Source organism: Rattus norvegicus, chromosome 17 (assembly GCF_036323735.1).
Source record: "Rattus norvegicus strain BN/NHsdMcwi chromosome 17, GRCr8, whole genome shotgun sequence".
Taxonomy (NCBI): Eukaryota; Metazoa; Chordata; class Mammalia; order Rodentia; family Muridae; genus Rattus; species Rattus norvegicus.
The window spans coordinates 13,360,613-13,432,341 of record NC_086035.1 but is presented as its reverse complement, the minus strand read 5'-3'; the positions used below and the strand labels follow the sequence as shown (position 1 = coordinate 13,432,341).

The 71,729-nt window shown below is 50.0% G+C and overlaps 1 long non-coding RNA gene across 1 annotated transcript; it reads left to right on the top strand.

The window, feature by feature from the left end:
- Positions 1-24,976: 24,976 nt before the first annotated feature.
- On the top strand, positions 24,977-46,843 carry LOC120097809 (uncharacterized). The gene is made up of 3 exons (XR_005495575.2): positions 24,977-30,117; positions 30,593-35,621; positions 36,653-46,843. It is a non-coding gene; the product is annotated as an uncharacterized LOC120097809 (long non-coding RNA).
- The last annotated feature ends 24,886 nt before the right edge of the window (positions 46,844-71,729 follow it).

The following is a 71,729-nucleotide window of genomic DNA, read 5'->3' as shown; positions in this document are numbered from 1 at the left end:
GTCCTTGTTCTAAGCTGACCGTGTGCCCTGCTTTTTTTTTTTTTTTTTTTTTTCCTTTTCTTTTTTTTTCGGAGCTGGGGACCGAACCCAGGGCCTTGCGCTTGCTAGGCAAGTGCTCTACCACTGAGCTAAATCCCCAACCCCTGCCCTGCTTCTAAAGAAGGTCCTAAGCACAGGTTCTGATTTCAGCACTCTTTGGGAGGGAAGCAATTTAGTCTTAAACAGAGGAGAGTTTGAACGTCTTCTTTCTAGTCTGTTTCCTCACAAACCTCCCGTGCCCGCCTAATTAACTCCCTGCACAGAGGAGGCAGCGTGTGGGTGAAGTAACAGAGGTGCCCATAACCACAGCACATAACACATTCCCACCCTTGCAGCAGGGAAAGATCAGCTGCTCTCTTTGTCCCACTGACACACCCTGGAACTCAATGTGCTGGGCCTTCTCCTGTCACCTGTAAACAAGTCCTCCTGAGCTGGAGGCTGCATTCATGTGCCCCGATAGGATGCCTAGGACACAACAGGCTGGGTCCCTTTAGAAGGCCACTTGGAGCTTTCATCTGCGTAAGCCTTTGTGGGCAGTGGAAGAGTGGACGCTCTTAGTAGGTTTAGGTAAAACACCATGAGGGAAGGGCATCTTCATAGGCGCTTGTTTTCTGCCGTTGTGACTGTCCCTAGAGCAGGACAGGTGAATAAGCTGATCGGGAGGGGTGTACACTCTGAGGGCTGTGCCTTCTTCAGGGCACCACAAACGCAGTGGACTGGCTGAAGCCACTGCCTTTGCTGGACTTGCATCCAGACAGCTCCTCCTCCCTTCCCCCAAAGTGCTTGCTGCCTTGGAGCAGGAGGCTGCCCTCTAGAAGTAGCCAAAATCCACTTCCGTTCCACCTCTGGGACCCTGCACTAGCACAAGGTAGGCATAGAGCAGGTTCTGAGGACACCCCTGAGTGGACAGGAGGAGGGAGAGTCACCTTTTGGGGGCCTCTTTGGCCTCTGTCAGATGCCATGCAGGCTCATCATCACCCCAAGCTTGCAATTCCCTCTTCCTGGAGCCATATCACTCCAAAGCTTGCACAGTGGTCCCCATGGCCTGGGGAGGGGATGGGGGTGCTGCTCTTCTGTGAATAGAAGGCCCTGTTTGTGGAGAGTTCACGTCGAGCACATCCACAGCCAGTGGCTTCTGGCATCGAATGATCACCAGTGCCTGAGGGACACATTAAAAGAAATTCATGTGTGTACATGCTCTTATACATATGTGTACACCCAAACCACATCCACATGCACACTGAAACCAACCTGCACCCTAATACCATACACATATTGTGAACATCCATGTAACACACAGGCACACACAGCCCAAACACATGCAACCTTGTATACACACAAGAATAGACACTCAAATGGCCCTACTGTAGTTTGAACAGGCTCATGGACTGATACATGCATGTACGCAATACACCCAAACTACACGTACATGTTATACACATACCCCCACATGTGAATGCATATGCAAACCACATCCATATACACATGAATTTGCATACGTTCACATTCAACCCTTATGTACCTGCATACAAATACATGCATACTTAAGCATGCACGTACACACACACACACACACACACACACACACACACACACACACACACATACACATTCATACTCACACTCACATAGGCCTAAGCTACTCTGGCTAGAGAGAGTGCTGACTTTTAAAGAAAGGTCATAGCCTTACACAGAGTGTCACAAGCCCCTGGGGCCCTGCTCCCTCTCCTGTCAGCACAGTAGGAACGCGTGTATAGCAGAAGCCACTAAGCTTAGCTCTGGTATCCAGGACTCACAGAAAGCGTATGGCCCAGCCCTGGGCACAGGGCCAGGAATCCCTGGTGGCCCTATTTGGGGGCTTCTCCATCTGCATCCTTCGCCCGCAGCTACCTGCTCTTTGGTTGACTCTTCAAGCATGAATAGAGAGCTCTGTGGTCCTGTAAGAGACAGTCCCCTCTGGAGGTGTCTTTGCACCTCTGCAGCTGAGATGCAGGGTCAGATGCATCAGCTCTGTCAGGTGGAGCAGAAGCTCTGCCTGAGGCTGCCACTGCCCTGTCACCATAGGTTCTAAGAGACCCATACTCGTATTTTCCACAGCATGCTTGCTTGTCCCGCCCCAGGCATTCCAAGTGGGTTGGAGGCATGGTCTGTTGGTGTCGGGCAGTTGAGTATAGGCTTCGTCAGTCAAGAACCCTGCGTAAACACTTGTACACTCCTGCTTTGGGAGTCTCAGCCCTCGAGGGTCAGACAAGCCGAGGGGTGAGTACAGGAAGGGTGGCTCTCTTTGCCAGCGGACACATGTATGGGGCTTTGAGAGACCAGACAGGCAGTGCCATCAGTCTAGAGACCATTGGATTAAAGGTGTATGTGGATCCAAGGTGTCACGTATCATGGAGTCCCCATAAGGAGTCAGAGGTCACTACTCATCGCCTTTTGACCCTAGCCTGTAAGTTCTGACTGGGGAGTGCTGACTCAGCCCCTGAGCTGTTTTATTTTACTTCATCATGCTGTCATTTGAGGCAGGCTTTCATCTTTCCCAGACTGGCGCTAAACTTATTATGTAGTTGAGAATGACTCTGAACTTCTGATCCTTCTGCATCTACCTCCCAAGTGCCGGGAAGCCAGGCCTGCCCCAACATGCTTGTTTTTAAAGCCTCATTTTAAGCACGAATACTTAGTGATGTTGGCTCCTGAGGGCCACAGGTGGCCCTAGACCCGGAGCATTCCTGACTCTCAGAAAAAACGGTTCCTTTGGGGAGGGAATTATTTTCATCTCCCATGGCTGCTTAATCACCCTAATCCTAGGGGCCTAAAAATAGAAACACTTAGTACCACTAAGTCTCTGTGGTCAGGAATCTGGGCACACGCATGTGTATGGTTCAGTAAGCCTCTGCCTAGGGTCCTTGGAGGTGCTGGGTGGAGTCATAGTCCTTTTAAGGCTTGGTAGGATTTACCCTTAGCAGTGCTGGGATGAAAATACAATATAAGGGAGGAAAGACAGTAAGCTCACAGTTTTAGAGGATTCTGCCCACAGTTGCTTGGCCCATGAGATGGGACATCATGAGAGCAGAAGCGTACAGAAAACCATTCTTCACCTCTCCTCAGATAAGAAGTAGAGACAAGGGGCCTACAGAAAGAAGCCCACATAGGATACAGCTCCCAGGGACATACCCTACCAACACACTTCCTCCAACCAGGCCCCACATCCTGCCTTTCAGTCTCCCACTAATGCCAGAATATAATGACTCCATGAAGGAATTACGCCATTCATGGGGCCAGAGCCCTCCTGGCCTAATCATCCTGGCCCTGATGTCTCAGACATTCCTTGATCCAATCGGACAGAGAAGCAAAGTGAGCCCTGCAGGTTTCAAGTCTCTATGCAGGCTGCTCAAGCAACAGGCATGAAGTCCTAACAGTCTTGAAGACTCAACATCCAAGAGCGAGTTGTTGGCCGATTTTGGTGTCTGCGGAGGATCCACTTCTTGGTTTGTTATCCTCATGGGGCAGCAAGGGTGAGAGGCCCCCTGAGACCTCCTCTGTGAAAACATTGTCTCCTCAGGACTTGAGTGGTCTCCAAGACTCCATCTCTTGGAAGCCTCACACAGAGGCTAGGGGGTCAATATGAAATTTAGGGGTGTGAGTATTCAGTCTGTTGAACTCTGACCCCTCATGGCAGATATAGTTCCTCGCAGGCTGCTGGGGTCTTGGTCTTCTTTTAAAACCTCGAGCGTGCGTGCAAGTGTGTGTGTGTGTGTGTGTGTGTGTGTGTGTGTGTGTATGTATGTATGTATATGTATGTACCAGTATGCAATTGTGAAAGTGTGGAGGTCTGAGGATAGTTCTGAGGAGTCATTTATCTCCTGTTACCCTGTGGGATCCGGAGGTTGAACTCAGGCCTTAGTACGGCACAAGTACCTATGCCTGCTAGGTTATCTCACCCACTATCTTCTTGGATCAATGAGAAATGCTAACATAGAGCTGCTCTCAGCACGAAGACCTGGTCATGGAGAGACAAGCTCCCAGACGGGAGTGAGCCTAGGTAGTAGAATGCTTGCCTAGCATGTAGGAAGCCCTGGGTTCTATACCCGGCACAGTGCAAAGCTGGTCTGATGGGTCCTATAATCCCAGCCCTCAGAGGTGGAGGTGGGAGGATCAGAAATTCAAGGCCACCCTCAGCTACATAGTAAATTGGAGGCCCAGCATTCATTAGACTTGGCCCTGGGGAGGGGAGGAGACAGAGGGAAGGAAGGAGGGAAGGAGAGAGAAAGGAATGGAGGAAGAGAGGGAGAATGAGAGGAAGACAGACGCAGAAACTGTGAGAGAGCGAATTCCCTTTCTTTGGCTTGCTCCAGACCCAGCAGAGAAACAGGCATGGCCTAAGTGGGGAGTTGGGGTGCTCAGAGGACCCTGACTCTGTGGGTTTGAGGTTAAGTTGGAGGGATTTTTGCTGATATAATTTCCTTAAACACTTTGCGGGTTTTCTGTGAAGCTCAGCGAGGCCTACTCCATTAGAAAAATGCAGTAACCACAGATCTCTTTGATAGACGTTTTCCTCTACCATGGGTGTTCGCTGTGACAGTTGGTACCCACGAGCTTCCTAAAGGCTCATCGGTGACAGCTGAGCTTTGATGAACTGGGAGGCAGGCACAAGCTGAATCTCTCAAGGATGTCTGCGCTCGACAGAGTGAATTAGATGCTTTGGTCATCCCAGGGTCTTTACAGATTGTATAGTCATTTACACACACACACACACACACACACACACACACACACATACATACACACATGCATGCACACACATGCATGCACACACATACACATACACAAACACACACATGCACACACACGCATACACACACATGCGCACACACACATGCATGCACACACATACACATACACAAACACACACATGCACACACACGCATACACACACATGCGCACACACACATGCATGCACACACATGCATGCACACACATACACATACACAAACACACACACACACGCATGCACACACACACATACACACACGCATACTCATACATATTTATCTGAAGCTAGTCTGGGACAGAGGCAACCTGTTCTGTTTGCCCCACCTCAGAGACCTGCTACCCTCCCAGTTGACTTCAGTACAGTGCCATTAGACAACTGTCTTTGGGGAGGGGGTATTAAAAGGAGGAGCCTTGAGATCATTCCTGAAGCCCTGTGACCCCAGATCTTGTATGGGGCTTTGTGCCAAGTTTTGTCAATGGTCTTGTAACTGAGCAACCCATTCAGGCCTCAGATCTGGAAGGGGGTGCACAGAGCCTGAAGGGGGTGGATCTATGCTGAGCCGACCTAGAGAAAATCTCTCCCATTGTCAGTGGTGGGACAGGTGGCTTATGAGACCAGAATGGGGGCAGATGTGCATGGCTGAGCCTGACTGAAGTGTGACACAGGCTATTACTGTGGTGACTTGGTCCTACCTTTGGGTTGAAGACTGTGTCCTACTGCTTAGTCATCCCAGCATTCTCTGGCCACTGGGTCTTTGGCTGGTGAGCAAATGACCAACCCAATAGGTTAGGCTGCAAGACATGGGTGCCGGAGAACTTTGTACTGGTTCCTTTTCCAGGGCTGCCCATCAAAAAATAAAAAAGCAAAAGCAAATGTCTGATCACACCCACTCATTCTCTCTGTTACTCCTGCGGCTCTGATCTCCCGCAGTGCCTAGATGACAGAGACTACAGCCCATGCTGTTCGGGGTAACTTTTAGGTACTTCAGCATGCCACAGGCTGTTAAAATGGGTGCTTGGTTCCACTCATTAGCTCTGTCCAATATCTTCTAAGTCTTTTGGGGGGAGTGGAATGAACCTCTAGGACTCCTGACAGCAGCCCCTTCCTTCCCAACTAATAGCCCTGGCTGATGTGCTTATAGCTCGTGATAGGACAGAGCCTAGTTCATCTCTGGCCAAGTCTCTCAGAGCAGTCATCCGAAAAGCATGGGACAGATACTCTAAAATAGAAGGGGAGGGTTTTGGGGTTGCTGAATTGTACACTGTCAGCACCTAATTACTAAGGTTAGCATGCTATTGGCAGCCTGACAGGATAGGTAGGCCTGAGGCTTCTAGCCTCTCTTGAGAGATGTGCAAAGTAGCCTGGGTAGAAACTGGCTTGGGCAGATGTCAGGTTTTCCCCACATGAAAGGGGCCCAGGTACCACCAGATATGGTTCATGAATTACGCCCAACTTACTTCCTGACAGCCGTGGTGGCAGAACAACCTGATGATGCCCATCACGGAGTCTTGAGTTTCCTTGGTCAGCTCTTGTCTTAGGGGGATGTGGAGCCCAGTGCCCTAGGCCTTTTTCAGATTATCTGCAGCCATAGACCCAGCTGGTGGAGGAAATTCTACAGCGGGAATCTAAAAGAACAACTTAATGGAGCCATCTTTACTGCAGACAGATAGGCAGCTCCTTAGACTCCTGGTCTGGCTGACGGCCTAGCCTGGGGAGGGAAGAAGAGGTCATAAAATTTGATGGGCTGATGGGGCTTGTAAGACATATGGGCTGGGCGGGATGGGTTGGTGAAGGTGAGGGAATGGGCCCCGGAGGTCATGACCTGAGTGGCTCTCAGACTTGTCCTCCGATCTGAGAATTAGACACACAATATCCACCCAGGAACCCTTTCCAGAGGAGACTCAGAGACAAGCTGACTGCGGTGGCCACCACGATAACAGTGAGATGGTAGGGAGGGAGCCATAAAGGCTGTGTTTTAGGAGCTTGGAGGATGCCAAGGCTGGTAGGGAGCGACAGGGGTTGATTGCACCACCGGTGATACAAAGTATCCTTTTTAGCTCTTAAGAATCCTTGAATTGTGTGTTTGTAGCACACTTTGAATAGCAGAGTTTTGACAGTGGCCTGGGAATGGGCGCTGGCTCCAACTAGCTCTAAACCACCTGGAGACAGAGTTCATGCTGTCTGGGTCAGAGAGGAAGGCAGGAGCGGCGGAGGCCACTGATGGCTGTCCTCAGCCATCTGGATGAGATGAAGTTCATGTATGTGGGCTACTCCCTTGGCTACCCATTCTCTGCAACTCCAGTGACCTTCTTTCTGCTCTTGGTCTGCTCTGTGCCAACCTAGTGGCTTTTTTACCCAAGTGGCTACAGGCTGCTGTCCAGGTTTTGGCTCCAAATTGGCTCTGGCTAGGCCTTTGAGTTGGGCGTTCAAAGCGCCATCAGACCACACCACCCTGGTGGATAGTGAAAGCCCTTTCTTTTGGGTCCCTAATACTGCTTCTTTAAGAACTGGTTTCCATTTAGACTGATTGCATAGAAGCTGGAAGCCCAGAGGAGCTACAGACCTGGCTTACAGTAACCTCTGCAAAGGACTGACATACACGGGATCCAAACTGACTTTTTGACAACACAGGGAATAGGAGTCAAATTTGATGTGTTTGGAGGCATGCTGAAGGGCAGAGCTGCATTTTCACGGCAAGCACGGAGCCCGGAGTGACTCTCGGGAGACTTTTGTCTGTGTATGGCAGAGGAAGGGATAATTTAAAAACTGTTATTAAACACAGAGGACTGAAAAGATATAAGCCAAGTGCTTCACCCCTGAGCCCAGGGAGAAGGTAAAAGCAACAAAGGCAAGGAGAAAGAGGGAGGAAAAACAGAGCATGAACCCACCAGTGGGGACTATGAAATCTAGACCCAAGACTTCCCTTCCCTGGGTGCACATAAGGCGCCTTCACATCTACTTTGAGCTTGGCAGAAGGAGGGAGGGAGGAGAGACCAAGGGTTAGAGAGGGCAGTGAGAAGAACCATCAGTTTCTTACCTATACATTCGGAAACACAGACAGAATCGATCCTCCCTGCCCCCCAGAGAAAAACAAAAGCAAAAACCAGACTTAAGGAATGAAGCGAGGTAGATTCATAGCCCACAGAGAACACAGCCTCAGAGCGGGAGCTGAGCTCTGCGTTCTTGGGTTGTTTTTTCAGAAGACAGAAAGAAAAAGGCTTTGCCCATAATTCTACGAAGGCAGGCACAGGTTGGATAGAGGGCAGGAAGGAGAGTTGTCACTGGAGGAAAGGGCCAGGAGGACCAGACATTCAAGGTCATCCTCGACTAGGTAGTGAACTCGGGGCCAGCCTGGGTTACAGGAGACTCTCTTTAAAAACAGAACGGGGAACAAGACCAAAGCTAACTGCTGGCAGAGAGGAACTAACTGCAGGTTAGAACTGTGCTAGTCACTGCATCATTGAAAACTTGTACTGTCTTAAGGTAATGTTAAAGGACGCTGTGGCACTTGTGCTCCCAGTAAGACGTGCCTGCCAGTACCTTCAGAAGAGTAGTTAGGATGAGGCCCCATTGGAATGGGTGGGGCCCTAAGGCAGCATGGCTGCTAACCTCATAAAAAGGAGGAATTTGGCGACAGTCATCAGGCGGGGAGAATGCCTCCTGAAGACAGAGGCAGGGATTGGACAAGGTGTCTCCAAGCTAAAGACAATAAAGATAGGGCAAACCCCAAGAGACTGTCATAGGCTTGTAGACTCTTCCTTCCAGCCTCAAAAGGAATCCACTTTGCCCACACCTTGACCCTGGAATCTGGTCTTCAGGATGGATCTCTGTGACGTAAGCCATTTGCTTTTCTTTCCCAAAGTGCTCTTGTAAACAACTGCACCTACATTTAGGACGCTAAACATGTTTACTGAAAGACTAGATTAATGGCTCTAACTAGGTAATGGGCTTGTCTTGCAATAAGGCATGCCTGAGTTCAAATCCCCAAACACACCTAAATCCAGATGCCGGAAGCCTGCTTCAGTGAACCCAAAATTAAAAATATGTGTTATTTTTTACGTGTGTTTTGCCTATGTGTATGTCTGTACACCACATGTGTGCCTGCTGCTCTTGGAGGCCAGAGGGCGTCAGACAGATCCCCCGGAACTGGAGTTCTGGATGGTTATGAGCTGTTGTGTGGGTGCTAGGAACTGAATCCTGCTCCTCGAGAAGAGCCTGCAGGGCTCTTAACCAGTAAGCCACATCTTCAGCTCTAAACCAGTGCTTTTACAGAAAGATGGGAGCTGGAGAATCTTCAGAAGTTTGCAGGCCACATGGCCTGGTGTAGGCAGACAGCAGCAAACAGGAGAGCTTATCTCAAATAAGGAGGGAGGCAAGGAATGATTGTTGAGATGCCCTCTGATGTCTACATGTGTGTCCACACTTACAAACACATGTGACCCTCCCCCAGTGCACAGATAAAGGTTAAAAAACAAAACAGAATTGAAATGTGTGTGTGTGTGTGTGTGTGTGTGTGTGTGTGTGTGTGTTTGTGTGCTGTCATCTGGGGTAGAGAGGTCAAAACTGTCAAGAGAGCACTGTCCCTAATTCAGTATATAAAGTCACCGAAGCAGGCAAGTGGTCACCTTCGCCATATATCTCTGCAGAGAGCTCCCACTCAAATGAAAGTCTGCTAGTGCTGACTAGCAGTTTCAGTCAGGATGCTGGCGTTGGGAAAACGTCTGTCAGTCAAGAGATTTTCCAGAAACGTGCTCTGTGCTGGGAAAAGAGCTGAGGGAAAAATAGATCTATGCGAGTGTCTGTGAAGACGGGAAAATAAGTGGGGATTTATGCACAGCCCAGAATAATCTAAGTCCTTGCTTAAAGTCACAAGTCCCGTGTTTGTGTGTCACAGCTTGGGAATCTGACACAGCCTAAGAGTTTCAGTACTGTAAAGAGGCTTGCCCAGCATATAGATAGTCCTGATCCATCAGGTGGCCGGGTGGGCCTGTGTCCCTCTTAAGACAGGGAGCTGCCCACTCCACACCTAAACTCCCCCTCATCGATCAGGAAATTCTAACAGGAGCTCTGCCAAGGGCATTGCCTTTTGGGGATGGGATCTGGCTTCTGGCTGTTTGCATCTGTCCTGTTCAGGCTTTGGTGTGGAGACGGGGGGTGAAGGGGTGATGCTGGGTGATATTCCCCTGACTGGCTTATTTTTTTTTTAAATTTAAAAGCTGCATGTGTGTTGGATGCATGCGTGATGTATTTATGTGTTCCCTCATGTAAGCACCGGTGAGTGCATGCGACCCTGGTGTGTTTGTGCGTGTGCGTGTGTGTGCATGCTTGTATGTGTGTGTGTGTGTGTGTGTGTGTGTGTGTGTGTCAGAAGACACCCTGTAGGCATTGGTCTTTGCTCTCTAGCTTGTTTGAGGCAGCCACCTATTTGTCCTTGTGTATGCCAAGCCAGCTGGCCTGTGGGATTCTGGGTTACCTTGATCCCCTCCACTTTATCCCTCACATTACAGATGTGTACTGCCGTGTCTGGTTTTACATAGGTTCTGGGGGCCTAAATTCAGGTCCTCATGCTTGCTTGCCTATCGCTTTACCCACTAACCATTTCTGTAGTCCGCTTGCCTGGTCTCTTGCTCTGACATTTCCATATGGCGTCTGCAGAAACCCTTTATCCTCCTTAAAATCTCATCATCCATCCAGGGCCAGCACAGCCTTTGCTGCTGACTCTCAGCATGGTTTCTGGTATCCTCCCAGGGTCAACCTGAAGCCAGGCACACAGCCTGGGGCTCGCTCTCTCAGAGTCAGCTTTCGTTTCCCCCCCTTGACTATCGCATGAGTTTGACTTCACGTCCCTGACCCAATCTTTCAGAGCACCAGGGCTCACCGATACATTGTTTTCAATCGTTTGCTTCTTCCCCTTGGAGGACTGTAAGCACAGAATGCGGGACCTTCCTCTTGTCACAAGTTTTATGCTTCAGTCTCTGCCATGAGTCACTTTTGTCCTGCCGGTTCTCTGACTGAAGCATGAGTCAACCACTCGGTCACTTTGGTGCGCATCTCAAACCAGGAATGGTGGTGCTTGCTTGTCATCCCAGCACTACCGAGGCTGAGGCAGGAGGATGGTGAGTTCCAGGCCAGTCTGGGCTACATAACTAGATTCTGTTTCAAAAGCGCAGAATTCCAAAACTCAAACTAGGAAGAAATGACAATGAAGCCCACCAATATCCAAAACCAACCAACCAACAAACAAACAAATCCTATTTTTGGTAATTTGTAGGTTTGAAGGAGAAACAGATTTGAAAGGTTTCACACCGCAGGGAGGAGACTCGATCAGGAAGGAGGGAAGCTGGGGTTGGAAGGGGTTTCTTTTTGGTGTGTGTATGTGTGTGGGCGTGCGTGCGCTGGGATTGACCCAGCGCTTTGCACATGCAAAGCACATGTTCTACTACTGAGCTACACGCCCAGCCCACAAGAGTTCCCTTTTTTCTTTGAACCTCAGTTTGATTTCATTTTTTTTCTACAAAGGAGCACTACTTTCATGGTTTAAAGTCTCATTTGCGTCTGCGGATTTCTAAGCACGGGTTCCCCCCAGTGTTTTTTGTTCAATAAACAGTGTTGCTCAACAGCTATCAAGCTCAACACGCTAGACCGGGTGCCAGGAGCACAGCAAGTACTCCATGGAGTCAGACAAAGCCTGGCCTTTGTGTCACTTATGCTGTGTACACAGACAGTATTTCTACTCATGTTTTCAAGGGAGAGACCAGACATTCTGTCTCTGTCTTATTTTTTATATGTCTATGTGTACATACATGTTTGTTCACCATGTGTATAGGGGTGTGTGTATGTGTGTGTGTGTGTGTGTGTGTGTGTGTGTGTGTGTGTGTGTGTATGCGCGTGCATGCACATGCTCCTGAATGGGGAGGCCAGAGGACAAACTTGGCTGTCATTCCTCAGATGCTGTCCACCTTGTTTTTTATGACACAGTTTCTCATTGGCCCGGAGCTCCCCAAGTAGTAGCCTGTTGTGTAGTTAGCACCTAGTTACCTGCTTATTTCTCTCTTCCCAGTGCTGGAGTTATAAATCATGCTAACCTTTTGATATGTGGACGCTGAGGATTAGAACTCAGGTCCTGGTGCTCAAGGCAAATGCTTTACAAGTTGAACCATCATCTTCTCTGCCTCCATCGCCTGCCTCTTAAAGCTGCATACAGAAGGCTGTAAACGGTCGATAGGGGATTTGATGTTTAATGGCATCTGGCTAGCCAGCATGGGGAAGAAGCCCACAGTGTTATGGTGGGAAGACCTGGTAGTATTCTTGATGGTAAAGTACCTGGTCCTCTGTGGTCTGAGATGGCCTTATCACATCTCAGAAGACGACAACCAGGAAGCAGAGATCTTGGGCTGGAAACAGAGCAGGCCAAGCCTTCATTCCTATAAGCTGGGTATCCATCAGCTAGGCCCTATGTCCAAAATGTTCTCAAACCTCCCAGTGCTGTCTGCTGTGATGAAATGTTCAAACACATGAGGGGTGTGTGTGCCTCTGTGTGTGTGTGTACCTCTGTGTCTGTGTGTGCCTCTGTGTGTGTGTGTGTGCCTCTGTGTGTGTGTGTGTATGTGTGTGTGTATGTGTGTGTGCCTGTGTGTGTGCTTGTGTTTGCCTCTGTGTGTGTATATGTGTGTGTATGTGCCTCTGTGTCTGTGTGTGTGTATGTGTGTGTATGTGTGTGTGTGTGTACGTGTGTGTGCCTATGTGTGTGTGTATGTGTGTGTGTGCCTGTGTTTGCCTCTGTCTGTGTGCCTGTGTATGTGTGTGTGTGTGTGTGTGTGTAATTTCCATTCAAACCGTAAATCACGGGTACTACAATGAAGTGATTTGCATTTATAGTGAAGCTAAAAGTTCTACGTAGAGGTTCATGGAAAAACAATGCAATTTTTGGATTTCTTCAGACTCAACCCTCCTCCCCTTCCCAGAATTTCATCCATAGACTCCTTAGTAAACTTCTTAGAAAGTGTGTGGAGGCCAGGGTCAGGGTAGGTGGGAGGTAAGGCTCCAAGGGTTGCTGCAAGAGCTCAGAGACTGAAGTTCGGATCCCCAGCACCCACATGGACGCACGTCTGTGCATTCCTGCAATGTTAGTGCTGTCGAGGTGGGGGTGGAGGCAGGAGGATCCCAGCCCAGCCAAAAAATGGTGAATTCCAGGCTCAGCGAGAGACAGTCTGGAGGGAAGAAGGTTTGGTGGGGTAGAACAAGATACATGACATCCCCTTCTGGTCTCACACTTGTACACAAAGGGTACAGCTACCCATGCACCTCCCCCCTCCAGACATACAAACTAATTTGAAACAAAGCAACACTGTCTATAACGTCATCGACAGCGAATTACACCATCATAGGCTGATTAAGATGGGAAAGTAGCTACTGGGTAGGTTGAAAACTCCAAAATCAGGGTGAGTAGAAGGGACGCTGTCTAAGAAAAGTCTCCATCTTCGAGGCTGCTCAAGGCTATCTTTGGGTGCCACTGCCAATGCCCTCTCCTCTGGGAGCTTAGCCCAGGGGTACCATGTTTGCCAGGCATGCACAAGGCCTGCCCGTCATCTCTAGCACTGAAGAATAAATAAATAAAAACAAAGAAACTGTCTAAAGTGATGACAAGGTTAGCCTGGGGCACAGTCTGCAGAGCTTCTTCTGAGATGGAGAGAAGCTACCAAACCTTTCTGACTCATGCAGCTCCCTTGTCCCTGCTCCCTCTCCTGCTTCTGGCTGTCAGATGGGACCGCCATGCCCTTCTGTCTGAGAGATGCTTGGTAAGCAGCCCCTTTGAGCAGTCCACGGAGGAGGGACCTTGCTTGGGAGCGTTTTTTTGGTGGCATTACCACATTATCAGGTTTTGCTCAGACCCTGGGGTTTCCTTTTCCAGTCTGAAGGGACAGGGGTCACACATAGCCAGAAGGGGCTGCTGGAGCAATTCTGGGGCTCCAATGACACTGGGAAAGCATTCTGAACTCAGGACAGGGACCTCACCCAGGAGCAAGGCCTGACATCCTTGGCTGAGGGAAATTTTTCCTTCTCCTTGCACGGTCAAGATTAGTTCTTTGTTTCTCCTGTTCCTCTCATTGGGAATTGCAGGTGTGGTCCAAACGGGAGGAGGATCCCAATGTTTCCAGACTCTGTGGGAAATTGTATCATGAGGCCGTCTGACCTGGGGCACTGCACACAGCTATGAGCAGCTGTCACTGTGTAAAGGTCCCTGACCCAAATCAAGGGGTATGAAGGTCTGAGGTCTGGCTGCTTTAAAAGACAACCGTCTCTCAAGCTGTGAGGCTAGGGCCGAGACACAGGATCCTTTTGCCCGACAGCTCCAGATTAGGGTGTGGGGGGGAATGTGGTGTGGCAGTCTATGTTGCGTGTGCCAGTGTAGCATGTATGCATAGTGTGTGTGTGTGTAATGTAGGATGTGAATGCATACTGCGTATGTATGTAAAGTATGTTTTTCTGTCGTGGTGGGGCGTGTGATGCATGTGTGTAGTATGTGTGAGTTGTGTGTGTCTGCATACAGTGTGTCTGGGTAGTGTGGGATGGGTGCTGTGTGTGTGTGGTATGTGAGTCTATGTCGTGTGTGTGCCTAGAGCGTGCGTAGTGAGTATGTAGTGCGTGTTTTGTGTGGCTGTCCTGTGTTGTGGCCTATGGGGTGGGCGGAGGAGGCAGGACCTGGTGGTCACTGTGACAGAGCTCCCCAGGCTCCTCCGGCCAGGGTCAGGGCAGCAGGCCCACAGTTTATTTACTGGGTGTGAGTCAAAGGGCAGGGAGAGGCAAAGCAGACTACGGAGTTTTTAGAAACTCAGTCCCACGGTGAGTAGGCTGCTGGATTTAGGAAACTTCAGCGGCCTGTTTCCTGTGATTCTGGGAGGGTCCAGGGTGGCCCTGGCAGCTGGAGTCTGTTTACCCTGTGAGCGGGGTGTGCAGTTGCAGTTTGGCCCCGCAGCAGGGTGGTGACACCCCTTTAGGTCAGGGGCCTCGTGGGCGTCAGCAGGCGTTTTCCTTCAGTGAGCTTTTCGGTCAACACGGAACATTTGCGTTTTGCAGCGGGGCGGGCCTGTGGGCTCTGCCTCTCCTTGGCTCAGCAGCCGCTCAAGGCTGAGCTTCTGTCTGGTGGCCTCAGTCACTTTGCTGGGTGACTTAGCGACTCTCCCTAGTAACGGACAGAACCATCCAAGCCCCTTAGGCTCCTTGGAGCGGTTGAGCTGTTTGATGGCTGCAACCTGTCTTAGTATAAGAAGATTTCAGCTTGGGGCTCTGAAGGTTTGAATCTTTGGAACTCCATGTTGAGAGTTTTCTCCCCTCACACTTCCACCCCCACCTCCGTGGGGTTCAGTGGGTGCTGTGCCTCCGGCTCAAGAACGCCAATCCATGTTGCCATATCCGCTGTTAGCAACCTGGACTGAACGAGCTCTTCTCTCTGCTCTCCACCCCGTGAAGATGTCTCCATGTCAGGGGCTCAAGGCTCTCCATTGCTCATTGCTCTGGATGAGTAACTCCCACGGCTGCTGCTGCTGCAACGCTGCTGGCTTTCTCATTGGTTCTTGAGCCTCCCTCTCCTCACACCGTCGCTCCGGCTTTCCGGCTTTCCGGTGCCCGATCAACACATGTGCAGTCCCCCCAAGAAAGCTGTTCTTTTTTGGCCAAGTGGTATGTCTTCCACAGCCACCTCTCTGAACCTTCCTTTGTCTCCCCACAAGTCCCTTCTGGGCCATCCCTGTCTGAAATGACCTCTTAGCGTCTTTAAAAAAAAATTACTCTTGGGGCTAAAAAAAAATTAGCTCAGTGGTAGAGCGCTTACCTAGGAAGCGCAAGGCCCTGGGTTCGGTCCCCAGCTCCGAAAAAAAGAACCCAAAAAAAAAAATTACTCTTTAATCTTCTTTTACAGTCCAGCCTTCATCCTCCTCCTGGTCTCTGATCTGTCCCCAAACTACTCCCCATTCCTCTTTCCCCTCTGTCACCAAGAGGATGTCCCCACCCCACAGACCTCCCCACTCCCTGGGGCTTCAAGTCTCTCTGGGGTTAGGTGCACCTTCTCTCACTGAGGCCAGACCTGGCAGTCCTCTGCCGTATATGTGCCGGGGGTGGGGGTGAGGTGGGGGCTCACATCAGCTGGTGTATGCTGCCCTGTTGGTGGCTCAGTGTCTGAGAGACCTCAGGGGTCCAGGTTAGTCTTCCCATGGGGCTGCCTTCCTCCTCAGCTTCCTCCAGCTTTTTCCCAATTCAACCACAGGGTCCCCCGGCTTCTGTCCTTTGGTTGGGTGTAAGTATCTGCATCTGATTCCTTCAGCTGTTTGTTGTGCCTCTCGAAGGGCAGCCATGCTAGGCTCCTGTCTGAAAGCACACCGTAGCATCAGTAATAGTGTCAGGCCCGGGGGCCTCCCCTTGAGCTGGATCCCAAATTTGGACTTCCTTTCTCTCATGCTCTTCTCCATTTTTGTCCCTGCAGTTCCCTCAGACAGGAACAATTCCGTGTCAGAGTTTCTGCTGCTGATCTCATACTATTCCTCTAGCAGGCCAGTCACACAGAGCAGCCACTCAGTGCAACGTCCCAAGCTTGGTGACTAATTGTAGCCATATAGGGCCACAGAGAGGATGCCACACACCCCCAGAGAACCCCCCAGAGTAGAGCCCCTTTCTCTTCTTGGCCTGTTTGTGGCCTAGGCAGTCAGCAGGAGGTGCTGATCTGAGCATTGCACGACCTGGTCTCTGCACTCTCACTAGAATTTGGTGTTTAGCTTGCCCCAGTCTCCCCAGCCTTCTCTTCCTCCACAGCTACTCTGAGCAGCTCCGAGGAACTCCCAGGGTTCTGAGGGTACAGATGGTGGAGCATGAGAACGTTCTCTCTAACGATGTATTGCGGAAGGGTTCCCCTTCTCCGTGAGGGGTCGGGAAGCCATGTTGGATTTCATAGGATTTCAGCTGCAGGAGAAAAGGTCCCTGAGCCGCGATGTCTTCCAGGCTTTCCCTTTTCCCTTTCTCTCCGCTCAGAGAAAGCTGATGAGGAAGGACTAATTTTTTTTTTTTTTTTGTCTTCCCTTTTAAGGCCAGCACATACAGCAACGGTTCTGTCTGTAGTCAGTGCCAGTGTGTGCAGGTGGAGGAAGGACTAGGGGTGGCACAGGAAACAGACAAGTTGTACAGACAAAGCCTGCAGGGCCTGCAGAGAATGCCTCTTCCGGTGTGACTCAGAGGGCCCGGGGACCAGCCCACCCAAACAATCAGAGCTGTGCAATTCCCACTCTGGTCCTGGAAGCATTGTAAAGGAGACTTCGTCTGGGGGCGGAGGGGAGAGGGTGGGTTTTCTTCGAGGGTGGAGCAAAACTCAGCAACGGCCTGTGTGAAGCACTCGTGTGTCAGTTCCTGCTGTGTAGACAGGGAGCCAACGTCCTCTCTGCAGGCACCAGGGCCACACAGGGTAGCAGTGCCTGGCTTTCCGGGACTAGCTATTCTGTCTGTGCACATTCATCAGCAGCTTGGCTTGCTCTCGACCAGATGTGCTCCCCAGCAGGCCGAATGACCCTCTCGGCAGGAAACAACCCTTCCGTGTGGAGAAAGGGCGAATACCCCACATCTCCCCCCCCCACTCGCCCCACCCTGTAGATTACTCAGGTGGTTTAGGTAGAAGTCGGCCTCATGAACATTCTTCCTTCCAATGAATCACTTCATGGGAATTTGTTTTCCAGATCACTCTACCGTCTTGGGGTACTTAGAACAAAGGGGATGATTTAGTGGTTTCCAAAGGCTGTTTCTCCTCTCCTGGCCGTGGGCCACATTCTGTCTGCCTTCGCTGAGTTTGGCACCAGCTAGGGGTGTGGATGCTGGGAGGTGGCCTCCACTGGGGCTTTGGGTGGGGACATTGAGCTGACCCTGGGTAGCGATAGACTGGGGAAAGGATAGCAGGTTACGGTGGGGTCTTTGTCAATATGCCTCTGAGGGCCTGGTGAGAGCCCAGTAGTCTGTGCTGTCATAGGCTGACACCCGTGAACTTGGAATCTGTCTGTGTTTGAAGGTCATGGGCAAGTGTCATGTCCCTTTCTGTTTCCTCTTGGGGCCTTGTTTACTTGTTTGTCATTCGGGTGAAAACAGACAGCGCAGATGTTCAGCCAGCGCTCTACCAGAGAGCCCAAGCCCCACCCCCTGCTTATGACATGAAGAGACATGCTCAGTACTTTCAGTGAGAACATAGTGGGAACACGGGATCTAGGGTGCCGTCTTGGCAGTGACACAGATGACCAGGGGCTTCACAAACATCTGTGAACGGAAGACAACTTGTTGTTATTAATTATCAATTTCAACATCTTAATTTTTTTTATAGTTTTGTTTTCTGAGTCAGGGTCTTAGGTTGCCCTTGCTGGCCCTAGAGTCACTAGCGGAGGCTAGCCTTCAACTTCCTTGCGCTAGGGTTAAGGAGTATACCACCATGCCTGGTTTATGAGGTGCTGGGGATTGAACCCGGGGCCTCCCGCATGCTAGGCAAACACTTTACTCACTGATCTATACCGCTGGGCATTTTTATTCTCTACTGATGACAACTCTGACCCCTGACCTCGGGTAGCACCACAGGGAATGCTCTTTTAGGGAGGATGTTAGAGCACCTTGGTGTATCTTTTCTTCAGCACCATTTGGGACCAGCAGTGAAAAGACTAAACACTGATTGCTACCCCGTGCTTTTATGAAGGATGTCCAAACTTTTTTTTTTTTTAAAGAAATGTGTAGCTGTCATTCATTCCAACTGGTTTCCTTTGTCATGGTAGATATTTCATTCATTTAAATATTGTCCCTTGAGGGCTGGAGAGATGGCTCAGTGGTTAGGAGTGCTAGTTGCTCTTGCAGAAAACTGGGGTCCATTCAGTTCCCTGTACCTGTCAGACTTCCAAATGCCTGTAACTACAGCTCTAGGGGGTCCAACACCCTCTTCTGGTCTCAGAGGATACCTCAGTTATGTGTACACACACACACACACACACACACACACACACACACACACACACACGTGCATGTGCACACATGCATTCATAACTAAAAAACAAAAGAAACTTTTAAAAACCATTGCTCCAGGGGGAGATCCCTAGACGTTTCCACTGCATTCCATGAATCCATGGCACTGAAGTGACCACCTTCTGAGAGAGAAGAGCCATGGGTGAGGAGAAAGCTCACTGGACTCACTGGACCCTGGGCTGCAAATCCTTCTGTGGCCTTCCAGACCAGGGTGTGTGCGAGGGGGTAGCACACCTTTATGTTGGTTTTCTTCGTGCTCGCTGTGCCTAGTGCTGACTGTGCACTGAATGTCAGCATAAATGAAACAGCATCCAGAACACCCGCTCTTTCACTTAAGATGAGATTCTCACCCTGAGGAAGGACAGAGTGACTGGAGCAAGAAGCCATTGTTCAAAGTGCACTAGGAGGTCTCTGGCTGGTTTGTCCTGACACACGGTCTTGTGTAGCCCAGGCTAGCATCTTTGGTATATTACCAAAGATGACCTTGAACTTCTTCCCACGGTGCTGGGAGGTATGCACTGTGCCCAGTTTCTGTGGTGCTGGGGACTGAACCCAGGACTTTGCAGTCACTAGGCAAAGTCACTCTATGCACGGAGCTACAGTCCCAGTCCTTTCACGCTGGTTTTGAAGGTAGTAAAACACTTCATTATTCCATAATGAACGGGCACGAGCGAGTGAGCCCTGTGGTTTGCCGGTAGAGCATAGGGACACCTGTGGAAAATTCCCCCTTTCAATCACAGCGTGGCGAGCTCTGGATACCAAGAGAAGCTGAAGTTCAACACCCAGGACAGCCTGATGGAAAACCAGTCAGTCAGGCTCCAGGGAGGCTGCTCTAGACTCCAGCTGTGGGTTCTCTCTGCTCCTTGTCCGAGGCCCCTCCATGGCTTTCCTGGCAGCTCTCTGTGCAAGCAGTGTGTGACGGGATCTTCTCTCCTGAGGCTGCTAATTACTTCATGTTCTTTTTTGATAAACCCTCTCAACTGATTTGGAACAACTAAGCCGGAGACATAGACTTGGGGCAGAACACTTGGCTGGTGTGCGTGAAGCTCCGGTTCCAGCCCCTGCCCCCACCAACGGTGAAACTGAATAGAGAGCAACTGCGAATGTCTTCTGTGGTCCCATCTCTTGTCTGCTGGAAGCAAGCCCCAGGCTCAGTGGCCCTTAGGGAAAGAGGGGACATGCTGTGGATCCCAGAAAGTAGAAGCTTGTTCGAGATCCTCTGTGTTGCCTGCCACCCATCCCGCAGAGGAACCAGGTTAAGTTGTTCTCAAAAGAAGTTTATGCAAAGTTGAGGTGGCCTCGAGGCTGGCAGAGGGACAGGCATCTACCACTAGGCAGTTTACTACCAGCTTCTATAGCTGTCTGTCAACTTCCCAAGGCCAGAGACCCTGGCTTTTGAACGTCCATTGTGAAACACCCCAGATCTTGTCCTGGGTCACTGGTGCCATCAAAGATGGAGGCACCAAGATTTGGATGTCGGCTCCTGTCTGTCTTCTGGGGTGCTATTAGGGCTACAGCTATCGTTGCTAACGGCTGAATGATGAGCGATACCGGAGCCTACATCCTGTCTCTCTTTCTGTGTGCTGAGAGCTATATGTTCATGTGTACATATACATATGTGTAGAGGTTCAAATGCATGTGTGCATGCATGCCGCATGCATGCCAAGGCCAGAGGTCAACGTAAGTGGTCTTCTTCAACCGCTTTCTCTCTCGTCCTTTTGTTTTTGTTTTTGCTTTTTTTGTTTTTTTTTTGGTTTGTTTTTGTTTTTGTTTTTTTGTTTTTTTGTTTTTTTGGTTTTTTTTGGTTTGTTTTTTGTTTTTTTTGTTTTTTTTTTTTGAGCCTCACTGGTCCTGAAGCTCCTTGCTTCAGTTGGTTGGTTTGGTCAGCGAGCCTCAAGGATCCACATGCCTCCTCCTACCCCGTGTTAGAATTATTGGCATGCGCCTCTGAGGACGGGAAGTGGCATTCAAGCCCTTATGTTTCTATGCCATGCACCATCCCTCCAACCTGCTCTGGGTCCCCTTGATTTAAAATGAAGTCACAGATACGGGGTGGGGGGCAGTTGGAACTAAAGCAGGGCTTGTCCAACTCTAGGCCTGTAAATGTGGGTCTGGGGGCTTTTCTGTTCCCCCTTCTTCCCAAATGAAGGGCACAGAGACTGATGGCTAGCCCTGACTATGCTGGCCTGTACTACTTCCCAGCCATGTGGCTCTGTACCTGCCATCTGAGTCCTCATGGCCACTCCCTTCTCTACTTCTCACGGCAAATCCTCATGGTCCATCTCCTCCCCTCCCACCCCCTCACTCTCTGGTGCTCTCTTCTCTTCTCCTACCCAGCTATTGGCTGATCAGCACTTTATTAACCAATCAGAGGTGGTGGGAAACAGTCTTTACACATCACCGAGACAGGAGATGTTCCAATGATCATGACCATGTTGGCATCCATACTGCAACCAGATCTCGGGCCACAGTAACCAGCATCTGAAGTGCACAGTGAACGAAACCATTCTCCAACATAGTCACCGTGGCGATGTGTGGCCTCAGCATCTCTGGCCACAGGGTCACCTTCTTCCTTGTTTGTTGAGCCGGTTTTATGTAGCTCAGGCTAGCCCCTGACTACCTATGTGACAGAGTGTCCTTGAATTCCCAGCCCTCCTGCCTGTAGCCCTAAGTGCCAGGGACACACGTTCACCATTGCATCTAGGTTAGGTGGTGCTTGGGGCTGGATCTTGGCATCTTGCATGGTAGGAAAGCACCCCACCCGTGGGACTCCATTCCTGGCCTCCCTCAGTTTACTTATTTATGAACGTGGAGTTCAAGCAGGCTGCGAAGGCTGCCCCATAGTGGCTCTGTCCGCACACTCACAACTGTCCCAGGCCGCTTGCCCCAGGAGAGGCCATTGGAGGCAGATGTTAATGACCAGAGTGCTCCATGGGGTTGGAGAAGCCAGAGAGTTGAAGAGAACCCGAGACTACAGGGCGACACTAAGCCTTTGGATACAGGCACTTGGCGGTTGGAAGAAGATGCAAGTTTGTGGAGCAAGTGACAGAGAATCATGAAGCCTGAATGTAAACCAAACAGCCAGTTCCAGCTAAGTCTTGAGGATGGGGGTGGGGCGGATCCTTGACATAGGCCAGGTTTTCCTCATCCACAGTCATCCATTTATTTATAACCAAGGACAGCTAATCCTGCGCTTATGCAACTGTCCCATCCCAAAAGGTCTCTCTCGACTTGAACTTTACAGGAGGAAAGAAAAAAAAAAAAAAGAACAAGACTCCTCTATGTAATTTTCCTCAACAGTGCTTCAGATTTAAAGGGCCAGGGCAGTAATGTACGCACACCCTTTATGTCTGCAGGTGAGTTCTAAGCACTTGGGTCCACAGCCAAGCTCAGTACATGGCTTGGGAGACAGGAGGGCCTGGCCCTGTTCAGACATTAATCCGCTCATGTTGCCTTCGATGTTCCTACCTGTGTGTTGATGCACAAGCTTGAGTGTGCATGCGTGGGTGTGCACGCACGTCTGCAAGTGCATGTGGAGGCCAGAGGACGATCTCTGTTGGATGTCATCCTTTTTCTTTCTTTCTTTTTTTTTTTTTTCTTTTTTTCGGAGCTGGGAACCGAACCCAGGACCTTGCGGTTGCTAGGCAAGCGCTCTACCACTGAGCTAAATCCCCAACCGGATGTCATTCTTTATGAGCCGTTGTCCATCCTGGGCTTTGAGATGATGAGCTTTCTCACTGGGACCTGAGACTTAGCAATTAGGCCAGCACCAGGGATTTGACTGCCTCCGTCCCCTCCAGAACAGAATTTACAAGTGCCTGCCACCACACGCAGCCTTTCTACTCGGGTTGCCTGTCAAATTCTGGTCCTTAGGCTTACAAATGGCCATTTTACTGACAACATCCATCTCCTCAGCTCTGCGTTTACTTGCTGCTGGGCAGGTTCTACCTTTTTCAGTCAGGACTCTTCCAGACATGCTCAGCACACAGTGCTCTCTGACTATTCCTCAAGGCATGTCCAGCATGCAGCAGTGTGACGACAGGTTTGTGAACAGGAAGGACGGGCCCGTGGTCACCTCTTCTCACCTCAGAATGGTTTAGTCCTTGGTCTTATTCCTGGGGTGGTTCCGTGATGACAGGTTTGTGAACAGGAAGGACGGGCCCGTGGTCACCTCTTCTCACCTCAGAATGGTTTAGTCCTTGGTCTTATTCCTGGGGTGGTTCCGTGAGTCAGAGGTCCTTCTCCCCTGGACGTTGGAACCTTGTAAAGTGCCGAGATGTTGTCGTCTGTCCAGACCGCACTGTCTGCTTCTCCTCTGAGCCCCAGAGGTGGTTGTGTATGCTTCCTTTCAGCCTGTTTCCCTCCTCTGTTAACTTCTGAGGGTTCAATCCTTAGGGAACACCAGTCAGACACAGGACATAGGGAGCGTGGTGTCTGGTCTGATGAGAGGCTGCGATACCTCTATTGGCTGTTGGGTACCCTCTCCAGACCTCTCATTAGGATCTAAGTAAGGTGGACCTCCATGTTTTAAGCCCAGGCAGTAGGTGGAGAGCGGTCAGTCTCCCCATCTTCTGTGACTTTTCTGTAGCCTGTCTGCATTTGGCAGCAATCCCTGGTTGACCTACAGCAGCTGGGTTCTCACAGGCGCCTCGAGGACCGCTTTATGCAGTTCTTCCTCCTGGCGCAAGCCAAGTGCAGACCCACCTGTATGAAATCTAAACAACGAAGCACGGACAGTCAGACCTACGTTCCCGGTTCTGGTTCTCACCCATTCTCTACTCTATTTAGGATTCTCTGGCACAATGCTCCTTGCCACCCGAAATGCCCCGCTTCCCCTCCCTGCCTCCGATCCCTTCTTCCTCATACCTGCTGTTCATTTCTACAGGATCCCCACCCTTGCTTCGTCTGTTGGTTTAGGAGCCTGTTCAAGACGAGCTGACGGTATTCTAGCGTCTGCCACATTTAAGTCTCTCTGCACCCACCCAGGAGCTCCTCACCGAGGCCTCCGGGGTGGGTGCTATATGAGAAGCCAGTCCATGTGGGTGCTGTCCTCTGGTAGGTGCTGCCCCAACTTGCATAGGTGCATGGATGCATGGTGTGTGTGTGTGTGTGTGTGTGTGTGTGTGTGTGTGTGTGTGTGTAGCTGTGGGTGGCAGGCGCTAGAAAAGAGATGACAGAGTGCAAATCGGTATAATGGAAGAACAGGGCAAGGTGAGAGTAGCTAGGGTCCCCAGCAGAGCCAAGGGCTTCTGGCCTGATGTCACTACGGGTGTGACTCTTTGCTTGGTTTCCTGGCAGGGCACTCACTGGCTGCTTGCTCACTTTTTTCCCTTTCTGTTTTCGCCATCTCCAAAGTGGCCTTCACATCCCTTCCTCTCCTCGGAGCCATGTGGGAGGTTCCCATGAGTCATGACTGGGGCTGACTGAGGTGTAGAGGGAGGAGGGCGAGCTTCCTGCTGACCTCCACCTTCCAGCATTGCTAAGCGGGCCACAGCTGTATGTCAGTGGGCCAGCAATGAGTCACCTGCGGCTTCCCTCTCTAGCTCTTGAAGATGGTTATCACCTGTGTCATTACGTGTGCCACCTCTTTCCCTCCAACAATCCGAGATAGACTGTAAAACAGTCTAAAATATCGGGTTCTAAGAGACAGGGTATCCTTTTCTTGGAAGAACTGTGGATTGCTCCTGTCCTTGCCCTGTCCCCACGTCTCTGATGATTGATGGCTCCCCCCAACCCCCGCCTCTGATGACTGATGGCTTCAAGGGTCTAGGAAGTCAGCTGAGACACAGACACAATCCTCAAAGGGTTCTGCAAGCTGGGAGGTTGTGGAGAGAGGGGTGGGAACCTGAGGGGCTTGTGAATTATCTTCTGTGTTGGCAGAGGGCACCGAGAGCCCCTGCTTACAGGGGAGAGGGAGGAGGGTGGGGAGGGGTGGGGTGAGGGCACTGTCTCTTCCCATGAAGCTACATTGGGATTGTTTGCCACTGTAGGGAGCAGATGACCAGGTGCTGCTATGGCTCTAGAAACAGACTTCGTGATTGCTCTGGTCAGTGATGCTGGAGGAAAGGTTCTGAGAGGGGAGCAGTCATGTGGGTGGACCCATTTCATGATTCAGCCTTTGGGGTGGATGTGGAGGGATTTTCCCTTTTTAAACATTTATTTACTTAGTTAGTTAGTTTGTTTTGTTGCTGTTTGTTTGTTTGTTTGTTTGGCAGTTTCTCTTTGGAGTCCTGACTGTCATGGAACGAGATCTGTAGACCAGGCTGTCCTTGGACATGGAGATCCACCTACCTCTGCCTACTGAGTGCTGGGATTAAAGGCCTGCACCACCACTGCCCCACTATTTCCCCAAATTCTTAAAACAAACGAACAACTCCAAACCTTTACAAAGCGAAGGCTGGGACAGTGGAGACAGCTCAGTGCCTGAGGACCTGTGTGGAATCCCCCAAACCCCTTTTATAAAAAAGCCAGGTGTACTGGTGTCCACCTGTCATCCCAGGTGTGCTGGTGTCCACCTGTCATCCCAGGTGTGCTGGTGTCCACCTGTCATCCCAGGTGTGCTGGTGTCCACCTGTCATCCCAGGTGTGCTGGTGTCCACCTGTCATCCCAGGTGTGCTGGTGTCCACCTGTCATCCCAGGTGTGCTGGTGTTCACCTGTCATCCCGGTCCTGGGGAGACAGCGACAGGTGGGAGGCTCCCTGGATTTCTCGGGTCAGCCAGGCTAGCCTATTTGGTCAATTCTGTGCCAGTGAGATACCCCATCCAGAAGAAAAGGCGCTGACGACATTAGAGGATCCCTTCAGGGCTCCACACGCTTGTGCTCTTGCACAAACACACACCCTCCCTCTCTCTCACACAAATACGGACATTGAGAAATAGGAAGGCTGCCCAGGACTGGAGCTGATGCCTGCCTGTGTGCTCCCAGCAGCAGATTCAGACTGAGCGCGTATTAATGGATGGATGTGCTTTTGTGGATGGATTAAAAAAAAATGCCTTGTACGTGTGTGTGCCAACCATGTTTCCTCTCTTCTGAGACTGCCCTATGAGGCCTCACTGACCGTGCAAAGACACATAGCTAATTCCTAGGAAAGGGTCTCTTGCTAATCAACCAATCCCGCCTCTCCTCCAGTACCTCCTGTCTCAGGCTTCCCCACTCTGAGACACTGTAGATCTACTCTCCTCATGTGGGTCCAGGTAGGAGACAACAGGGACATCTCTGCCCAAGAGCCTGCTCACCCTGTCTGACTGGTTCCTTCCCAAGGAGGCCACAATTAGGAATCTTACTGCTGCTTGCCTCACCCCTACCTCCTGACCTTTCCCTGGGGCCTCCTGTGGGGTTCTGCGTGGCATGGCCTTCTGCCACCGAGGACCTGTGAGGAGTCACTTTTCCCTTCACAAGCATCCTGTCCTCGTTGTCAGTATTCACTGTAGTGGGAGTGAATGAATCCCGGACACTTTGGAGACACACACTAGAATGTATCCATCCACAAAAGGAAAGGGAGCTTTGGCTTACAGCCAACAGGTGAGGCACTGAAGGGCAGAGAGAGCAGGGCAGATACCGTGCAAGAACAAGGGGTGCCACGGGCCAATGATATGAAGATCTAGCTACGGACATACCAGTGACCGGAAGGAGTGGCCAGTCTCAAAGACCACGCGGTTCAAAGTGCAGCTAGCTGTCCTCATACCGCTGAATGGAGAATGCATGGAGAGTTAGTGACTTGCCAGAAACTGTAGTTTTTACCTCACCCCCTCCATATGCTCAGAACGCTTCGGTCAGCCCCATGTCCAGCCAAGCCTCGGCAAATGAATCCTGTGTACCACGAAGTGCCAGATATCTCGCATAACTTGGTGAATGTGGGGGAGCTTATGGGGAGTACCTTACCTGTTCCCTGGCAGTGGTGGAACAGCTTTGGAAGATAGGGTCTACACCACAGCCCTGCGTATCACCCCCAAGTCGCACTGCATGCGGCTAATGAGAGAACAGACCCAAATTCAAAATACCAAGTGCTGTTTCCACCGAATCTCGTTGCTGTCATAAAGCAGGGAGATCTTAGCCCTGAGTCGTGGTAGGTCACCAGCAGACATTCTCAGAACAGGTAGATGCAGTCGGTGCATGAGTAGGTGTGGCTCTGGGGAGTTATTGGGGGAGGGGGCGGGGCATGAAACCTTTCTACGAACTAACTGTGGTGGGACCTACTCTATTCTATTTTACAACGGACTTTACAACTCAGAGAGCCGGAGTTACTGCCTCTACTGCATGCTAATGGAGAAAACTAAAGAAAATCAAGTACAATAACTACCGTTTGGACAGGACTGTCTTTATCTCCTAGGAAAAGAGCAGAAGGGAACTAATTCCATCTGGCTCCATTCCACGAAGTTTTACAAGTAGCTAAATTCATAGACAGAAAGGAGAGAGGTTGGCAGGGCGTGTGGGGGAGGGGAGGCGGTGTTTAGTAGGGACTAGGCTTTGGTTTGGGAAACAGCATTCTAGAGATAGGTGACAGCAGTGGCCACGCTTAGAGCCATCGGTCTGTGTATTTAGAAATGGTTAGAAGGTGGGGGTGGGGTGCAGACATGGCTCGGTTGGTAAGGTGCTTGCTTCAGAAGCGTAAAAGTCTGAGTTCAGATCCTAGCACACACATTTAACAGAAGGCACTGGGGAGACAGGAGCAGGGGGAATCCTGGAGTTTACTGGTCAGCTCCTTTTGTTGAGTTGGTGAAATCCCTGTTGGTTCAGTGGGAGACAGTGTCTCCAGACATATTGAGGAGTATGGTCTCTGCATGCATAGATACCCACATGTGCCTATATGTACACACTCACATGAACACACACACACACATACATATATACACAAGCCATAAAATAGTATATATCATGTATGTTTTACCTCAGTATAAAGAATCAGCTAGGCTGCTGGCCAAGGTGGCCGTCGGCTCCGTGTGTGGGAGAAGCTAAGGGCAGGGTGCAGTACTCTCTGGTATGGCCCACGCCCAGCAGGTGCCTGGGCTAAGTTGTCCTGATCAGGACACAGTGTTCTTGGTCAGGTGTGGGCACACGTCACCCAGGTCTTCGTGGTCAGTCATGAGCTGCAGGAACCTGGCCTAGCAGTGCTGTGGCTGCTGCAAGGCTTCTTCCTGACGAAACGCACAAATGCAGCTTTGGCAAGCAGCCCTGAATAGATGCTGGCCCCTTGTACATGATGTCTCGAGAACGTTCCCCAGCTGTCTCAGGCGAAGGGAGCCCAGGCACCCCTCCTTTGGATTGGTGGGTTAGTCTATTCTTTCCGCAACTACGTGTGTGCCCATTTGGAGGTGAGTCAGTTTGTGTGTTGGTCTACAGCTGCAGTTGCTTGAGTTTCTTCTGGGGCCCTGTTTGCAACCCTCTGGTGGCATTGCTACCTTACCTGCCTAGCCCAGGGGCACCCCTCATGAAGTGAGTTCCCAGGCAGACAGGGCTCTCAGTTGGAGAAGGATCAGGTACCATGCAACCAGCCTGGGCTTTGATGTAGAGCAGGAGAAACTCTACTTTGGTTTTACTTAGGCTCCTGACTGGATCCCAAAGAAACCACAGCCCAATCCCCAAACAGGGTTCCCAGTGCATAATGAAGCTAGCTGCCGGTCCAGCCCAGCCGAGCCCAAGGGAGGCTGCAGACACCTGTTGGCTCCCTTTCAGGGACTGTGGTGGTCTTCTTCCTGTCTTGAAGGTTTTATTTGAAAGACCAGAGCCCTAGCTTTCAACTCCTTTCTCAGCTCTGATAGAGAGCAAACAGAATCAGCTCTCACAGCTTCGCCCCCCTGGAGCTGAGGCTTGCACTGCCCACAAAGGCAGGCAGGCCATCAAAGCATTTGAGCTCAGGTGTGTGGCCTGAGACCAAGGTGCAGGTGGGAAGGAGACTGCGTGGGTCCTAGAACTGGCTCTGGGATCCTCCAGGGCCCATTTCCTTCAGCTGCGGCCACTATCACTACACTAGGTCTGTGGCCACTGCCTGGCTGTGTCTGGCCTTGTGGCAGACCCTTCTTGAGTCCCAGCAAACTCCACAGACAGCCGGATACCTGCAGACAACATCTTAATTGCCCTGTAAGACAGTTTGGCTGCAGAACCCCTTCTGTGGGCAGGCACAGTTTGAACTTCAAAGAGTTTTGTAATGTTTACAGCAGCGCTAGGAGCGACAGGATAATTTTGGTGTCGTTGGAGAGAAGGTTTGGCGGGGCTCCTAACTCTGCTCTGGTCTACAAGCCCCAGGGGCACCCTGGTCTGTGGGACTCACCCAATGAAGCCCTCTTACCAACCCGGGAAGGCGGCCAACTCTGCTTCAACGGCGCCCGACTCCAGTTGTACCACAAGGCTGGGCCAGGGCGTGGGCTGGAGACCCAGCTGAGTTCCCTGCTCCCCAGGGACCTTGGAGGAGGCGAGACACACACTGGGTATGTCTGGAGAGGCATATGCTAATTCTTGGGCTCACCCCAGGAAGAAAAACTGTGCGTTTTATATTTTCACCTTCCGAAGCAATCCTTTGAGATGTCAGAAGAGAACTCACTCACAAGCCTGGAGCTGGTAATCCTGGAGTCAGACCCTGCTGGGCTTTGGATAAGGGTAGCACTGGTACAAGCATTTTCAGATCCAGTTTCCCCACCTCAGCAGCGAGGCTGACATTTGGTGGCTAACTATCTCTCTCCGGGAGGAGGCATGCCCATGACATGCCTGTCTCTGACCCTTGTGGGACCAGGGAGCCCTGAGCGCCCTCTGCCTGGTGGGCTTGCAGCTCCTGCAAACAGAGGCTTCTGGCTGGCATTTGTGGAATGCACGGAGGCCTGGACAGAGCTACTGCAGTCTAGGGGAGCCCAGGGGAGCAGCTGCCACAAAGTAGAGCAGGGCTGGACCTTTCTCAACTATAGCAGGAATGTCAGTTGTGTACTCTTCAGGATAGGAAGACTGAAGCAGCCATTTTTAGCAGCTGTGTGGCCCAGCCCTTCCTTTGCCAACTACCGATGGGCTGGGTGGCTCCAGGCCACAGCTCTGGAATGTGACAGGTCACACTGTACTTCATGGTGACGGCAGGGGACAAAGTATGAAGAAGCCGGGAGTCTGAGGAAGAGCATGCACCCAGGGGACCCGCCCTACCTCAGTAAGGCTTTTATCAGTACACTCCAGCTGTGCAGAAGCTCAGCCCCTCCGGTGAGCACAGACCCTCATGCCTGCCCTGCAGGCCTCTTGCCTTGAAGAACTCTCAGAACCAGCTGAAAAGCACTCAGTGCTGTGGGGCTGGTGTGCAAGGTGAGACCTTAAAGTACCCTGAGGAATACTTTCTGTCCCCATGGTCACTCCATTGGCCAGCTGCCAGCCTCCCTAGGGTCCTTTAGACTAAAACAAGCAGGCTGAGATGTAATCTGACTTCACCTCCAACACTAGAAAAGGATTTTACTGTTTTGCTGATGGTTGTTTGAGAAAGGGGGTATGGAGACAGTGACTCTGGGGAGGGTTGGTCTCTGTGTCAGAACGAGCAGGCCTTCCACAGTGAGATGTCAACTTCCCAGTAAAGGAGTAAAGGAAGGCTGGGGATGGGGGGTGGTGGTGGCTACAGGTGGCAGGGTTAAATATTGAAGCCATGGGCTGCCTTAGGCCTTAGCAGAGAGCTGACACACAGAAGGTGACAGCAGGACCTTCCTGCTGCTGGAGGGGACAGAGGGCTGACTGACAATTTGCTCAGAGCCTGCAGCAGCTTCTCTCTCCTTCCTGCTTTCCTACCTAGGTCCAAGTGGCTTTTCTAGGTCACTTTCACAATGGCCTTCCTTGCAGCTGGCCCCAGAATGAGGAGGAAGGCTGCACTGGCCCTGCATACCCTTGTGGCAAGATGAAGCAGCACCAAGACTAGCATACAAAGGAAGCTCCTGGAGTCCTACGTCGAATGGAGCACACTCAGGCTAGTTTGCTGAAAAGGAGTGGAAGTCCTTTCTTACCCAAGCATCACCCACAAACGAGGCATTGGCAAGAGGCAGGTGCTGGGTAATAGCCCAGAAAGGGTTTGGTGCCCTGTGGTCCATGCTTTCTCATTGGGTCACTGACCCACTTCAACCCAGTCCCCAGGGGTGCTTTCCCTTTCTCAGCAAACTATCTCTCTACTTCTCATTGTATTTTACGTTTAAAATGATGTGTGTCTGTGGTTATGAGCGTGAGTGTAGGTACCGTGGAGGCCAGAAGAGGGCGTCGGATTCCCTGAAGCTGGAGTTGCATGGGGTAGTGAGCCACCTGATGGGGGTGCTGGAAATCAGACTCTGGTTCTCTCTCTGTAAGGACCACAAGTGCTCTTAACTGATGAGCCATCCCTAGTCCAAGTCATTTCTGTGTCCTTGGTCCAATTTACTGCTTGCAGTCACATACACAGGAGCCTAATATATGGATAGGTGCAGTGGAACCCTCACAGTGGGTGCCTTGGGACTCTGATCCTCATCCACAATATCCACGCACCATTGGGTCTTGTCAATCTGGTTTTGTGTGTGTGTGTGTGTGTGTGTGTGTGTGTGTGTGTGTGTGTGTGTGTGCCTGTGTGGACAGGCAGAAAGATAATCAGACGAGGGAGGCAGGGGCTTGTGGGAAGTAGAGACTTGGAGAGTCAATGTCTGGGGTAGTGATGGTGAGTACCATATCTTACTGAAGGCCTGAGAACCAGGACACTGAAGTCTAAAGATAGAAGTGGGGGCTCAGGTCAAGCACAGCACCTCTCCCTCACCCCTTCTCCTCCATCAGGGTAGTCAGCAGCTGCAGTGTTGAGGGCAGATCTTTCCTGGCCTACTGATTCTAGCACCCATCTCTCCAGCAATGTCTTTTCTCAGCTCAGACAAGCTGATGTAACCAACCTTTCCCTTCACTCATTCCTCTGAGCCCTCAGTGATCTAAAGCAGCGGGGGTTTACCAGTCTCTGAAATGGATTCGATACTTCCCAGGGTGTTCTGAGGTAAGTGTCTGAGACACAGGCTCACAAGAGGCCCCCACAGACTGCATGCTGTTTTGGCTAGAGATCTGAATGTGAAACTTCCAACCACAGGCTCATGTGTTTGAGCAATTGGTCCTCAGATCCTGGTGCTGTTGGGTGGGGTTGGGGAACCTTTCAGAAGCAGAGCCTTACTGGAGGGAGCTGGATACAAAGGGTGGGTCTTGAGGCCTATAATAGCCTCGCCTACTTCCTGTCTGGTCTCTCCTTTATCAGTGGTTCTCAACCTTCCTAATGTTGTGACCCTCTAATACAGTTCCTCATGTTGTGGTGGCCCCCAGCCATAAAATTATTTTCATTGCTACTTTGAACTATAATTTTGCTGTTATGAATCATAATATAAATATCTGATACGTAGGATATCTGGTATGTGACCCCCTTGCACCATGACTCTGCCTGTCACCAAGCTTTCCCCACCTTGAGGGACTGTATCCCTTTAAATCATGAGCCAAACGGTATCCTTTTCCTGCTAAGTTGGCCTTTACAGACATTTAATCACGGCAATGAGAAAACAGTTAAAACAACAGCCCATGGAAAGGGAAGCAAAGGAGTCAGGAGTAAGCAGAGATTTCATAGCAGGAGTCAAGCTCGTGACCATTTAAGTTCACCCACAAATTGCATCGCAGGAGTCCTAGACTGTCTCGGGATCCTTAGAAGGTCCACAGACACCCCCTGCTTCATCATGGAGTGTTTGAGGACTGGTGTCCTACCTACCATGGCTCCAGAGCCTCTGCAGGGGTCCATCTGGGAGACACGCTGTGCCTCTGGTGTCCTGTGTACATGCTGCAGGCCTCTGTTCTGCTTCTTCTCTTATGCTGTACCCTGCAGAGTGCTGGGTCCTCCAGGCCAGGGCAGCACCCCTTAAAACACCCTGTGGTAAAAAGATATCAAGGTCCTGTCACTGTATGCTGAACTGTCCTGGAGTCTGCAGGGCGGAGTGTTCCTGGACTGTTTCCAAGGTGGCTTCTTTGCTCTCTCAGTGCGTTCTCGGAGCTGACGCAGTCACCTTGTTCCTGGGGCTAACTAAGCATTCAGAGTCTGTGCTGATCTAGGACAGAAGTTAAAAAGCCTTCAGGAAGGGTCTGGGAGGTGAATGCAGGGTGGGTGGTAGGAGAAGGGAGGAGGACAGGGGAGACATTATCAGCTTTGCTAGGGACCCAAGGCTGCATGTATTCCCGTGGAAATGTAAAAGACAGACAGTGAAATCGTCAGCCAAAACAAACAGCATTGAAGAGTGGGTGGAGCCTTCTCCAAAGTGCGTGGGCGTGTGCATGTACGTGCATGTGTGTCTGCGTGTGTGTCCATTGGCTTGCGTGCTTAAGAAAAGGCTGGGGCTGGGCAGGCAGGCTGGACAAAACAGCGCCATCTACCTGAGTGGCTTCAGAGCCTGTAGAATGCTGAGCCATATGCCAGCTCTACTGTGGCAGTCTGAGGAAGGAGCCTGCACGGCACCTGTCATTTGGCCATCTGTGCGGTGAAGGTGGCTGAAGCCCAGTTGTCAAGCAGCTGCTGTCAAGGGAGGTCTCTTGTAACAGGGTGGGCACCAGATGTGGCTTATGGAGTCAAGAGAGATTGGTCCTCCACAGCAACTCCATTATTTCCTTTGGTTGATTGCAGCTGCTTCTCCCACAGCTGGGATGCTGGCACAAAGTGGGTAGGGGGGGTGGGGCTGCAGGACCCTTGGCGTAATGTACTTTTTATTGAAAAATTGTCTGGACCTGTTTGAACTCACTGAAAGGCTGGCTCGAAAAGTAGGGTCACCCTTCCCCATCCCTATCTCAGATCCAAGCAACTTTTGCCTCAGGGTGTCCTCCAAGACCTCCTATCTGGGAGTGAGATACACTCCCCAACTCTGTGGTACGGAAGAGAGAACTGCAAAGCCACCCAAGGGTAGAATCGTAAGTCTTTAAACTCACTTAAATGGTGAACCATTTCCGAGCCGGGTGACACGAAAGTGTCTTCAGTTGGGAATAAACGGAAGATTAGCTGTGGGGAGCTCAGCCACGGAGAGAAAGCTCAACCAGGGACACTAGCTGTCTGCCTCAACTTCCCCAGGCAGTTTCTGCTGAATGCTACGGATACCTGGTTGCATGATGTCATCTCTATTTGTTGCCATTCGTTTTGTCATTTGGAAGACTCATCTTGGGGTCACTCCACTCTGGCTGGCACTCCAGCCGACTGCCCAATTGGGCTTCCCTAGTTGATTCCTGCTGGATGTTTTGAGCATGTGATTTGATGACCTTTATTCTGTATCATCTATATGCCTGCCTGCCTATCTATCTATCTATCTATCTATCTATCCATCTATCCACCCATATTTAATAAATTGACTCATTTAAAACCCAATCTCCAGACCCTCCAGAAAATATGCAAGTATTTGAAGCAGCAGGTCTTTAAGAGACCTTGGGTAGGCTCTGAGCTGGAGGGACTCTCTGTGCTAGAAAGCCGGGCAGGATCCAACTTCTGTTCCAGGGACCTGGGGACAGTACTCTGACCAGCTGTCCCCATGGTTTCCTATTTTCTGTTCACCTGCATGGCAAGTACTTCGCTCCTTGGATACAACACATTCCAGTCATGGCTTAGCACGGCTCCTGGGACCCACCTCAAGTGGTTTGCATTGCTAATGGCTGGGTCATGCCTGAATTTCCTCACACATATTCACAAAGTTGCTGCATGGCCAAAGCAGGCAGGACCCATACCCAAGGCCCACTGCTACTGCAAAAACCTCTTGCTAAACCTGAGGATACTGTGTTCCTGCTGTGGGTGCGAACTACTGGTAATTTAAGGGGTCAGTGAGCTTCCTGGACACCTAGTTTGAGGCATAAATAAGTACCAGGTCCTGTGGACCAGAAACTTTGGATATCACACAGCAGAGCATCTCTCCTTCGGTCTCTGGTGTCTGGGGCCTAGGCTGGGACGTCTGAGTTCTCAGTCACTCGTCAGTCTGACAGGTTAGTGGCCTGTGACTGGGATTTGACTCCCTTCCCACACCTGCTACTTGGGTTTCCTCACAACTTGGCAGCTGGGTTTCCTGGGGTTCCTCAGACAACTGGAAGAAACTACATCATGGCAACCCCATAGCCACCCCTTTTGCCATACTGTCCTTGCAGACATTGTCTAGATTCGAGGCTGGGGGACAGATGGTCTCTTAGTTAAATGTCTGTTATGCTGTAAGGCCGTGTGTGGACAGGAGGTTCATACATGTAGACACACGGCTTGAAAAGAAGTGGGCCCCAATGTGAGGGGAAGATCCTCGGAAGGAGATCAGAGCAAGGAGAAGAAGCCCAATCAGAGGAAGCATTACGACAGGTGTCAACTGATTCCTGTAGCTGCAGACTTGGCTACCCCTACTGAGACCTGTGTTCAAGGGGATCCTGTCAGGCCCTGGGAAACTCTGTACTTGTGGAGTCAGAAGAGAATGATTAAGCAGCTTTTTAGCTATGGCCTAGGTTGAATTGTGACTAACAATTAAAAAAAATTCATGTTGCATGTAGAATGTAAAGCTGTGATTATTTTGTTCTATTTTAAAATCTCAGTAAAAATACCCTTTCCCCCTACCCCGACCCCTGTGTGTGACTTCCTTCACAGAGAGTGAGTGAGAAAGGTATCGGTGGAAGCAGCCCCGGAAATTATAATGGCTTATCCACAGTTGTCCAAGACATTTGTAAAGACAGTTCCTGTTGGTTTTATGGCTCTCCGGCATTTCCTTATCCAGAGAGATTCAGTAACCAGAGCAGCAGCTGTGCCTCCCTCCTGTTCTACTGGATCAACAAGTGCGTGCATGCGTGTGGTAAGTGTGTGTGGTGTATATGTGTGTGTGTTGTGTGTGTGTTGTGTGTGTGTTGTGTGTGTGTGTGTGTGTGTGTTCATGCACGTGTGTGACTTCAGACCAATCTATAATATAAAAGTCAGGAGGGCTGGGCTGGGGTGAGGAGAGGACAGTGAGTGTGGCTGGTTGGTGGAAGTTTGCCAATGACAACAGGTTTAGTTCCACACCTTCCCTGAGCTGGGTTCCATGGGGACAGAGCCTCAGGACAGGCTCAGACAGAGAGACAGGCGATCCTGGGACCTGTCTGTGGTCTGCATCTTGTCTCTCGGGGTGAAGTGAGTGCAGAACGGGACCATTCTCTTCAAATTTCTGAGCACCGCTAAGACTGTTCTTTCTCTTGTCCCTGAGGTCACTGGAGAATGAGGTGTATTACTGCACTATACCTCGTTCTTTAGTCGCTGGATAAGCTGTAAGAATTGGCCATGGGATTTGAAGGTCTTCAGTGATGTCCTTTGTCTGGTGGGCCCACACCTGCAGCATAGAACGATTCCATTTCCAGTCCCCTCCCCCTCAGGAAATCTTCATTTTTCCCCCCTCTTTCCCTGGTGCCTTGACTGACCAACTCAGAGTTTGGGGGAGCATCAAAGGTGTAAATCAGAGTCCCTGGAACCCTGCAGCACCCCTGGAACCCTGCAGCCTGCTCTGTAGAAGGCTGGCTGTGTTGGAGTGGGGCTGCTGTGTTCTCCAGGGTCACGAAACGCCTACACTCCACTTCTCTGAATATTCACATGGCCCCATCTGACGGTTAAGGACACTGGAAAGTATTCTTCTGCGGTACGTTAAGGGTTTGAAGGACAGATGTCATTGTGTGGAGCACACACAGGAGGCATTTTATTCAAGTAGGTTTGTAGTAGGATGCACCTGGTTTAGTTGAGGACAATGTACTCAACCCACCCAAGGAGTGTCTCTCCCACCCAGGCTCACCAGATGCTCTTCATGCAATGACCCCAAGTCCCCTATATTAAAGCCTTCTTTCTATTTTTTTTTAATAGGTTCTGGGGTGGAACTCAGACCCCCATGTTCACAAGGCAGGCGCTTTACCAACTGAACCATCTTGCCAACTTGACCCCGATTGAAGCGCCGAGGTTGGTTGCTGCTCATGGAAACCTGGTAATTTACCCAAAAAAAGGTAAATAAGGGAAAAATAAAAAATAAAAAGAAGCAGAAAGAAGACTCTGCTGGTTAGATTTTATGTCAGTTTGACACAGGCTAGAGTCTTTTTAGAAATGAGAACATCAGTTGAAAAAATGCCCCGCCAGCTTGCTTTGATTAGTGATTTATTGATTAGTGATAATGTGGCTGGGCCAACACCCATTGTGGGCAAGCAGTCCTGGGTGTATAAGAAAGCAGGCTGAACAAGGCATGAGGAGCAAGCAGCATTTTCCTACGGCCTCTGCTTCGGCTCCTGCCTCCAGGTTCCTACCTCGTCTTCTCTCAGTGCTAAGCCGTAAGGTGAACAACTCTTTCCTTCCTGCGTGGCTTTTGACTGTGGTGTTTTATCACAGCAATAGAAACCCTAGCTAAGACAGGGGCAAAGGCAACAGTTTTCAGAGTTAAATGCTGGCAATTGTAAGCCAAGCTTCAAGTGTCAGTGGGAAGAGACTCACAGGAGGATCCCAGACACAGCCCTGTCCCCCAGCTCTGATCTGAAGGCTCACTCTTCATTTGCATGACACCACTGGCAGCTACAGGAGAGTCAAGAGGCCCATTAGGGTGCTTTGGGCCTTGAGGTCCTTTCTGGAACTTAGTTGCTTTGCAGCATGTCCTGGGCTCAGGTGTACTCCTGATAGATAGATTCTGGACAATTTCCATCTGGGGCTAATGTCTGTTCTCAGAATCCAAGTTCTTGGGCCAAGGATGATGGAGAAAGGACTTGCCTTGCAAGCACAAGGACCTCTCTTGGATCCTGAGGATCCATGTAAAAACAAGAAACCTCGGTATGGTGGTATGCTGTACTTGTAATCCCTGCCCGGGGAGAGAGACAGGCCAACCACAGGCTACAGGCCTGTGAGAAACCCTGTCTCAAAAACCAAGGAAGACAGTGTCCTGAGGAATTATGCCTCAGATCTCTCTCTCTCTCTCTCTCTCTCTCTCTCTCTCACACATACACATAGACACACACACACATATATACACAGGTATACACACACATACACACACATACACACCCCCCACATACACACACATACATATACACATACACACATACACACACACACCATACACACACATATACTCATACATAGATATACATACACACACATACACACACACACATAGACACACATATATATACACGTATATACATAGACACACACAAACATATATACACACGTATACACACACATACACACATACCATACACACACATATACAGATACATAGATATACATACATACACATAGGCACATACACATACACACACGCACCATACACACATACATATATACATACATAGATATACATACACATACACCTACACACACACCTACACACACACACACATAGACACATACATACACACACATATACACACACATACACACCATACACACACATACACATACACATACACATACACACACACACACACACACACACACACCCCTCTAAATTCTTGGCTCCCTATACCTGCCGTTTGCAGCCTCTCTGAGTGACATGTTCCCTACAGAAGCAGCATCCCTTGTTTGTGCTAACAGTCACCGCTTTTCCTGCTTCTCTTTCTTCACTTGAGTAGCCAAAGACGGCTCGATACCGAGAGGAAATCATCTCCAAATAAGACAAATCACAGCACCCTGTTTACACAGCAGCAACTCAATTACTGTTTACCCTTTCTGCAGTGAAGGTTATCATGATACTCAAAGAGAGACCCAGAGCTGTCTGCCCTTTCCCCACTTCTGCAGGAGCCGGTCTCTTGACCAGACAATTACCGTAAAATACTCTCTCTCTCTCTCTCTCTCTCTCTCTCTCTCTCTCTCTCTCTCTCCTTAGTGAGAGAGATCATATCAGTTCCTCAGAGTGGGAGGTATTATATGGCCTCAATCCTTCTGAATAGACACGGGCAGGCTTGACACACTCTCTGGGAGTGATTTCTGTCTTCAGGGTTTCTATTGCTCTGATAAAACATTGCGACCGAAAGCAACTTGGGGAAGAAAGGGTTTATTTAGCTTATACTCCTAGGGCATCCTTAAGGGATGTCAGGGCAGGAACTTGGAGGCAGAGATCATGGAGGAGTGACACTGGTTTCTTTCCCCTTGACTTTCTCTGCCTGCTTTCTTACAGCACCTAGCACCTCTAGCCCAGGATTGCGCACCTACACTGAGCTGGGCCCTTTCCTATCAATCATAAGAAAATGTACCACAGGCTAGCCCATAGATCAATCTGGTGGGAACATATTCTCAATGGAGGTACCCTCTTCTAAGCGACTCCAGCTATCTCAAGTTGATAAAAGAACTGGGCAGCGCATGCAATGAATCTAAAGAGCTAGCTAGGTTTCTGGAGAAATGGGCTGACGGTTTAAGATGGTTTTTTGGGCCACTGTGTCTGAGGTATGGGGAGCTATCTGGAGGTTGCTCATGGGTTCAAAAGCAAGAGGACATGGCTGAGTGACTGGAGGGCTGTGTGAAGGAGTGGGTGCCAGGGACAGGCTGTTGACAGCCACTTTCTCACAGCTATCAGAAAGACAGTAACTACCAGGCCCTGAGGCTGATGGCTGATCCAGAGTTGGGTAATCTTGTGGTATGTATTGATTTTTGCATCATGCTAGACCAAGATTAATGAGTGTTTGGTTTCTTTCTAGCCCAGTTTTCTTAAGGCTCCCAAAACAAAAGTAATTGTCTGCAGGGGCAAGTATGGGAGAGTACACAATGCCACCAGTTCCGGAACCGTAAGGGCCACACCGTGCTCCACTTTGTTCTCCAATTAAGATCTCTGAAGTGCCCTTTGCTAGTGGCTTTGGTGTCTGTGGTCAGGCTTGTGACTGGATTTTCTTCCACAGGCCCTATATCTATATTCATCAATATCAATATCTGTCTGAGGCTCCCCATAGGTCCTGGGCCCTGCTTCTGCCCAGTGCCTCAAGCAGCAAACATGTATTTAGGTGCTGGGGTCCCCTCGGCTGGTGCAGGTATGATGGCCACAGATATGTGTGCGTGTGTGTGTGTGTGTGTGTGTGTGTGTGTGTGTGTGTGTGTGTGTACCAGGACATGCAGGGGATTTCAGTTTTCTCTTACCACGTGGGTTCTGGAGACTGAACTCAGGTCATTAGACTTTAACCTACTGAGTCAGCCACCTTGCTGTCTCTACACACACGTGTTCTGAGACAGGTTCTGTCAGTGCACCCGACACCCACAGATTCTGCAATACCAGCTGGCCACCGAGCTTCAGAGGTCGCCGGCTCCATTCCCCCAGCACTGGAGTCCCAGACATCTGTGTTGCCGCATCTACTTGTGTGAAGGTTCTAGGGACATCAGTTCCGGTCTTCACACTTGCCCAGCAGATGGTTCACTTCCCTAGACCCTCGATGACTCTCTTATGTCTTTTTAAGATCAAACGTGTCTCCTTGGTGACACCGGCTCCAGGGCTCACGGAAATGTTTAGAGACAGCTGGTCCCGTTGCAGTCCTCACCTAACCTGTCTCTATGGAGCTGGCGAGTCACCACGCTCATCCGATGCTCTTCCTCCCCAGCTCTCTGCCAACAGGCAACAAACCAAACACGATGTGCATTTGTCTCTGGGTCCTCTGCTGACTGAGCCGAACTCCTAGCTTGGGGATGCTGTCATGAATGCATGCCCGGGTGTTTCTGCAACATGCCTTACACATCTGACTGGTTTCATCACCACAGAACTGTGCAAGCGAGTTTTTGTGTTTGTTCTAAGCACCCCAAACCCCATGTCTAGGAATATGGAGGTGCAGAGGAACCCCAGCCTCAGACCACACGGCTTGGTCTTGGCAAACAGCTGGCCAACGTCCTCAAGTGACTCTTTGAATGGAAGTCTTACGTAAGAAAAAACATTTGTTTTGTGGGGAAGACAGCTTCTTAGAAAGGGCATGTTTTAGCTCTTTTTGGACCATGGCTTTGATGTGCGGACACTCGCCATTTACACACTAAGGTGTGTGCTTGGGTTTGGGGTCAGCCTTTTGATACATCATCTAAGACCCGTGAGATCTGTGGACTTTGACAGTGCAGGAAGCAGGTGTTGTGCTTCCTGCACCAGCCCCTTGCCTTGACATTCTAGACGTGTACTGTGGTAACTATTTCTACAGACACTTGAACAAATGTTTATTCAACCCAGATGGGGGTGTGGGGGGAAGAACGACATCCACACCCAGGTTGTTGAACTGCTGGACTTATTTAGGTTACTTCTAGGAGCTCGGGTGAGGGGTTATTTACAGGAATACGGAGACCTCTGAACATTTCTTCATCCAAAAGTTCTACCCTGGCATGGGTGATGGCTTCCTCATAGCTACTTAACTAGAACCTTCCTTCAGTTAAGCCTTCACCCTCTACAAGCTCTCGAACCTTCCCAAACCATGTGCAGCCGGGGCAGAATTACACACAGCTGGAAGGAGGCTGCAGGGGTGAGTGGCTGGAATATCAGCTCTCAATCTAATCACCTTCTCCATTCCCCTGATGTTAGGGACTACCAATGGGTCTGATCCCATGAGGGTCTCCTGAGGGTACCAAGAGCTGTTCTGATAGTGACCGCTACGCTGTGCCCAGAGGACAACATTCCACAACTCTGTGGAACTGAGGCTGTTAAAGAACTTACCTTAGAGGGCCATTCACCTCCTCAGCTTGCTTCTAGGAGCTGATGTTACAAGCTTCTGTTTCTTAGTCTTAGACAAATCTCCTCAGCAGTGAGGGTCAGGGGCCAGACTGTTATTACTCCCATGTATGAAAACTCCATTTGTAGTCAGAAGGCCTATTTTTCTGTTTGTAAATTATCATCAACATCCATCCATAAGATCTCAGGCCTCATTTACCCAGTGAATTCTGAGTAGCTACTTAATGCTCAGGCATAAACAATGAGAGTACGGCAGTTACTTTATAAACAGGCGGGCATGGTGTGGGCCTGAGAGTTTCTAGATAGAACGTGTGTAGTAATTATAAGGCCAGAGAAGAAGTGTAACTTAAGAATTGAGGCGGAAAGTGTATAAGGGTCAGATCATCACAAGGACAAAAAGGGTGGAGCCGAACTGAGGGTGGTGGATCTGCAGGGCCTGTCTGAGAAGAGGCTGCTGAGATGGCACACCATGGAACAAACTCTAAGCACAAAGAGTGTTCTAAGACGGTGTCTGTGAGGATTTGTTATGTACCTCATTTCTGTCCTGGGAGGAAGAGGGAGGCTCCTAAAGAATCAGGAACTAAAAGAAACTTAGAAGGCACAGGAAGTTCCTGAAAGTTATAAGATTCACAAAGCCCCTGCCATAATCACATAAGCAGTAACAACTTCTGGGGGAAGAGATTCTCCAGTCAAACAAGCTGCCTGCAAGTGTGCAGGATGTCTTTCCTGGGTGAATTGCTCAGTGATCTAGCTGCTTCTGTGTCACTCAAACCCCCTATAAGCAACACTGAAAAACTCATTGAATCATCAGTTCAGACTCTGGTGGAATTGGTTCTTTGGGCTGTTGTTGGTGTCCTATCTGCATCAAGTTGACATTTATCTATCCCCAGGGAAAGTCACACAGTAAGGCCAAGGAATGGGGTGCCAGGATGGTCAGTGGGGGTGAGAAGCGGTCTAACATATGGGTATTCACAAGCCATGACAAGAAGCATGGGTTGTGTTTAAGACAAAGAAGTCGGGGGATTGGGGATTTAGCTCAGTGGTAGAGCGCTTGCCTAGGAAGCGCAAGGCCCTGGGTTCGGTCCCCAGCTCCGGAAAAAAAAAAAAAAAAAGAAAAGAAAAAAAAAAGACAAAGAAGCTGGGACTGGAAAGACACTCAGTGTAAAGTGCTTGGTGTATAAGTACACAGACCTGAGTCAGAGCCTTGGCTCCCATAAAAAACTGGACTTGGTGGCACATACCCATAACCCCAGCATTGGGGTGCAGGGGAGGATCCTGAGAGATCTCCATGATTTGTTGGATTGGTGAGTTCAGGGTTCAATGAGAGATCTTGTCTCCAAACAAACAAAGAGAGCCATAAAGGAAGGCATTTGATGTGACCTTTGGCTACACATGCATCTGCACACATCTGCTTTTGTACCAGTACACATATACATGCACACACATGAAAATGTGGACACGCACAATGCACTCATACACACACACTTGTGTGTATGTACACACATACTCATGCACACACACACATACACACATACACACACACTCGTGCACATGCAAATGCACAGAACATTTATTTATCCTTCCTCTGATCCGTGGTTTGGTGGAGCAATGCTGGGGAGAGGGAAGGGTGGAGAGGACAGGAGCAGATGAAGGGACGATGAAGCTGTGACACTTACAATATAGCTTCTTTGAGGGTCTCCTTTGTAGGTTGACAGGCAGGTTGGGGCTGAGCACAGGAGAAACCAGGCAGAAGCTGGGCCTTTGGGGTCTGCCCCGGGTAGCACTGAGGGGTCCCAGAGAAGACTGAGCAGCAGAGAGACCAGTGGGAAGGAGTGAAGTCCAGGGAGCTTGATTTAAAATCCAGCACGGAGGGACTCTGAGGGAATCTGGGAGACTACTCGGACTGCATGTGATGCAGGAGAGGGAAAGGGAGCAAAGGAGGGGTGGGGGAGAAGAGGGAGGGTGGAAGAGAAGGGTGATGAGGGGGAATGGAGAAACATGGGGGAGGGGGAGGGGCATAGGGAAGGGGGCAAACCTGAGGGGTGTGGGTAAAGACAGGAATACCAGGCTGTGTGGCAAATGAGGCCAGCCTGGGACACACACACACACACACACACACACACACACACACACACACACACACAGATACACACACACAGACACAGACACACACACTCACACAGACACACACACAGATACACACACAGATACACACACACAGACACACAACACACAGACACACACACATAGACACATACACAGAAACACACACAGATACACACACACAGACATATACATATGCACACATGCACAGTCTGTCTCTCTGTCTCTGTCTCTGTCTCTCTTTCTAACTATGGTCAGCACCTCAGTGGACAGGCTAAAAGGTAAGAGTTTTCTTCCTTCCATTTGAGACAGGGTCTCACTATGTAGTACCCGCTTGCTTCGAGTCTATGATTCTCCTGCCTTTGCCTCCTGTGTGCTGGGATTATAGGTGAGCACAGTCATGCTGGGCTTCCTTTGTGCTTTCTAAAAAGATCCTTCCAGCACAGTGACTTCCATTCCCTTCATGAGTTCTGTCATACAGAAGAGCTTTTCCTTTTAGGGTGTGTGAGGTGTGTGTGGAGGCAGATGGTTCCCAGGAGGCACCTCCTATCAGCCCCTCTCACCCTCACCCCATTACGCTGTTTACAGCACCGATGCCTGGCAGTGGTTTGTAGCCATCAGTAATTGAGGCCCAGCCATTGGTTTCTGCAAACCAAGCCCAACTTCAAGACACCGTTTAGAGAACATAGCTCTGCCAGCCAGCTTTCCTTCACTATGATAAATACCCAAGACGATAACCTTATAAAGAAAAAAGGTTGGTTTTGGCTCATGGCTTCAAGGTCAGTCTGCGATTAACTGGCACGGTTGCTTTGGGCCAATGCCAAGACATGACATTATGGTGGAAGAGTGGGGTTGGGCAGAATGACTCATTTCCTGGCCAGGAAGCAAAACCAGGAAGATCCCATACTCTCATCTCTAAAAGTGGTCCCTAAGGAGCCCACTGCTTCTAAGTCCTGTCTCCTAAGGATGGTACTGCTTCTCAGTGCATCTGGTCGAACTGTTAACCTGCCAGCCTGCCTCTCTCAGGGAGCAGGAATCCCTGGTGGCCTTTGGCTTGGCATGGCTCACAGCATTTGAGGCTCTGTCTTCTTGGGACAGAGCCTGAAGTGCTGGCTGCTCAGAAAGCAGGTAGGAGCAGAGGGGACAGGGGACCGGTGCAAAGCTGCCGTGTTCTAACCCGGAGAGAACATGACATCGAGTCTGCCTCTACCCATGAATTTTTCATCATGTCCCTGCAAATCTGCCTCCCTGGAACCAACCGGCCATGGGTCAAAACTATCAGGAAACCATTGCTTCTGTCCCTGTGCCCTAAACAACAGAGCTGACAGCTGTCTCTGCGGCAGCCACACTGTTGTGGGTATTAAATGTGATGCAGTGGTTGTTTAATGTCTATGGGGTGTGTGTGAGTGTGTGTGTGTGTGTGTGTGTGTGTGAGTGTGTGTGTGAATGTGTGTGTGAGTGTGTGTGAGTGTGTGTGTGAATGTGTGTGTGAATGCATGTGTGAATGTGAGTGTGTGAATGTGTGAGTGTGTGTGTTGTGTTGTGTGTGTGAATTTGTGTGTATGTGAATGCATGTGTGAATGTGTGTGTGTGAATGTGTGAGTGTGTGTGTTGTGTTGTGTGTGTGAATTTGTGTGTATGTGAATGCATGTGTGAATGTGAGTGTGTGAATGTGTGAGTGTATGTATGTGTGTGTGAGTGTGAGTTTGAGTGTGTGTGTGTGTAGGCTTTAGGTAGATCCTAGAGTTTTTTATATGAGGAAAATAAGTGTGGACCTTGCTACTCATAGGTCCTGGCACCAATTTATGCCCCAAGTCTTATATCCTTTCCTGTTGCTGTGATAAATACCCCAACAAAAGCAACTTAAGGGAGAAAGGATTTCTTTTGGTTCAAGGTTCCAGGCCATGATGGTGGGAGAGAGTCCCAGTGACAGGACCTCGAGGGACCAATCACATTGCATCTGCAGTCAGGAATCTGACATGTGATGAATTCATAGTAGTGCTCAGCTTACTTTCCCTTAATTTTTATCCAGCCTAGGGAATGGTGCCACCCATTGTGGACAGGTCTTCCCAATCTCAATTAACCTGATAATCTTTCACAGACATGCTCAGTGTCTGTGACTCTCTAGCCCTCGCTGTGGGGCTACAAAACCATTTCATCTTCTAAGACCCAAGCTCTGAACCCCTTGAGCTACTGCTTCTCTCTAACATGGACTCTTCCATCCCACATTTTGTTTTAGCATGGCTCATATAGACATATAGACTCATATAGCATATCTCTCTCTGTGTGTATGTATGTATGTAGTGTGATCTCTCTTTTTGGGTGTGTGTACTGTGGTGTGGTGTGTGAAGTATGTGTGTGGTATGCTGTGTTGTGGTGTGTATCTGGGGGGGTGGATGTTGTATATGGTGTGGTGGGTGTGGTTCCTGTGTGTTTGTCTGTATGCAGTGTGTGATATGTGGTATTGCATGCAGTGTGGTTTGTGCGGTGTGTGTGTTATGGTGTGCTGTGGTCTGTTACATGCACTAGATGTGGTATGGTATGGTGTGTGCAGTGTGTGTGTTTGTGTAGCACTGAGGGTGTGCGTGGTGTGGTATGAGCAGAAGAGACACAGAAGGAAGAAATCACTGTGAACAATTATTCTCTGAAGCCCGCAGTACAGAGGCAGAAGCAGGCAGGTCCAGCTGAGTGACACCAAGCCCAGGGGGCTTCCATGAGCCTGCTGAGAATCCTGAAGCGCTAGGAAGGATGAAGGTGGTTGGTTATGACTGCATGACGTGGGCTTTCACTCACTGAGTCCTGATTGACAGGGAGCACCTCAGGTAGCTCTGGAGATAGCAAGGGAACGATGGACGGACACTCCAGATCTGAGCTGGCACCGGCCTCTCCCTTCCAAGTGGCTTGCATGGGCGCTAGTGAGCTAAAGTGAAGCCTAGAGTCCTGTTCAAGCTCTGCGTACTTGCTGGACTGCCCAAGAGCAAACGCCACAGGGCATGTGCTAGCTTAGCAGGTAAAGTCCTTGCTTTCTGAGCAGAAGGGCCCAGGTTTGCTCCTAAGAACCTGTACAAAAAGCAGGGCATGTTGGCAGGCTTGTAACCCCAATGCTGAGGAGGCTGAGACAGAAGGATCTTAGGGCTCCAGACGAGCCCAGTTGGTGATCGCCAGGTTCAGGGAGACACCCTGTCTTGAAAGATAAGATGTACCGTGATTGAGGAACGACTGGAGTTTGATCTCTGCTCTACACACACACACACACACACACACACACACACACACACACACACACACACACAGCACATAGATGAGTAGGGGGACACATGGATGCTGCAGGAGAACAGACAGTGGTCCAGTGTAGGGTGTGACCCTAGCAAGTTCATGACTTGGAGGAAGGTATTACACATGGGGCTCTATGGGCAAGCTTCTCCCCTGCTCAGCAAACCCTTGTGTTTCTCTAGTGAGTGGGGTGTGTACCTGTTGCCCTCTCCCATTAGAAGGTTCAGGAGTTGGTATCTTTCTTCCCTGCAGAACCCTTTAGATGGTTTTTCAGATTTCCACATTGAGACCAAGCTGAGGGTGAAGACTGGGGCGGGGCTGGAGGAAGGAACTGTTACTGACTTCAGCAACAGAAGTGGGAGTCATGCAGGGCAGGGAGCAAGGGGAGTCGCATCTTTGATTCATGGAATTTGGGGCAAAGGGTTGGTGGGAGAAAAGACCTTAGAGGGAAATTTAGACACAGCATCTATCTTTTAAAAAGAACGAAACGGCAAAAACATAGAAATGGGAGAATAAGGACCCTCGGCCGAGTCTCCACTCATGGAATCCCAGTCTCCTGATCGACAAGGTAGAGAAGGGAGACTTGGACAAATATAAAGGAAGACTGAGTGCTTGGCAGGTCAAAATGGACAGAAGCCAGAGGGAGGGACGGTGGAATGACCCGGAGGGGTGGGGCGATAGGATAACCCGGAGGGGCGGGGCAATGGGATAACCCGGAGGGGCGGGGTGATGGGATGACTCCAGGAGGAGCTAGACTGCTATTGCGCATGTGCTACAGTCAGCCAGTGAGTGATTGGTAGAATCTCTCTTCAGTGAATAAATCCCACCAAGACAGTAGTAGCCAAGCGACGGGTAATGGTGGCTTTGCATCCAGTCATTTCTGCTGGTCTGCTGCCACTCACCCTGGCTCTAGCTGCTGGGAACACCTGTCATGCCGCCTTTACCCTCCTCCGCCTGCCACTTTGTTCTCAGTGCCTCCTTACCCAAGCTCTGTCTCAATTTTCATCCATGATGTCACACGGGCCTTTCATTTGTGGACCGTTACCTACTAATCCAGGTTCTTCAGAGCCAGCATCACCTTGTTTGTGTCTTTGTCAGAGGTGGCTCTGGTGGTGTGACTCAATCTCCTGGCTCCGATGTCTGCCTGCTTTGTACTCTGGCTCCACTTGGCACCCATGCTGGCACTTTCCCCCTGCTTCTCCCCCATTTCCCAGAGTCTCCTGATCCAGTGGCCTTAGCACAGACCCTACTGGGAAGATATCTTGACCCAGGAAGGCTTGGAAGCCTAAGTGGAACATTGGCACCCGGTCTTCTTATGCACAGCCTTAGGGGTCTTGCTCCTGTGATTCCGAGCCAGGTGGAGTGGGCATGCTAGGTCTGCACTCTGGGCTGCCAAATATCCAGGGCTGCTCCTATTTCTCCAAGAACAAGGAGAATGCACTTTACCTACTAGTGGTCTCAGGAAAGGGTCTCTTTCCTGGGGGAGTTTCTGGGAATGCCAACCAAGGGGATCCAGGGGCCTTGGGGAGACCAAGGGAATAGAGATCTCCTCAAACACCAAGAGGGAAGCTCGGACAACCTGCCTGAGTGTGCCCTGCCTCTGGCAATTAGCATCTGAGTAAAAATTCAGTGGCTCCTAGTCTGGTCGGCTTTGCGATTGGAATGTATCCGTGGCCCATTCTGTGTCTAGCAACTTGCCAGACCTTTGAGTGAGGTCAGGTTGCTGTCAAGCCCCTGGAATGAAAGCATGAGTTGTCCACAGACCTTCCTGACCAAGTACCTCAGGATCACTGAGTTTACAAGTTTACAGCAAGAGCTTCTAAGAGAATACTGGCGTGGTCTACAATCGAGAGTCACTTAGGAAATCTGGGGCTTACTAGGGTTCCTGGGTGTCCTAGGGAGGGGAATTGGGTTAATTTTATTCTTCAATTTTCATGCATACATAGGCATGTTTGAGTGTGTGGGTAAGTGTGTGTGTGTATGTGTGTTTGTGTGTAGGATAACTGCATGAATACGGCACCCCCCCACACTTCATTCTCTGGCACCTTGGGCCCCAGTCACAGCCAGAAATACCCCCATAAAGAAATTCTGACCAGAACAAGCTTGCTCTGTGTGAAACTCAGGAAGATAATAGGCACGTTCGCTTGGGGACGAATGGTGAATGAGCATGAAATGTATTTCCACCACCGTGAACATACCAGGGGCACGCTGCTGCCTCAGGTAAGGTCCTTGCAAATTCATAGGGACATTCAGGACTGGTTCCAAACAGTCCCTCCCTGGCTGTCAGCTTTCTGCTTCCCTTCTTTGGAGCCAAGCAGTACAGCACAACCCCCAAAGAATAGCAGAAAAGGTCACTCTGACCTTCTAGGGTTTTCCCTCTACATGGCTGTCAATAAAGAATGGGCTGAAGGACTTCTGGAGAAGGTGGGAGGGAACCAGGGGCCTCATAGTGGGACACGTGACCCACCTGAAGGAAGGGCCCATACATTGATGGACTGGTGGGCTTCCTCCTACTTCCCCAAGGGTCAAGACTTATATAATTTGTTCTCTACTTAGGAGGGATAAATGAGGCATGCTTTTGCTTGGTAGGAGGAAACACTGGATGAAAAGCAGTGTATTGGACTTCAGTCATCTGCTTGAAAAAGCACATAACACGGTGTGAGGGACTCAATTGCATTTGAACCTCCAAGTGTTTTAAAGTGAACAATGTCAGTTTTAAAGTGTCATGTGGGCCAACCCAGCTCCCGGGTTCACTTCTACGTTGTGGGTTGGAACACAAACCAGCCAGCAACAATGCTGACTGTTCTCCTGGGGAAAGGTCTGTCATATCAATGACAAACCCGTGGATGTCCTCAAGGCACTAATTAAAGAGTACCGTGTCTACTGGGGACTCTATTAAGCTGTGTGTGTGACTCAGTGTGGCTGCTTCCTGGGACTTGTGAAATGTCAAAATGTGGAACACAAACACGTATCCAAGGGACATGACCATGGCAGACATGTCAGGGGCTCTGCCTTTGCGCAAACACTCTGACTCTTTTAGTCTGGAAGTATAGAGGTGTAGTCTCAGTGTGGATGAGCATGTGCACGGCTGTGCATGGGCTCGAGTGTGTGTGTGTGTGTGTGTGTGTGTGTGTGTGTGTGTAGGTCAGAGGTCAGCCTCAGGCATAATTCCTCAGGACACTGTCCACCTCGGTTTTCCAGACAGGGTTTCTCAGAGGCCAGGAACTTGCTGATTGGTCTAGGCTGGGTGGCCCCATGAACTCTGGGGAGGCTCCACTCCCCACCCCTGCAGCACTGGGGTTACATGTGGACAGTATCACATTTGGGTTTTCTTACGGTGGGTTCTGGGCATTTAACTTAGGTCCTTGTGTTTGCAGGACAAATGCTTTATAGACCCTGGAAACACCTTTCAGTCTCAGTTATCTGGAATGGATTGATGGCCAGGAGCACTCCGTATAACCACACCGTTAGATGCAGGCTCCCCTGGTTTCTGTGAGATCCTATGGGGAACCTCACTCAAGCAGGAAGATGATGCTATGCACGGGAAAGCCTCGGTACACAAATGTTTCAGATGTAACTCTAATGAAGGGAGGGCTCAGCTTCTAGTCTTACCCCTGAGACACAGCACAAACGCAGTCATGACTACATCGTGAGTGTCCCACAGAGGACCAAACACAGAGGGCTTGTTCCTCTGCGGATGTTACCTTTGGAAGGTTGGAGGTTCAGGAGGCGGGGCCTGGTAGAAGGACATTAGGTCACCAGGGCTGTGACTCCGATGTCTTCTTGACCGTCCCTTTGATTATTGGATGCTACAAGGTGAACAGCTTTTGTGAGTTACAGGGCATGGTGTGTCACTCTGCCACAGATCCTGGCATAGCAGGGCCAGCTGCCTATGGACTGAAGCCTCTGAAACCAGATGTCAAAACAAACGTTCCCCACTCTGTTGAATTTCTTGAATATTTTTTTTTCATAGCTAGAAAACACTTACAGTCTATTATTTTCCTTTAACTCTGTGCAGAGCTCTTCCAGACTATTCCAGGCATCCTGTTACAAGTTGGCTATAAGGAATCACAGAAACTGAGCAAGGCATTTGGCTTGGAGCAGGTCCACGTGCGCTTTTTTATCTCCAAATGTTTGAACTACCATCTATGGAAGCCACTTTCCCTAACCATCAAAGAATCTTAGGAGCCGGCCCTTCCAATCCCCCAGGATCCCTCTGGTCCACATCTGTGACTCATAAATTCAAGGAACAAGCTTGGTTAGTTTGACACGTTCTCATAGTGAGTCAGGGAGCAACTGGTTATTTGAAGAGATCACTTACATAGCATGAGGTTTTTTTTGGGGGGGGGGAATCTAAGGGCAATTTTATTGTGCCTAAAAGGAATGAGTCGTAGATTGCCAGCATGTATATTTAGAAGTGCTGAGGACAGAGGAGGGCGTGGCCATGACAAGCCTGCCGCTTTGAAGACTGGAATGAGAAGGAAGGACGGTGAAAGGGTCTGTAAACACACCCTGGGCTCATCCGTCCTCGGTGAGCCAATAGCATCTCAGTACACTGCTGTGTTCAATGCAAGGAAGATGTCGTCAGGATCCAGGAAAGAACCTGGGAGCTTTTGGGAGTTCCAGGGAGGTCTGCCAACTCTGATTGCAGGCTCCCTGGTGGGGACCGGGAGGGGCTGTGCTGCTTTGATGGGAAACCGACTGTGGCTTGGTACCTCATTTTCTTGGACAGTGTGAGCATCAAACACTGCAAAGAGGTTAAGAAGGAACCACAAGACACAACTGAAGCCAGCTCCCCCCACCCCAACCCCTGGCAAGCCGGTGGGAGCTTGGAGCCAGATCTGACATGCTTTAGGAAAGATAAAGTATTTCTTTCATGTCAGTGGCTTAGTGGCTTGTTTGGATTTTTCTTCATGTGTGCACACACTTGCAGGATGGTGTGCGTTCAAATTTCGAGTATTTATTGGTGTGAGTGTCCCTGTATTAATTTATTTGTGTACGTGTATGCGTACATGTGCTTGAGTGCGTGTGCATTTGTGTGCATTGGGTGCGTGAGTGTGTGTGTGTGGCCATAGACTGAATTGCATGTGGATGTCAGGGGACAGTTCTTACCTTGTATTATGTGGGTCAGTCCCAGGGATTGAACTCTGGTCATCAGGCTTGGCAGCAAACACCTTTATGTGCTGAGTCATGTTGCCAGTCTACATTTTGATTTATTCCTTTCCTCCCCCCGCCCCCTCCCTCTTTTCTTTCTTTCTTTCTCTCTCTCTCTCTTTCTCTCTCTCTCTCTCTCTTTCTTTCTTTCTTTCTTTCTTTCTTTCTTTCTTTCTTTCTTTCTTTCTTTCTTTCTTTCTTTCTTTCTAATGAAATCTCTCGCAGGACTGGAGCTCTCCAAGTAGGCTAGCTTGGCTGGCTAGAAAGCCCCAGAGATCTGCCTGTCTCTGCCTCTCCAGAGCTGGGGTTGCAAGCAGACACCACCACAGGTTTGTTTGTTTTTTAATGTGAGGATCAGGTTTTATGATTTCAGGGCAAGCACATTACTAACTGCGCCATCTCCCCTGCCTGTGACCATACAGAATGAGGGCCTCCAATTCACCAACTCCATAGTCGACTGGGAAATTCCCTCAATCCTTTATATGAGGCATGGGGGAAGGGGAGCGAGCTTATTTCAAACGTGTCAGCTGTGTCTCCTTTAGAGCGGGCGTTTCCCAGCCAATCCTGCTGCTACCCAGGGTGTATATGGAGGACGGCTCTAGGGGAGGCATATTGCTTTTTCTTTCCCATTACCAGATGGGATGATATTTCTGAAGCCTGGTGCTACAGCAGCCTCTTCGGAGCACAAGGTGAGAGTGGAGACCCAGCATTTAGCAAACTGCACCAGAGGGTGGGAGGCGAGGCTCCTGATTGGCAAGCATCTACTGCCTGCGCTTCTGAGGGGAGGGAGGAAGGCCCCTTTGAGATTCTGAAAGCCAAGCATAGCAGTGGAGGAGTGGGAGACCTGTGGGGCCAAACCACACCCACGATGCCATGATTCAGACACGTCTGGATCACTATGAGATCAATGCTCCTGGCCCGATTCTAGAGGCAAGGGATTGTATGGATCGAATTCCCACACACCCAGGTACCAAAGCTGTCCATAGGAGGGAATTCTGGCCCCAAGGAAGGCTGGGTAGCACGGAACTAGGTGGGCAGTATTTGAAAACAGTTTGCTCTCACAAGTCCAGTGTTCCACAGAAAGAAGACTCATGTCCCCTGTTCCTCTCCACCACTATTAAAAAAAAATGCACACACAGTGCAAAGAGTTGTGGTTGGTTATTTGGTGACATGGTGTCAGCAGTTTTTCAGAACTGGGTGAACCTTCCCTCCACAGGACCCAGCACAACTTATGCACACACGCTACCCATAGAACGCTGCTGTCTGTTTCTAAGAATGTGGCTGTCTTTCTTCTGCCTCTGTCTTGCCTTCCTTCCCTTCTGCCTTGGTGTCTTTTTTCTTTCTTCTGATTTCTCTACAGCCACACAAGGTTGTGGTAACATCGAACAACCTCAGTCCCTGGTCCTCCTCTTGGGGCTCTTCTTGGCTGCTTCGAAGTCACACAATGAGTGTGCGTGGGTCGGAGGCAGGCCCTCCAGTCTCTCTAGCTCCCTGGCCACATGGAGTGTTCATCCTAAGGCAGAGCTAGCTCCCTGTGGTTAACGTCGTCGTCGCACTGGCCTGAACCTCCCAGGAAAAGCCCCCTCGCCTTTGATGAACAGGTGGATCTCCTTGATCTTCCAGTCTTGTAACCTCCTGGAATACCTTTGATCCTCAAAGCTGCTTTCAAACCAACCAGCTGGGGGCTAACGGGCAGATACCAGAAACCTTGATATCTTTCCAAAATGGCTTCAAGGTTGGGCTTCTAAGGGAAAGGGGGCCATTCCCACGCCGATGGAGCTTGTGCCCACCTGCACCTGAGACGGCAGGGGCGGACAAAAGTGGCTGCCAGCGTATGGTGGGCTCAGCACTGTGCCCCCTTTGTGACTCCAGGCCCACTGAGGAATTCTGTAGGTGAACACAGCATGAAGATATGTATGTGCACACTCACACTCACACACATATGCACACATACACCAGCTTTTGATGTTCCAGGACAGGTGATATGCTCACACATTGTGGTTTGAGTGGGAATGATCTTCCACAGGTTCATGTGTTTGAACATGTGGTTTGAAATGGTGGGTGGTACTATTTGGGAGTATGGACTTTGTGTGTATGTCTGTGCATCTACATGTGTATGTGTGTGTATACATACTCACATACATGTCTGCATATGTATGTGTCTGCAAACTTGTGTGTGTATTTGTGTCTTCAGGCTGTTTTGTGTGTGTATGTGTGTGTGTGCATGTGTGTGTGTGCATGCATGTGTCTGCATGCTTGTGTGTATATTTGTATAAGTTGGTGTGTGTATGTATGTGTGTTCACATAGTGTCTGCATGCTCATGTGTGCACGTATGTGTGTACATGTGCATGTATGCATGCGTGTGTGTGTATACATTGATGTTTGTATGCTTGTGTGTGCGTGCACATGTATACTTACATGCTTGTGTGTGTATTTGTGTCTTTAAACTGGTGTGTGTGTGTTCACATAAGTGTTTGCATACTGGTGTGTGCATGCACATGTGTGCATGTGTACATGTCTGCATGCTTGTGTACATATTTGTGTCTTCAAGATGGTTTGTGTGTATGGTTGTGTGTATGTATGTGGGTGTGCACATACATGTCTTCATGCTTGTGGGGTTACATAACCTGCATTCTAGTTCCTCAGTCACAATCCACTTTTATTAAGTTTTGAGGCAGGGTCTCTCATTGGCCTAAATGCTATGATCCGGCTAGGTTGGCTAGCCAGTTAACCCCAGATATCTCGCTGCCTCCACCTCTCCAAGGTTGTGACACCATACCCGGCTACTTTTCTTTTCCTTTTCAATGTGCATTTTGGGACTAAACACAGGGTTTCTTGCTGCCCGAAAAAGAAAGTAAAAGAAGGAAAGAAGGAAGGGAAGGGAAGGGAAGGGAAGGGAAGGAAGGAAGGAAGGAAGGAAGGAAGGAAGGAAGGAAGGAAGAAAACCCATGTCATCTATGAGAGGTAAGGCCAGTGAGAGTCAAGGGCTTGAGAACCTCCTCCCCTTATATTGAGACCCCCTGAGGCCCCAGGCAGGGTAAGGACTGTCTTAGCAAATGTAGTACCAGTTTTCAGGGGGCTGTGTGTTTCCTGTCAGCCCACAACTCTGTCATCTGTCCCCCAGAGCACCCACACTGACCGAAAGCTGGCTGTGAACTGGCAAGGAAAGTGGGCATCTTGGCATTGCCCTGCCCGGTCACCATGAACAGTCTATGTGGGAGGCCTTCTGTTGGTAGAGGCAGAGGGACGGGTGAGTGATAATTTCAGTAGGATCCATGGTTCTGGAAGTGGGACACCCTGAGATAGAAGCATCACCTCTCCTGTGAAGTGATTCTCCTTTAACAAACCTCCCCTGTGCTCCATTTTGAGATAGCTGAGATTTTAGCATTGGCAGGATTTGATCTTAGGAGTTAGAAGCATCTGCCCAGTGAGCTGACTGGATAGAGGAGACCCCAGTCTCCCAGCCAGTGGGCTTTAGCTCAGTCTCCCTCTCTCAGCAGGCAGTGTCTCCTCAGTTATGCTCTGGCTGGGCCTCTAGTGGCTTCACCAGACACTCCATTTTCTTTTTTCTTTTAATTTTTTAATTAATTTTTTTCTTTTTTTTTGTCTCCATCCTACTTCAGGTCCGACTGCTCCCCATCCCATCCTCCACCCCCAACCCCCGTCTCCAAGAGGACGTCCTCACCCCCCAACCCCACCCCACCAGACCTCCTCACTCCCTGGGGCCTCAAGTCTCTCCAGGGTTAGGTGCATCCTCTCTCAGTGAGGCCAGTTCCCTGCTGTATATGCGTTGGGGGCCTCATATCAGCTGGCGTATGCTGCCTGGTTGGTGGCTCGGTGTCTGAGAGATCTCAGGAGTCCAGATGAGTTGAGACTGCTGTTTCTCCTATGAGGCTTCCTTCCTCCTCAACTTCTTCCTGCCCTTTCCCAGTTCAACCACAGGGGTCCCCAGCTTCTGTCCATTGGTCGGGTGCTAGCATCTACATCTGACTCTTTCAGCTGCCTGTTGGGCCTCAGAGGGCAGCCATGCCAGGCTCCTGTCTTGTAAGCAGAGCACAGCATCAGTAACAGCACACCTGAGAGCTCTGGAACAGACACTCCATTTTCAAGGCCCACGTTAATCCTCCCCCAGACACCCCAACTCCCCTCCCCCCACCCCACTGACGAGTGCTGTCCTCCAACTTCTCAGCAGAGTACTTTCTAGATACTTAGGAGAAGGTAGGTGGGGCACACTCCAAGAGTCAACTTCAGAAACGTTTCCCCTTTTATCTTGGTGAACTTTGCTCATTTTTCAAGATGTGGGCACCTGTCCCACACTTGTACAGCATCACCCAGGGCTCTTAGTTCTTTTGAAATAACCCTTGGCTTGCCCACAGGCATAGCTGCTGCCCGTTTTGCCCTGTCACCGTAACAGAATGTCTGACAGAAGCAACGTAAAGGAACTGACCGTTTATTTTGGCTGCTGGTTTAAGGCATAGGAAGGCAAGAGCGTGCGCTGCTGGTCACATTGTACCTGCAGTTGGGAAGCAGAGGGACGGATGCTGGCACTCAGCCAGCTTTCTCCATTTTTACCTGTTTTATTCAATCCAGGACTCCAGCCTCTTGGGTGGTGCTGCTCTCGTTTGAGGTGGGTCTTCCCTCTTTGGTTGCACCTCTCTGGAGATATCCACACAGACATACCCTCCCAGGTGACTCCAAGTGCAGTCAAGCTGTCACCATTTCAGTTGTCATAGGCCAGTGGTTCCTCTTGGCCAAGCTGACAGGACTTCCCTGAGGGTCACTGATCCACTTTATTTGCCTCAGGGTAGTGCCAGGGGTAAATATTGTACTATGCCACTGACTAAGGCCCCTATGAGGTTCTCTTTCTTAATTCAATTCTCAAAGTTGCCTTGTCTTGCTTCTCAGTTCCATGATGGGCACAGGTGCAGCATCCCAGTAGAGATGCTCATCTGCTGTGCCAACCTATGATGGTGACCAGCTAACTGGTGGATCAGTGTCCAGGCCAGCAGCTAGTCTCTTAGCTGAGGTCATCAGTTGACTTAGCCAGAGATACCTAAGGTCAATCACGGAAGGAACCATGGTACCCTCGACCCGTGGATCTGGAAGCAGCATCCTCAGGTGTCCTGACCCACAAATACATTGGAAACTCCAGGTGCCCGGCAACCATGTCAGATCAAATCCTTCTGATGATCTAGGTGTCCGTTCAAATTCAAGAACCAATATAAATAATTCCAACGCTGGTACCAAAATGCAGACTTCGGGAGGTACTCAATCAATGGCCCAAGTCCCTGCCCACTTTCTTCCCCCAGGAAGCTCTGTAGAGGACTACAGATCGGCCTTTCAATGTCTTTATCATTAGAGGACCTTTGCCAGCTACAGGCTGGTAGCCGGAGCTGCTTTCCTGCCCTGACGTATCCCATGCTCAGACTCACATCTCTAAGGGGTTTCATGCAATCCAGACTAAGATCTAGTCACAAAGTAGCAGCGGACATGAATTCCAAGCTGTGCTTGTGATGTTAGAATTCAGTTACTGTGATGGTTTGAATATGCTTGGCCCATGGGAAGCAGCGCTATTAGGAGGTGTGGCTTTGCTGGAATAGGTGTGGCCTGGTTGGAGGAAGTGCGTCACTGTGTAGGCAGGCTTTGAGGGCTCTTGGTGGTCAAGCTCCGCCCACTGCAGAAGAGACCATCTCCCTTTGGCTACCTTCTGATCAAGATGCAGAGCTCTCTGCTCCTCCAGCACCGTGTCTACCTGCACACTGCCCTGCTCCCACCATAATGATAATGGACCGAACCTCTGAAACTGTAAGCCAGCTCCAACTGAATGTTGTCGTTTATAAGAGTTGCCTTGGTCATGGTGTCCGTTCACAGCAGTAGAACCCTAAGACATTGGGTTTCATTACATATTTCATTACAAAATGAAATATGTCCTCAAATGAACAGCAGGTCTCCAAAACTTCAGAATGGGTGAAGTTAAAATGACCAACTGAAGGCACCAGAGGTGGCTCAGATGTCAGGCATGAGTGTGGTCATCATGGGGCCTTGTGCTCCACTACTCTTCTGAGCTGCCAGGGCAGGGCTGCGATGGCTCTTGTCCTGAGTGACAGTGAACGTAGAGAGTTCACTCACACACCGGCCAACAGCACTGTTTGGCACAGGCACTGACAGGCCACTGACCTGTCACCCCTGCTGATTTCATGATGATTGTGACTTACACTCTTGGGTTTATTAAACGGACATGCAGGGCAAGAGCCCAGAGCTGCCCACTCCTTGCCGATGCGTGCATTTGGCCTGATGCCACTGCCACCGCTGCAGTCACTCTCCTTAGGCCTTCCAATGTGGACTGAAGACCACTCTTCAGGAAGGCTCCGGCCCTTGACTGTCAGATGGGGAGAGCCAAGGTATCCAGCCCTGAAGACTAAAGCAGTTGTCATGTTCTCAGACGTTCTATCATGGATTACCTGGTCCCCCACCTGGAAAACAATAAGTCTTTTTGTAATATACATTCATTCTATTCTTCTGTTCCTTTGGGGAACCTGACACAGAACTGCTTCCTTTGACCCAATGTTTTTTTTTTAACTTAAACAAATTATGCTAAAATATATGTAACACAAAATTGATCATTTTCAGTGTTTATGGGGGTGAGGTGGGTGGTATAAATGTGTCAGCATGGCAGAGCAGCCGTCCTCCCTGTCAGCCTCCAGAACCTTTGAACCATCTTGAACTTCCACCCTTGTTAAACCTTGAACATGGCATTTGCCTTCCGTCCACCCCTGGCGCCTCCGTCCTATGTTGTCTCTTTGGACTTGACCTCTAGTGGGTGGAATCACACAGCATCTGATTCAGTGTGACTGGCTGACTTCACGCAGCTTGAATGTTCTCACCGTTTACCTGCGCAGTTGCAGAATTCCCCTTCTCGGAGAGGTTGGACAGCATCCCACTGCAGGCCTTACCCGCTCATTCATTCAGGGTCATTTGCATATCTTGATGGCTTTGAACTATTCTGCCATGAGTTTGGGTGTGAGATACCTCCCAGAGTCTCTGTAGCCAGTGGTTTTGAGCGTACACCCAGGAGTGGCCTTCAGAGCCCACAGGTAACAGAACAGGTTTTAAAATCGTCGTTAAGATCGTCACAGGAAAACAAAGGCCTGCAAGAATGTGTCTGCTTGTGCAGTCCTGTGAGCATCTTTGCATCGACTGTGGTCCTTTGCATCTTTAAATTGGGTTCCTGTAGAAGCAGACCAGGATTAGTGATGCAGACACAAGGAAGACATTTGGGCTATGGCACTAGAAGGGGTGTGAGGGGTAGAGCGTTGAGCCCTTCAGGAAAGCCACTCATCTTCTTGGGCTACCCAAAGCTCAGCTGTACCTCTGATCTCAGTCCTGGCTCTGCCCCATTCCAGGGACCCTTGGAAAGACCCCAAGTTAGAGATGGCTGCCTCCTCCTGTAGATGATAGCCAGGCTCACCGTCTCTGGAGAATCCCCAAACAAAAATTACCCATAATATCCTGCTGTTTGACATCACCAGGCAACAGTGCCTCTGAATGCTGGTGGCACAAAACAGTCTACAAACACATGTGTCCCAAGCAGGGTCTGGTTGCCGTCCTGTGGGAGTTTAATAATATACACAGACGCTTCGAATAATTATAATTTAACAAACGTCATACGGTCAGAACCAGTCATGGGGGAACACCACCCAAGGCCCACTAGTGCCAGCCTTGAAGTCATACACAGGGAAGAATCCTGTGCCTACTCTTTTTTTTCCAATATATGAATGTATGACAAAAACTAATGCATAGGTTAGGCATGGAAAGAGATGGACAAGGCAAGGAAAAAGGAAGACTGACACAGTAGTTAATACAAGTTATGCAAATGTGATCTTCCTCTGGAGAAAGACTTAGGTATCACCATCCTCATCCCTGTCACCACCATCCCCATGATTATTCCCATCCCCATGTGATCACCATTATCACCACCATCATCACCACCACTCTCTCTGTTATCACTGCTACCGCCATCAATATCATCAACACCATCAGCAGCAGCATTGACACAGGGTCTGAGTGGGTGAGGGAGCAAGAGAGCTGGTAAGATCTCCCCCTTCTCTCTGTCTCTCTGTCTCTCTCTCTGTGTATGTGAGTGTGAGTGAGTGTGAGTGTATGTGAGAGTATGAGTGTGTGAGAGTGTGTGTGAGTGTGAGTGTATGTGTGTGAGAGAGTATGTGTGTGAGTGTATGTGTGTATGAGTGTGTGAGAGAATATAAGTGTGAGTATGTGAGTGTGTGTGTAAGAGTGTGTGGATATGAATGTATGTGAGAATGAGTGTCAGTGTGTGAACGTGAGTGTATATGAGTATGTGTGTGTGAGTGTGAGTGTGTGTAAGTGAGGGTTAGTGTGTGTGTGTGTGTGTGTGTGTGTGTGTGTGTGTATGTGAGAGAGAGAGAGAGAGAGAGAGAGAGAGAGAGAGAGAGAGAGAGAGAGAGTAGGTACACAGGTATGGGCACATATTGGAGACCAGAAAACAAACCCGCAGACACTGGTCAACAAAGTCTTCTGGTCAAGCTCAGGTCCTCGAATTTGCAAGGCAAACACCATGTTGATTTAGTCTGCAGTGAGGGACTGGTGGCTTTCAGGAGTGCCATGGTGCTACCGATTGGATACAACTTCAGTGTGTCCCCCAGCATCTCCTGTGCTGGTTTAACCCCATGGTAAGGAGCTAAGAGGTTAACAGCTGACCAGAATGATTATAGGGGTGTCATTGGAGTTATGCGAGATCACTAAGGTAGAACCCCATGGCTGAATCCTGGTGGCTTTGTATGCAAAGGAGGAAAAACCCAGAGGTCGTTGCATGCTTCGTTGGGTTGATGCTCTCTGCCATCTCAGCATGCTGTCAGCACTAGCCTATCAGGAGAGACGGACCCTTCAGGACGGTGAGCCACACTGCCCTTTGAAGTGGCCTGGCTGAGATATTTTATTCTAGTAATTTAAAAAGCCCAGAGTAACACACATCGCCGGAAATTGTTCCTAGAAGAATGGACTAGTCTGTGAAGCACGCATTTACCTATTGAACTTCGGCCTGAGCAAATCATTGTCTTAGTCATAGCACACACAATAAAGGTGACTTCTGTGCTGAGGTTAAAGTTGCCATGGAAACAAAAACAAGGCTTCTCCCCACTGTCAACTGAAGCCTTCCTTCTCCAGGAGGTGTGGATTGCCAAAGGTGGTTAATTCCTGGATCTTTCTTCACTCTTGACGAGTTTAAACCTCAAGCACTTCTGGCCACGGGCGCTGCTTAAAGGGCTTCAGCAGCTGTTCATGTCCCGGTCCTGTCTGTCTCTCGCTGCTTTGGGAGGAGGAGTCTCGTTTTGCTCATTCCCTCTGACTCCTTCTCCATTCTCTGGGGTCCTAGCTGCTGCCTTTGGGATTGCAGACTGTTCTGTCTCCTGCCCTGTAAAATTCTGCTGTGAGGGGGCATCATCAGACACAGGCTGTCATGTACCTCCCCTGTCAGGATCCTGGGTCACCTTCTATGTGGAGTCTTAGGAGCCACCATCCCTGTGGGGTTTGACTGCACTACTCTGCCCAGTGGAGTGGGGCACATGCAACCAGAGAACCCAGCTGGAGTTCTGGATGGTTGGTGGCTGTGACTGTTCCGTGACAGGTAGTAGCCTGACGGCCAGGGTGTTTCTCACCTGTAACACCTGTCTACTGTTTTTCAACATTTACGGTGTGTGTGTGTGTGTGTGTGTGTGTGTGTGTGTGTGTGTGTACATGCACCCAAGTGTGTCACGGTGCATGTGGCAAACAGGAGGACTTTAAGGAGCTAGAAGTTCTTTCCTTCTATGAAGTCTCTCCCAAGAATCGAACTCGAGTCATCAGGGTTGACAGCAAATACCTTTGCAGGCTAAGCTGTGCCACCAGTTCTCACCTGCGACGTCATGTAGATGAGTGTGACACCAGTGGATGACACCCACAGACTTTGGGCACACTCTCCCAGCTGGGCATGGGTCACGATGCAAGAGTTTGGAAATGGATCCTCAGCTCTATACAAAGTCACCATGGTGACAGGAACACTGACAGCGTGTGGGGGAGCCTGGGACAGGCAGTTCGCCCTTGCCACTGTGAGCTTCTGCTTGACTTTTTGGTGATGGAAGACAGTTTTCCTCACAAAAACACGGTTCCACACTGGGTGAAGGTGAGAGGGGGCTGCCGTCACCCTCTGGACCAGTCCTGAAAGAATGGTCTACTGGTTATCAGACCTTTCTGTCCTTTTCAATCCTCTAGAATACTCTATGCTCCTTGGAGCACAGACTTTACATAAACAGACAGACCCTGCTTTTATTATTACACTGTAAACTGGGAAAAGGCCATTAACAAGGGGGCACCCTGCTGGTGCCCTGGCCCTGACTCCGTTTACATAATGGGACACTTTGGAAAGCAACAGAAATGCTGTTCTTTGCTCCCCGTCCACCCCCAACCCCTGCTGGCTTTTTTTATTCTGCTATTTAATTATTATTTTTCAAGGCAATGGCTTTGCCTTGTCTTGCAGGCTGGAGGTGGGAGGAGGCCGAGTTCCCCAGGGGGAGCTGCAGTTCCCTGGAAGCAGGGATGGGTCTGAGCTCTGGTAACAATAGTAACCAGTGTAGCAAGGCCCTCGCCTTTGATGTGCGGAGATTAAACAGCATGTCAAGCTGGTGCTGCAAGCTTGGGTGACACAAGATAATATAGAAGCCTGATACCTTCGGGCGCCAAAGCCCTATAAAGATAAGAATCAGATTATAAATGACAGTTTCCAGGTTAGAAAAAAAGAAAAAGAAGTCTTAAGATGTGTTTACGCAGCAGCGGCCAGTGAGCTAGTGAGCAGACACTGCTGGCAGCATGTGTGCCCCACATGCTGCCGGGAGGAGGGGAGGAAGGAGGCAGGAAGGCTGTGTCAGCCTGAGGCTCCTCCGGTCCTCCTGTGCAGGGTCTTTCCTTGGCTGTGAGTAGGAACCCAGATGCTGAAGCCCAGCTGCTTTCAACCCTTTCCTGGAGGCTACAGAGAGGCTTTTGAGGTGGAAAGGGGGAGTGGCCCAGAACCCTCAGGAACCTTGTGCTCAAGTGGGAGGTCGGGAAAGATGCTACTGTCCTCCTGATTGAGGTTTGATGGAGACTGAGGCCCCCTCAGATCAGGGGCCTTCCATGTTTCATGGGACCCATCTGAATACTATGACTCAAGGGGGGAACTGTCACTGGGGTGGTTACCAGCAGGCAAAGATTCCAGACTGGGTTCACGTAACTCTAGCTGGATTTGTGAATCTGGGTAAGTCTGTCTATCTGTCTGTCTGTCTCTCTGTCTGTCTGTCTCTGTGTGTGTGTGTGTGTGTGTTTCTCTCTCTCTCTCTCTCTCACACACACAAACACACACACACACAGACACACCCCTCTGTAACGGATAGCCCCAGAGCTAGCAGCAGCCATTAACTTCTTAGTGTTAAGAAGGTTAAGTAGGGGCTGGGGATTTAGCTCAGTGGTAGAGTGCTTACCTAGGAAGCGCAAGGCCCTGGGTTCAGTCCCCAGCTCCGAAAAAAAGAACCAAAAAAAAAAAAAAAAAAAAAAAAAAGGTTAAGTAACCTTCAAGTTACTTTCTGAGAGTGGGACATAGTACAGGCCTTAGAGATTAGAGAATGGATGAAGTCATACCAAATGAGTTACGTATTTATTTACTCATTTGTTTGTTTGTTAAAGACTAACCTTCAACCTACTGTGAAGTCGCAGGCTGGTCTTGAACTCAGTGCTCACACGCTGGTCTCCGGATGGCAGCGATCCTCCTCCCTCAGTGCTGGGATGACACCAGTGCTCCACCACAATCGGCTTAGAGAAGAGATGGTGTGTCTGGGTTTCCCGATGGGGCAGCAGGAGAAGCCGAGGACATGGTGTGAGGGACAGAAGAGGGGTTAGGAGGGAGGACAGGTGTGTGGAAGGCGGCTTCCCTAAATCCTCCAGGACACAATGACCCAGAAGGAAGAGGCTCATTTGAAGGGCTTCAGCAGAATGAGGACTTAGATGGGATCCTTCCAGCCAATGGTGGAGTCTTCACACCTGACCCAATCCTGTGCCTTTGGAGTTTAATGAAATGGTAAATCCACCTCCATTTAGATCCTTCCCAGGTGGCCTGGGCCAAGGCATCTGTAGTGGTTTGCATGCTCCCTGTGGGCTCCTGTGTTAGAGAACGGGCTCCTCAGTTAGTGGTGCTGTTTGGGAAGGGCTGTGGAACCTTAAACAGACAAAGCCATGCTGGAGCAAGTAAGATACTGGGGACAGGCCTTTAAGTTAATTATTTTTTTTAAATGATGTGTGTGCATGTGGTGTGTGTATGTGTGTGTGTGTGTGTGGTGTGTGCACGCATGCACCATAACACAAGTGTGAAGGTCCGAGGACAGTTTGTGGGTTCTTTTTCCACTCTGCCAATCCCAAGGATTGAACGTAGGCCATCGAGCTTGATAGCAAGCCCTTAACTCCCTGAGCCGACCCGAGGGCTCTGCCTTTAGATCTTACAGCCCAGCATCATTTCCTGCCTGAGCTCTGCTTCAGGGACCAGCTGGCCTTCCTCACCTCCTGCCATGTCTGTCTCACCATGCTGGAGTAACCCTGTGGTCGCTATGCTCCAGAATTGAGCGTCTTCCTTAAGTTGCTTTCATGCATTGAGCACAGCCGGAGGAAAGTGCGAGTCCAGGATCCCTTTGGAGAGGTGGAGGCCCCTTGGTTTTACAGCACAGTGGCTCCAAGGACAGCGGGAGGTAGCTGAGGGCAGGAGAGGAAGCCGGTATAGGTCTTAGCAGCCCAGATTCTCGGCCATGCCCAGTACTGAAGGCTTCACTCCTCTGTGCTCTGGTCACCTGTATTGCAGGCCGTGATGACTCGTCCTCACGGTCAACCACACTGGATTTGGAATTGTGTCGGAGACACACTTCTGAGCACATCTGTTAGGGAGCCACCAGAGACATTTAACTAAACGTGGGTGGCACCATCCCATTGGCTAAATAAAAAGGAGGCCACAAGGTGGGCTCCAGCATTCTCTACTGCAAAAGCAACGGGATCAACTGCCTCACACTTCAGCCTCGTCCTACCCCCGCCCCTGTGTGCCCTGTCCACCATGATGGCCCGTACCCTCAGACTGTGAGCTGGAATAACCCCCCTTCCTTCCTGAGGTTGCATTCGTCTTGCATTTTGTTACAACAGTAAGAGTTACTGGTGCAGAGTGTCTCGGTCCCTCCCTCACTGTCCTAGAAGTTGCTGAAGGCTGAGAGTTAATGCAGTCGCTGGCAGAGGATGCTCGCAAACTGAGGGCAGCTACTGTGGTTCAACATCTCTCACTGCGATGGACGGGGTCAATGTGTGAGCTCTCAGGAAAGCAGATGGTGTTGTGTCTGCTGTCGTCTGTGCTTCCTGGACACCAGCCAAGCCATGCAGGGACTCAGAAGGTGCTCTGTGCAGAACCATTCTCAGTTGTGCCTACCACACAGGCCCACATGAAGGGTCCTTCAGAGGCAGATACACAAAAGCCCCTCTGCCCACATGTCCCAGGAGGACAGAGCCCTGGCCCTGTGTGCCTGGCTCCTGGAGTCAAGGGAAGGTGAATAGGGAGGTACCATTTGCCCAGCTGTGGTGACTCATCTGAGGAGCAGTGCCTGGGAGATACGGAACCAACCGGAAATGGTGCTTGGCCTCCTCTTCACTTTGACCCGAAGAGCGTTCGGCTTGCTCATCTCTTGCTCATGGCCACACCATGTAATCAGAGGGGAAAGTCTAAATGTCTGGGCCCGTTGGGTCCCTCCAGTGGATCTGAACAAAGTCCTGTGTGCAGAGGATTGAGAGCTTCTCATAAATTCTGCTGCAAATCTGGCCCAGGAAGCTTACCCCTAGGCTGTAATATTCGAAATTATAATAAACAGATATCAGTTGCCTTCCACCCGTCATCCCAGCACATGCCCAAAATCCAGTAGTCATAGCTCTACTCTGCTTCAGTCAGAAGAGTTACGGTCAGGCTGGGAACCCAGGTCCTGGGGATGTCTAGTTGTTACTCAAGGTCTCCAAAGCCCCTTGCAAAGGATCCATCCCCCCCCCCACCTCCAAAGGAGTCCAGACAGTGGTAACATACCTGAAGATCAAGTCTAAATATGACTTAAGAATTTGTTGTTGTGTTCGCTTCATGGTGATGACTTGTAGGGAGAGAAAAACTTCACTTATCAATGGTCCAAGGGTGTATTAGGGTCTTTCCAAAGGTCTATTGAATGTCTACTTATCTAGGAAGAAACCATGGTAGCACACACACACACACACACACACACACACACACACACACACACGAGAGAGAGAGAGAGAGAGAGAGAGAGAGAGAGAGAGAGAGAGGAGAGACCCTTCAGAGACACAGAAATCCTCCATTCCGTGTTAATCATGAGAGACTGGCACTGTTCCAATGACCAAAACTATTATGAGGACATGGTGGTCTCAGCCCTCAGCCTGGAGGGGACACTATCAACTCTGCGGATCTCTGGTAGAGCTTGTCATAGGCTAAAATGACAAGCCAGGTTGTCATAGTGTCTATGCTGTGGGACTTCTAAGGGTGCTAGCCATGCCGTGTTGGATGGTGAGCAGGACCACAATCCAGGAGTCGCCTCAATCACTTGGGTACTTGTGTCCACCCTTGGGACATTCACATTACCGATGTGCATGCAACCTTAACTTTGCCCTGCATTCCATCATTGTCCTACTTCTCTCTCTAGCTGCTGCCTCCCAGTCACACTGTGGCCTTGAGAAAACTGGGTCTTCTCTCATCTAAATAAAATGGCCCTCTGAAATACAGGACGGATTGGGATATTGTGGGCACCCGAGACTTTATAAAATGCCGTGTGTCTCCAACTTAAACCTCTAACTCCAGGTTGAGTCTGGTGTCCCCCAGGTCACTTTCAGGGGACCAGGCCCACTTACAGATGCATGTTATGCAGAAGACCTTGCGATCGATCCTCTGAGATCCTTTTCATTGTGCAATGAGAATCTGATGACTTATCTGTTGGCCAAGAGAACTGACAAATGCCTGATTTGGTCTTAAACGGGGAGAACACATCTGCCTTCAACGGCAACAGATGAAGAACTGCATTCCTAAATCACCAGTATTTGACTTAATATTTCTACATGGGCATTTAGGAGCGTTTGATATCAGCCATGGAACAGAAGACCAATGACAGACATACCAAAATAACACCCTATTTATTTCAAAATAGTAGCATGTGTTCTGTCAACCGCAGGTCTGGCCAAATATGGAAAGAGAGGTTCCCTTTGCCAACTCTGCGATGGGCCTCTGAACAAGGCAGTGCTCTGTGACAATCTTCGTTAGGCACACGCTCTCCCATTGGACCGCATGCTATGCTTGATCTGGTGTAGGCCTTTTCATCTCCGCCGCTGTGAAAGTGCTTGGCACTCCCTGTGGTTTGAGGTGACCACTCAGCTGGGTGGGTTTCCCAAGTGAATGAGAGTTGCCAGTGTGGCTGCCAAGGGGAGGCAGAGACAGCAGGATCAGGAGTTCAAGGCCATACTTGGTTACATATCAAGCTTAAGGGCAGCCTAGGTCCTAAGAGACACAGTTACAATAAGGCCAGGAAGATAATAGCAGGGGGTTTCCAGGGATATAACCATTACTTTCCTTGTGAGATTGAGGGCCTGAATTCAACCCCTACAATGCATGTTGAGAAAGCCAAGCTGTGTCAGGACCTGCTATGTCTGTCCCACTATTGGGGAGGAAGAGAGGCAGCCGATTCCTGGAACTTGCTGGTCCACCAGCGCAGCCTACTCGGTGAGTCGAGGCCAGCAAGAGACCGTTGTAATTTAGTTTCTGTTGCTGTGACAACGCAATGGCTGAAAGCTATTTGGAGGAGGATGGGGTTTTTTAATGTGGCTTGCAGGGTAGAGACTATCATCCAGGGAAGCCAAAACAGGAGTTCAAGGCAAGGCCTTGAGGCAGCGACTGCAAGGGAATGCTGCCACTGGCTTGATGCCCATGGGTCAGCCCATGGCAGGCAACGTCTCAGGTGAGGCTCCCTGCCCAGAGGACTGTAGTTCATGTCAATGTGACAAACAAACAAAAAACAACACGAAGACTTTGTCTCAAATATCAGGGTAGACGATGCTGGAGGAAGGACACTTTGGGCCTCCACATGCACGTGTACGTAAGTGTACAGTGTTTGTACACACACACACACACACACACACACACACACACACACACACACACACCTATAATGAGATCACACCCAGAGATACCGAGCTGAAAGGTGGCAGTTAGAATGGAGCTGGAGCCAAAGTGCGCCCAGTTCCCGTAGCAGCCGTTCCTGCCCTCTGTGGACTCTGAGGAGGATGGTAGGTAGATGGATACGCTTCTGAGAATTCCTGCTACAACAGCAGCTCAGGGAACGTGGCTCTGAGTGCAGAGCCCGTCTGCAGAGCCTGGGTGGCCGCTGCTTCCTTCTGTGGGGTGAGGCCGTGCGTCTTTCAAAAGCTCGTTAGAGACACCCTCTCCCTTTGAAGGGGCCGTTTCATGTGCCGCTTTCAATCTGTCACGAAGCCGAAGCCGCTTTGCTCCAAAGAGCCGGGACTGCAGGAGGGGTACGCTTGTGAGGCCGGAAGAGTGTCCTGGATGCCCTTCTGGGTGTAGAGTCCCTAGGAGCGCAGGATGAAGGAGTAGGCAGGAGCAGACAGCGAGATGCTGTTTTCAATCGTGGCTGGCTGTGTGCCTGGATGTGTGTGGTGCTCACCCTATCCCAGGAGGAATAGCAAGGTCAGTGTCAGCGCTTTGATGTTCCCTTAGAGAAGCGGTGGAAATCAAACACAGGCGTCTGCAGCAGTAGCAACCCTGGGGTTTGCATTGCATTGTTTTTAGGTTTTGAAAAAAGATGATCCAAGAAGAGCAAGGATGTGACTACCCTGCTTCTTAGCGGATTAATGCTTGCTTTCTCCCTTTCCCACTCTTCCACCCCAGCCCTGCCTGACGTCTCCCTTGCCCCGAGGCTGCGCTGTCCTGAAATGCCTCTGCAGCCGAGGCCTTAAGTGGACTGAGGCTAAGGGAATGATAGAAATTCATTTCTCTCTCTCTCTCTCTCTCTCTCTCTCTCTCTCTCTCTCTCTCTCTCTCTCTCTCTCCTCTCTCCCCCTTGAGCCGGGCTAAAGTGTCGGGAGCATGCAGGAGCAGGTTGCTTGTGTGTCTGTTTAGCTTGGCACCCCAAGCCTTGCAGCCTTGTCTCTCCTGTGTGAAAACACTGACAAGCTTCTGCCTGTTTCCATTCCTAGTGTTTGCCCCTGCTGCCTGGCTGGCCTCTTCTTGGAAAACCAGATCCCGTGGCTTCAGTGACCTAGTGCTGGCAGCAGGGACCGTTGTGTGACTGGCAAAGCGCTTGGTTTCCCATGATTGCATCATGGTTTGGGGGGCACGGGGTGAGCATGGGAAGCTCCAAAGGGGTCAGGTCCCTGGGGAAAGGTGCCTGTCACTGGCTTCTGAGTCAATGTTCCCTTAAACTCGTGCCCAGTTTGCATCAGAAAATAAAAAAGTTTGTGTCCAGAGAAGACTGAGCAACAAAGCCTGCAGAATGTCATTGACCCATCGTGAAGGCCGTAACCTCTATGCCACCAACTTCCCAGTGGCACAGACATTCTTCCTAAGTGTATTTGATGGATAAGAAAAGTGAGGGCCAGAGACATTTGGCTGATCTGAGTTTCTGTTTCAATATGAGTTACTGGAAGGGTTAGAATTCTCGTCTAGTGGAGTTACACCTTCAGCTCAGTTCCCATTGGGCCTCTTCTGTGAGTGATTGTGTGTGTGTGTGTGTGTGTGTGTGTGTGTGTGTGTGTGTGTGCACGCGTGCGTGTGCGCAGAACTGAACAGTCATTGGTTCTCTATCCCCTTAGTCAATTTTCTGGTGCTGTTAGACAACACTCCAGGCTGGGCAATTTGTAAGTGAAAAGGTTGATATTGGCTTATGGTTCTGGAGGCTCGCAAACACAGCGGCAGGGTCAGCTTCTGATGAGGAGAAAAGGGCCAGTCATGCCAGAATGGCCAACATTGTGGTTGAAAGTTAGAGCATTGAGGTTAGTGGTCTGCCCTTGCAGATTATGCAAGAGGATAGAAGGGGGGGGTGTGGAGATTACGTTCGGCATAGCCATTGATCCAGTCAGCCACAGGTTCATATGAGATTCCAGGGGAAATTGGACACGCGACACTCAGGTTAGCTTCCTGGGTTGGTCGTACATTAATGAGCCAGGAAGGTGACAAATCCCAGGAACTCAGGAGCTTCTTATTTGAGACTCTGAGACTCTGAGACTTCATTTGGATTGTACCTTGCAGGACAGACTATGTACGAGAGTGGCTCGGTGCTCCCAGTGTTTTGCGTCATTCCAGCAAATGACCAAGCTGGGGACAGTGTGAGAACTCGACTTTGCAGCCAGCTTGTCACAAGTGCAGATGGCCTGAGGAGGCCTGAGTTCAGATCTGGCATCTGAAACAAAGGCATCTTGTAAAGTGTCCGCCTTTTAGCTGACCGCCCATGCAGCCAGTGCCTCTGGTGTCTGTGCAGCCGTGTCCAATCATGGAGTGTGGTACTTTCTCCATTTTCCCCCCAAAAGATTTATTTATTTATTTATTTAATGTATGTGAGTACACTGTCACTGTCTCAGACACACCCATGGAGAGCATCAGATCCCATTACAGATGGTTGTGAGCCACCATGTGGTTGCTGGGATCTGAACTCAGGACCTCTGGAAGAGCAGTCAGGGCTCTTAACCACTGAGCCATCTCTCCAGCCCTTCTCCACTTTTCTTTTTTTAAAATTTTACTACTTTGTTTGTTTGTTGTGGGTTCACAGGTGTATGTATACATGTGTGTGTGTGTGTGTGTGTGTGTGTGTGTGTGTCTGTATACACTTGTGTGCACTGACAAAGCTAGAGGTCAACCTTGAGTGTCACTCCCCCACTTTTGAGAGAGGATCTCTGATTGACCTGGAACTTCCTTGTTATTCGAATCTGGTTGACCAGCAAATCCCGGGGACCCACCTGTCTCAGTCTTCTTGGTGGCAGGGTTATAGGCATGTGCCACCATGCCCTGCTTTAAACACGGCTTCTGGGCATCAAGCCCAGATCCTTATGCTTACGAGGTAGGAGCTTTACTGACGCCTCCTCAGGCTCTTGGCATGTCTTTCACTGGCCCAGATGTCGTGGGACCCTGAATAAGAAGGCGCACCTTGTATGAGGGGTCATGGTCACACATAGTGCCCTTTAAAATAGCTTTCGCCGAGTTACTTTGAGTCTGTCAAGGTTCAAAATGTTGATCTTGACAAGAAATACACAGAGATGTTGTCACAGAGTCCCCTGTGAGTTGCTGGTGTTTAGGGCCAGGAACTTGTATTACCTGTCTCCCAGTTCATCACGGACTTGACTGTACTTACTAGGGTCTCCTTTCTTTCTGCCTAGTTGCCTTCCCGTGTGGGCTGCCCTTCTTAGCCCCACTTTTGCTTTGCCTTATCTCTCTATGGGCTGCTCTTGCGGACAGCAGAAGGCAGGGCTTCTGTTTGCCCCTGCCCTAGCACTTAGCGAATTGCATTAAGGAAGACATGGCTTTGTGAAGGCCACCCCCACGAAGCAGAGAGCCAGCTGGCCCAAAGCCACAAAGAGCCCAGCAGACCACTGGGATCTGCATGGGTTTCAAGTCAATGACTTGTTCCCTCTGA